This window comes from Nanorana parkeri, unplaced genomic scaffold, assembly GCF_000935625.1.
Source record: "Nanorana parkeri isolate BGI_ZX_2015 unplaced genomic scaffold, ASM93562v1 scaffold191, whole genome shotgun sequence".
Lineage (NCBI taxonomy): Eukaryota > Metazoa > Chordata > Amphibia > Anura > Dicroglossidae > Nanorana > Nanorana parkeri.
In genome coordinates, this window is record NW_017306459.1 from 1,780,230 (window position 1) to 1,852,318 (window position 72,089).

The 72,089-nt window shown below is 38.5% G+C and overlaps 1 protein-coding gene across 1 annotated transcript; it reads right to left on the bottom strand.

The window, feature by feature from the left end:
• Positions 1-25,142: 25,142 nt before the first annotated feature.
• Positions 25,143-46,990, bottom strand: LOC108786087 (desmoglein-1-like; the record flags this gene model as incomplete). The annotated part of the gene is made up of 15 exons (XM_018555306.1): positions 25,143-26,259; positions 28,550-28,830; positions 30,350-30,392; positions 32,176-32,303; positions 34,150-34,383; positions 34,649-34,867; positions 36,496-36,641; positions 37,900-38,171; positions 38,278-38,463; positions 39,208-39,342; positions 39,844-40,010; positions 41,387-41,531; positions 43,767-43,928; positions 45,470-45,610; positions 46,955-46,990. Coding segments are annotated over 15 exons (3,315 nt in total), but the record flags the coding sequence as incomplete, so codon positions are not given.
• Between the last annotated feature and the right edge of the window lie 25,099 nt (positions 46,991-72,089).

A 72,089-nucleotide genomic window follows, 5' to 3' on the forward strand; every position in this document is an offset into this window, starting at 1 on the left:
CATTTAAATGCAAACCTATTGCATATGTCTAGTGACTGCTCATTCATAATTATTATTGTCAATTCATTCACTCACTCACTCATAAGTATTATTATTACAACAAGGAAGGGAAGCGAATTAATATGTTTTGGGTTTATAAGCAAAAATAACTAACAGGAAAAATACATGTCCTGAATGCAAATTCATTATTAGAAGAATCCCTTATACCTTGTCCTCCATCCTGGTTTAGAAACACTGTTGCTAAATGTATGCAGGGGCTGCCTGATTACAGAAGTTTGTGATCAGTTCCTGCATGGATTACATGAGTGCTGCGTAGAAATAATAATTCTGAGCATTGTTCACACCGAAAGCGTGTGCGTTCCAGAGCGGTAGCTGCTGGAACACACTGCGATCGTTCTGAAACTTCTCCCCCCTCGTTATGGGGCGGGAGGTGGCGTGGCGGTGCAGTGTATTCAATGGCACCGCTTCCACGCTCCCCCTGCCCGCTGTGCGATCGAACGCCTGGCAAAACTTTGCCAGCGTTGCGTTTCACGCAACGCTGGCAAAGTGGAACGCAACGGTAGCAAAGTTTTCCCAGGCGTTCGATCGCACTGCGGGCGGGGGGCGTAGAAGCGGTGCCATTGAATATAATGCACCGCCACGCCACCTCCCGCCCCATAACGCGGGGGGAGGTTTCACAGCGATCGCGGTGCATTCCAGCAGCTACCGCTCTGGAACGCACACGCTTTCGGTGTGAACAAGGCCTTAAGGTTCCTGGCAGTGAGCATGTTGAAATAAACAGCCCTGTGAAGCACATGCCTTCCCTTTTTCTTTTACCTGACTTGAAAATGTAAAAAAATACAGTGTTACTGCTTGCACACGATTGGAGGATGGAATTCCCTTGCAAAGTGAACAGCTTTTTTTCTTTAGTAACTCTACCCCACTGCCTGCAGCAACAGCTTCCACAGGAGAACCTTGACTGACTGCACTCTTCCTATTAGTGGGCAAAACCCACCTGTCTAGTCAGACTCCTCAACTGGGATACCTGTCCTGGGTTATCAAGAACCTTTTCTGTGGCAGAATTGGCTCGCACGGTGTCATTTTACCATGTTAACTCTGTGGCAGCGTTTTTCCTGTTCTTTTCTCTGTTGTCTGAACCTCTGATGCAATAATATGATGCACAATATTCACACTTTAAATGGAGATTTAAAGTGTGAACTGTAACCCAATTTTACCCAATTTGTTTGTGTGGGAGATGTTTGTTAGTTACGCTTGACCTCTACACTGTGTGTTATATACGACTGACCTCCGCACTATGCATTACATACTGATAACCTCTGAACTCTGCATTAAATATTACTGACCGCTGCACTTTTTATTACATACTACTGACTTCTGCACTCTGTTACTTACGCCAGACCTCTGCGCTGTGCATTACATACTACTGACCTTTGATCTCTGTATTACTTACTCCTGACCTCTGCACTGTGCCTTACATATCATTAAACTCTGATCTCTGCATTACTTACTCTTGACCTCTGCACTGTGCGTTACTACTGACTCCTAAACCCTATATTACTTATTTCTGACCGCTGAAATCTGTGTTACTACTACCCCTGAACTCTGCGTTACCTACTACTTCAGGCTTTCCTTCCTTTTAATGGGGCCTAGCTTGGTTATCTTCTTAAAGAAAAAGCACGCTGCGCCCTTGTGATCTTTGATCTCTTCTACATTTTTCACTTAGATCTCCATCTCTCCAGAGTTGTCTAGCCCTGCTCTATATCCTGTGTACTTGTCCGTGTTTAAAAAAAGCCTTCTAATATATCCTTTCCTTATTTTCTTTCCAGGTATGGTGATAACTATCTTTATTGTCTTTAGCTTCAACAAAGCATACAGATCACAAAGAATAATTAAGAGAACCTTTGCACTGCCTTTTAAAGATATAGAATGGTCAGAACACGTATTATACATGCTTTGCACTAACCTGTGGATTCTGTAATCACAGGTGTGGCAGTGAGTCAGTGTGTCCCCATGACAACCGTCTGTTTTCTGTGTACTCTTTACTTTGTAGCTAGGGGGGAAGTGAAAAAAAAGACATTACTTACAGAATTCTCCAAGTACAAAACATTAAGTTCTTTATCTCTCGCTCTCTCTCCATATTTATTGTCATATAGCTACTATGCAACTTTTGAAATGCTTCATTGAGAAAGTATAACCATAGAGGTCATGATAGGAATCAAACAACTCTCCAACTAAATCAGTGCATAGCACAATAGAGCCTTCCTAGAGAAGAAAATATTTTCATGTCTCATTCCATCACATATCCCAAAAATAAGAGGATTATTTACACAGTGGTGGAACCATCCAATGTATTGCTTTATGCCTGAAATAGCCAATCTGCCTGTTCAGAACCACCGGTGTATAGGGCCGATACAACATAATATGGAGCCATTTAAAGTCACTGTATAGAGAGAGAGAGAGATTAGTCACATACATGTCAGTAAAATAAGAGTGCAGGCAACAACATCTTATAAACATAATTGTGTCTGATTCTTATGGTGATCACTTCAGGAGATTACATGACTTTGCTGTGTTTTAGGGCAGAAAGTAATCTATATTTACATATTTTTGTGAATGTTTTCACATTAATGTAAATAATTGTATTAATTAATATTACTGTTCGGAAAATAGTTGTTTTTTTTGTTCTGGGGCAGCCATATAGGAAGCCTCTCCTTTTCACGAATTATAGGAAACATCTACATTCATGCTTATTTATTTCTGCAAGCTTTGTTATATCAATTACTCTTTCTCAGTGTAAATGCTTTATTGCAATGAGCCTAATTTACTAAAACATATGAGTGTGATATGCATTTCCAAAGTAGGCCAAACAACATAATATTATCCTTATGGTATTTGCCATGCATGTTCTGCACACAGATACTGTATGTATGCACCAGCCACAGCTTATACATGGCAAATCCACTAACAAATTGTTAAAGTGACACTAAACTTAGCAGTTAAATCTTAAAAATGCATTTAAGTACCCTAATTATTAACAAAAATGTAGTTTATTTGTGTATCACTCGACTGTAGATACTCAAATCCTCACGTATTCTGATACCTGCCGGCGGCCATCTTGGTGATGGACGCCGGCAGAGAGAGGAGGGGACAGTCACCCCATGGGATAAGGTATGCCGCCAGGTACCCTCCTCTCTCCTGATACTGTCAGGCATTCGGTCCATGACCGAGAGCCCAACTTTTCAGAGGGGGTGACACCAAAATGACTGTGAGTCATTTTGGTGTCACCCCTCCAATGGTGTCACCCAGGTGCGGGCCGCACCCCCCGCACACCCCTTGTGACGCCACTGTCTCATAGGACAGTGTTTGTGTCTATTAGAGATTATTATATATTTGCTGCATGTGCATTTCATACCTTTGTGAGCAATAGTGATGCTTGTCACAATTTAGTTTTTTGTAATCTAATATGAAATCTTAACAATCACATTCCTTTGTGCACCTTTTAGAATGTGAGATACAAGCGTTGAAGCGCAGCGTTATTTGGCTGCACACTGCAAACTGGGACTGCTACACATTCATGGAACATGTGTGAAGCAGATCAGTAGGGGATCACAGTCACTGGTTTTGCACATGATGCGGGCGCTTATGCAAACTTGCTTTGTAAGTGTACCAGTTATCTTCATTTCTTTTTTTATGTGTGCAAGAAACAAAGTTAAAAATGACATGTTTTTTCAGAATTTACTGCACAGTTACTTTATATTCCAGATAATAGTGGTCTGTAAAAATACAACGTGCTTGGATATCCTCCAATTGATCAGCTAGTATTATGTGATAATAAGGTCCCAAAACTTAGTTTTTTCTCTTGTTTTGAGCATGCTGCAGATTTGTTGAACCAGTACATTGACATCAAGCAGGGAAACATTCCCCAGTATGTTATTTATACCATATATGTGCCAAAGCACCTACAATTTTACATTTTCAATGCTGCTGACTTCAGGTTCCTCAACCCATCAATTAGCCTGGAGATTAAAGGAGAACTATGGGGTCAGTGTTTTTCCCCACAGTTCTCCTTAGGGTAACGGGAGGACACAAACTAGCGTCCTCCTGTTACCCTAAGCTCAGTATAGTAGATATAGTATATCGTAGATGACGGGATCCGCCCAGCTGCGTGAGTGACAGCTGGCTCTGCCTATCTAGAGGCAGAGCCAGCTGTACCCGCCCCCTCCCCCGTCCGTTCCGCCAGTCAGCGCTGGCAGATCGGAGCGGGGAGAGGGGCATCCAGGCCCTCCCCCTGTCACGGCAGAGAGCCGTGACAGGATCGAGAGGCGAGCGAACCCGGTATGTGTTCGCTCACCTCCCGATCTACTGAGCCGACCTGTGACAGTCTCATTGTCACGACAACGAAGGAACCCAACCAGCCTCCACCCAGCTATCCTCGCACCTAACGGGACCCCTTCAGTACCCACGACACCACCACCCTTGCAGTTGCCAGTCCAGTCAGCACACACACTGCATTCAACACGGAGGATTTGAAAGGAGTAACTACAATCAACTCCCCATCGCAAAGACCCCGACGCCGCTGATCGCACACGCAAGCAAACCTCATGGTGAGTTACTACACTCTCTTATTTGCTTGACAACAGCATTTCATGCCTCATCTGTTACCTCTCTCTCCCTCTCGCCTTTAAACACCAAACGGAGGTTTGGATGACACACAAACCTCCATCATCAAAGCCCCCCAGGCCTGAATACCAATGCCGCTAGGGAGAGGCTTGCCTTGGGGCTCTGTGTTTGTGCTAAATTGTGTGTATCTTCCTGCACTCCTTACCGGATCTCCTAGGAGATGATGTCTGTAATAGGGTGTTTGTAGCGACCATGGAGGCACCGTGTAGTCAAGTAGTAATTCCAAAAGATGTCACCAGCACTCCAAAAGTAGATTCAATATATTTTAATGACAACGGTCATTCAAAATCACAAGTACTTTCGGGGCCACGTTGGGTCCCCGTCATCAGGCTCTGTGTTTGTGCTGACGCACACAGTGCACACTTGGCTCTACTCTGGCTCTAGTGCAATATAGCACATGCAAGGGTGACTCCATAGGACCCTGCAAGGGTAAGAAAGCACTCAAACGAAATATCAGGGCCAGTGCTCAGGGGATTCTACAAGAAATTAAAAGATTACAATGGCAAAGTGCAGTCTGCGCATATGCCTGCGCATACTGGCTATTGTGACTACCTGCCCGGCTTCTTGATTGGATGGGAAGCCACAGCCATGCTTCAAAGATTGTGACTTATGTGAGAAATGCAAGTGGCAAGTGCTGCTGCGCTCTGGATCGTTGAGCTGGTCACGTGATCTCTCCAGCGGTTCAGTAACTGAAAACATGGTGCCCACTGTTGCGGTTTCCTTGTTGCGCTCGGGTGTTTAGGGTTTGTCCTGGCACATCCGGCACACCCTGCACGCACTCCTATGAATATGCTTTGTAAGTGATGGCAGCAGAATTGGAAATAGTTTAAAAAATATGCTTTCACTTTAATCCAATACAGGTGTACATAACGTTAGAGCAGTTCCAAGGAAGTGAAAGCATCCATTTATCTACTAATGCTATCCATTAAACATTGCAACTGTGCAAAAGTCATAATGTTCTGTTTTATGTCATGTGTAATCCCCTGCAGAATATCCACAAAACAGATTCAAAGGTGGGCAGAAGGAATGTGTTCTTGTAGCCGGTGCTGTGTAATGTTATATCTTTCTTTGCTTCCTGCATTACCAATCACATTTAAATTTCAAAGGCAGTAGTGAATCTGATTGGTGGCTGTGAAAATGTTGGCTGTGCTGACATTTTTTATATCAGGCTTTTTTATGTGATAGGTAGTAAGGAGGGGGCCCAGTATCGCCTGCAGGTGTGTTTCAGGATCACCAGATAAGAGATAAAAGGACTGAGTTGGACTGGTGCACTACATACACATCTAAATAACAAACTGAATTACTCAGTGGTTGGCTGTGCTCCCCGGCATAATTCTAGATTTTCACTGGAATTTGCCCTTTATAAATTGTCTGACCTTTGGTACTTTCCAAAGAACAGTGCTTACATAATATATTTAATATACAAATGATAAAAGCTGCAAATTATAATGTAAATAAGACAGTATATAAATATACAGAAGGAGATGGCAGCAGGTGGGAACAGTGGTTGCAAGGTGCTAGCAGTTACAGCAAGGATTAATCTATCCAGTAAAATTAGAGAGCTGGTTCTAAAACCTCATACTCATTTAGAAGATTATTTGTGTTAAACGAAATGTCTTTTTACATATATATTTAAAAAAAAATAAGACTAAAGTTGCTCTTTAAAAAAAATATCACTCATTGCATATCATAAAGAAAGGGGGATTTATCCATAATCTTCTGACAATCCTTCAGTATTAGTTTAATAAAATATCATTTACAGCTAAATGTTAAATGTGGGTGTGACAGTCTATTTAACCAGACAGCAATTTCACAAGAGTGTGGGAACTGTTTCGTTTTTATAATACAGACATCAGTAGTCATTATCAGGTCTGAGGCTATACTGAAGTCATCCAATGGTATAACACTTAATACTTTTTTTTTATTGTGGTATGTTTGGGCTTATTTTAAAAGCTAGGATTTGAAAAGCTGGGATATTGTACATAATTACTTTATTCCACAGCCATTGCAATCATCTTATGAACAGAAAAGTATTTCAATAAACTGAATATGTGGGTTACAGTAATATTGGGAAACAGTTAATTGAACACAAAACTGAATTCATAGATTTGGGAGGACAAAAGTAGGTTCAGTCACCCTTAGGTTTTATACACTCCTTGAGGTCCTATAAATCTTTTGGTTTCGTATCTGGAGCATATATTTAGACTTGTGTGTTGTGGTACTGCACACGTTCCGCAACACGTGCTACATGTGTTACTGCCACCCAGCACCCCTACCACTGCACTTCTGACTCTTACCTACCTCCTAACAACCTTGACACTGAATGCCAATACCCCAGACATTGCACCTTCCTGCCAGCCACCAGGTCCTCTGCAAACCAACAACTCTGTCACTGCATACTCCACCTCTGCTGCCTCTGTCACTGGTAACCTCTGTCACTGCTTTCCCCTTGTCACCTTTGCTAGGATATGCAGAGAGGGGGTGAGGGTAAGCCTGGCTCTCAGCCAACTTGGCATTTAGCTCTGCCCACTTCCTCCTCCCTGTGGTGACATCACCTCCTTCACAGTGCACCCTGTAAATGCAGATCATCTCCCAAAGACTCGAAGGGAAAGGACCCTCCAAACCAGGTGTCTCCCGAGCTTGCCAGGTAAATTCACTGCTATGTACTTGGCAACTGTCTCTATGGTCAAGCAGTCAGTCCTCCAGCCTCTGGGGGCACTGTGCACTTATTGTGTGTTCGTGGGGGAAGAAGGAGGAGGTGCACAATTCTGAGAAGAGAGGAAAATGTTATTATAAACACACCTACTGCCTCCATTACTACAGAACTCTTCCAATGCAGCAGGGATTTATGTCAAAGTCCAACAATATTTATGAAAATGTATTCTTTTTTATTTGACTTTTTAGGTAAATGTTTTTGAAATACAGCAGCGTTATTTATCACTTCTCTGTCCTAAACTATCCTCCATATTTAGGGATGCACCGATACCACTTTTTTAAGACCAAGTACGAGTACCGATACTTTTGATCAAGTACTCGCAGATACCAATTACCGATACTTTTTCTTAAAGGGACAAGTCACATTTTTTCTAAAGCAATACAAACTAATGCTTTAAGGTCGCTTTCTTAATATTATGATCATGAGATGACGAGGGAGCATGACGCCGGCTTCCCGGCCAATCAGAATGCCGGGTGCTGTGTCATTACACGGCGCCTGGCTTCCGGATTTGCTAGCTTCCTGACCAATCGGGAAGCCGGGCAGTGCGTCATTGCACGCTACCCGGCTTCCTGATTGGCCGGGAAGTCGGCTCCATGCTCTCTCATCACAAGTGACGAGAGAGCATGGAGTCGTTTGCTGGCCTATCAGGAAACCGGGCTTCCTGACACAGGAAGTACTCGTGCTAGGTATCGGAGCATTTGGGCAAGTACGAGTACTCACCCAAATACTTGGTATCGGCACCGATACCGATACTAGTATCGGTATCAGCAGGGCCGGCCTTAGGGGTGTGCGAGCCATGCTGCCGCACAGGGCGCCATGGCAACAAGGGCGCCGTGCGGAGTGTGAGAAGGACAAACACTGGAGCCATCGTCTGATCACTCCAGTGTTTGTAAATAACTGGGTGTCCCCAGTTATGAATGAACAGGCTGTGATTTACATCACAGCCTGTTCATTCAAGATTTCACCAATGGGGAGAAGCACTAAGTACAGAGGCTCCCCCCGATTCAGAAACAGCTGATAGTAAATATATGAATGCTGAGGCTGTAGAAAAAGAAATTGAGGATTTGGTGTCCTCAATTTCTTTTCTAATTTACAAGGGAAATGTCAGGGGTCTGTTTCCCCGAAGCCCCCCAACAGTAAAAAATAAATAATAAAAAATAATAAATTATTTAAAAAAAGTGAAAACTATCATTTGTTTCTTCAAACAAAACACATTTTATATGCTATTTTGTATTCAGCCATTGGCATGTTCTGCAGGCAGGGCGCATGACGTCATATAACACCGCACGTGTTAGGCGCCGCCATCTTGGTGTATATCTAGGTGTACACCAAGATGGTGGGTCCAATATCGGCGTGTGAGGTCACCTGACGCCACGCATGCATGGCGTCATGTAACGTCATGCTCCCTGCCTCCAAGATGGTGGTACGCATTCACAGAACACGCTGGTGGCCAACATGGCTGCCGCACATTCTCAAACAAATTATTATTATGTTTCTGAATACATTTCTCATATATTCGGACATATAGTAATTCATTAAGTTACATGTAGCCCAGGGTCTGTGTTCTGTTTCTTATTTTTACTTTTCTAGATGCACTTACTTGAAAAAAAGGGATCGGTATGACATCCTGACACTTTATTTTTATAGACTCTATTGTAGTCTGACATTTATTCTTTACCTTCTGTTGTTTTATTTGATAAGAATACTTCTATTGTGCCGACAAGTTTAATACCTTTGAATAAAAGTTTTATTTTTATCATACTTTTTAATATGTTTCTTTGCGGCTTAACAAAATAGGAGTCTTTAAATGGTGCGGATATTGGGGGAAATGGGTGTGGTTACGGGGGTGTGGCCACTAAAGGGTGTGGCCACTGAGGGCCGCTGTAAAGCTTTCTCCCACAGGGCGCCTAAAGGCCTAAGGCCGGCCCTGGGTATCGGTGCATCCCTATCCATATTAGTATTTTGAACATGCACTTTTTATGTCAGGCTGGAACTAAGAAGAAAGCTAAATCTCAATTTTACTTCCTGTATTGTTCTTTTACAAAAAGAATAGGTTGGTAAAAGTATATCTGATTTTTTAATATAAAGGTTATATTTTTCCATTGTTCAGCCTTTAATCCTTTCACTGCCAAGGCCTTTTTTGCATTATTTGCACACATATTATAATCCACATTTTAGGCGTGATAATTACTCAAAACCACCAAAACGTGATGTATATTCTTAAAGCAAAGACTCTGTAGAATATAATTTTGCCAGTTGCAAACTTTTACTGCGCACAATATTATTTTGAAATACTTCTATTGTGCCGACAAGTTTAATACCTTTGAATAAAAGTTTTATTTTTATCATACTTTTTAATATGTTTCTTTGCGGCTTAACAAAATAGGAGTCTTTAAATGGTGCGGATATTGGGGGAAATGGGTGTGGTTACGGGGGTGTGGCCACTAAAGGGTGTGGCCACTGAGGGCCGCTGTAAAGCTTTCTCCCACAGGGCGCCTAAAGGCCTAAGGCCGGCCCTGGGTATCGGTGCATCCCTATCCATATTAGTATTTTGAACATGCACTTTTTATGTCAGGCTGGAACTAAGAAGAAAGCTAAATCTCAATTTTACTTCCTGTATTGTTCTTTTACAAAAAGAATAGGTTGGTAAAAGTATATCTGATTTTTTAATATAAAGGTTATATTTTTCCATTGTTCAGCCTTTAATCCTTTCACTGCCAAGGCCTTTTTTGCATTATTTGCACACATATTATAATCCACATTTTAGGCGTGATAATTACTCAAAACCACCAAAACGTGATGTATATTCTTAAAGCAAAGACTCTGTAGAATATAATTTTGCCAGTTGCAAACTTTTACTGCGCACAATATTATTTTGATCAAATCCAAAAATATAATAAAAATACACTCAAGTTAATTTCAATGCCCATAAACACAATATAATGCCCAAGAGAAGGTTGAGACAAGTAAATAGATACCCAACATGCCCAAGTTAAACATTGTGTGCATCCATGAAACAGCGACAAAATACTGTTCCCCAAATTGTCCATAGGCAATGCTTTTAAAGCCAGTACAGGTCATCAGTTTAGAGATATATGTGAATATTGGCCCTAGAATTACTGCTTTCACTCTGGCGCATGCAGCGATACCTAACGTGTAGCGCAATGGTCATTTTCGTACATAGGCACACGGGACGCGAGGTTACGTTAATATGCAAATGCTTGCGGGGGTGGGGGGGACTTTGAAAAAGTTTTTTTTATGTTTATTTTTTATATTTATTTAATTGTATTTTTTGACACTTTTTTTTACTTTACTTAATTACTATCGCATAGGGGTACTCACAAGCCCCTTATGTGACTGCATACTATTGGTGACAGGTACTCTGTAACCCCTTCACGACTAACAACGTACAGTGAACGTCGCTAGCATCAGGGCTGTTTAAACAGACTCCCAGCGGTTTTGCCGCCAGGACTCTGTTTAAACTTGTAAAGCCGACTGTGGGCTTTACAATAAAAGCGATTCTGGCGACTCAGCTGTCGCCAGTGTATCAAGATGTATCCTGCTGCACTCCTTACCGGGTTCAAATGAAACAGGTGGGTGCTCGGAATGACCACGGATGGCACCGTGAAATAGCATAAAGTTCAGAAATGTCACCAGCACTCCAATTCAAACATGATAAAGATCCATTTAATGACACAAACTTGTCATACAGGGCAAGCGCTTTCGGGGCCTCACAGGGTCCCCTTCATCAGGCTCAGCATGACAGTGACATGGGTCGCCAGATTGCTTCTACGGCCCAGTGAAGGGCCCCCGCCCGACACATACATGAACAGTAACATCAGAACAACACTTATGGCAATAATAGTGGTAATATCTCCAGTAACAGAACTTCCGCCTAATATTGGGTATTTTATTGTGTTTTAGGGCATTTAAGTACCTTTTTCACTAAACTTTGGGGTTTGATAAGGAGTTGCACTAATATCGTGCTACATAAAAATTTGCATGTGCCACTATTTTATTATATATGGTCTTGGCTTTCAGAAAATATATAATGTTTGGGGTTTCTAAGTAATTTTCAGGCCTAACGTGGAATATAACATGGGTGCAAAAAAATGAAAAAAAAGGTCTCAGTCATGAAGGGGTTAAGATGACATTAGACCCCTAGTGTCACCTTTCCACTCCAAAGAAGCTATAGGAGCACAGATCGCCCTCCAATATTTTCTTGCCCAGCTTTTGCAGTGGCCCCATTCAGCAGGGAGGTGATCGGCGAAGAGATGTTTTTCTGGCTTCTTCCCCGTTGACATCGGTGATGCTGGTCCCGGACCCGCAGGAGGTGCAGCGGAGTCCGGGAAGTAATACTTTACTCATGTAGACAGAGTCTGTTTAAAAAGGGCCCACTGCCAGCAACGTGCGACATACTGTATGTTGGTGGCAGCGAAAGGGTTAATAAAACTGAGCCTGATATTTAAAACTAAATAAAAATCCTTTATGGCCTTGAAAAACAGTTTACAAATATATTAAATAATAGAAGTATTGTTAAATTAACCATAGCATACTGATGATGCAAAATCTAGTCTGGTTATCTATGTACTGTATCAATGAGAGAGTTCTATTTCAGGACAAGCATGCAGACTGCAGTGTGTAAAGGTACCTGCAGACATTAGATGATCATCAGACATGATGCATCTACTAAAAGCTCTTTCACACAAACATGCACATTCAGTTCAGTCAAATATGATGGTTTGGCTGATAGAGGAGGGAGAGGTGCACTGGTGCACATACCTAGTATGGGCTTGGCACACCAGCTTTAGCAGTTGGCCTGGGAAACTTTGCTGCTTAAATTTCTATCCCAAGAAGGTTGCAGATGAGTTTACAAATTTATATATCAAATATAATTTTAGAAATACTGTATTCCTTTCCTGTTTTATAAGGGACACATGATTCAGTTATTCAAAGACAACTGGTTTATACTGCCACCTACAGAAGGACTTGGACACTGGCAAACAAAATAAGCCATTGGCCAGCTAGGTATAAACTCTCCCACTCCCATCATGCTTCAGGAGGATGGATGTATTTTCTCTAGTGAGAAACGTTTAACCATTTTTATTAGTTATTTTTTCTTAAGCTTTTTTTTGTTTTAGTCAAGACTTCATCTGCATGCTACTGAGCTCAGCGCTTTATGCAGCAATCCGGGTCAGTGTATCCAAAGCAATATCCTTGGAGGTTGTACCCAAACCCCTCCGGATCAATGACTGTGGAGCCTGCTTGGAATGTCAGCTTCAGGCACTGGGCTCTGCTTGTGGAGTTTTCCAGACATTTGTGTACTCTGAATTCTCCAGGTCCAGAGCCGTGACTCTGGTGTGACCCAGTCTCTAAAGACTTACTTTGTGAGAATGCCCACGTATGGCACAAAGTAAACCTATAGGCATTGACCTGTGCTTGTGGCAACACTTCTGACCCTTGCAGAGCACTCTCTTGGCCCAGGACCGTGACAAATCTCTAAACTCCTTTATCATGTGTCTGAGCATTGGGAACTGATACTCTTAAGTGCTACAATTATTCCCTTTTCCATCGGTTTCCACAGAATGGGTTTACGTACGCACTTTTTTCCTGCCTTTTCAGCATGAGATGGTTTCTTACCTCCATTTCTCCTATTTGTAAAGGACATTCGGTTTTTTTTTCTCGGTTAGTCCTTGCTGTTGCCTACTGTGACATACCTCCAGCCATTAAACCTCCCCTATTCTTAGCAGCTGATTTGTGAGTACCCAAGGGTATCTTCTTTTATCGTGATATTTGAGGAGGAATTACTTCACAGTACATACAGCTAGAGAGGTCAGTGTTGGCTTGATTTAGAACTCTTTTGCTGCTTGTTAAGAATATGTAAATACTTTAATGTCCATAGCCAAGGTTCAGGTGCACTTTAAAAAATGTATGGTGCTTGGTATATATTTTTTTATTTCGTATATTACAAATATTTATTGTTTTTTAGTCAGCATGCTCTGAGATGCTCTGAGCTCAATTTCACACATTTACTTATCTAAGCTTAGCTTCTCTGTTAAAAAAAAATGTTGTTTACAGTGCTCAATTTCTCAAGCTCCAATTTACACACATAACCTAACAGAGTCAGAGGAGTGATTCATCTCTGTCTGCTCCACTCCTTGCCTGTTCCATCAGATAGTGAGAGTTTGAAGGCCAATGGGTTACGTTGTGCTCTCTCTTTAGATCTGTGTAATGCTGATTATTTTTTTAAGTAGTAGTACAAATAAAATATATATCCAAAAAATTGTCAAGTATATGAACAAGATTATTATAAAAATAAAGCTTGCCCTCCACAAGCCTTCTTTATCAGTTTAAGAGAGAAACTGATCATATCTCAGATGCAGAAATGGTTGTACGCTGCACAACATCCAGGTCTCTGTATCAACAGTTGCACAGTAAACATCCTGTTCACGTTGATACATGGACCATGGACCCCCAGTGCCTTGGGCTGCTTCCTATCTTTCATCAATTGAAGGAGGTGAAAAACCAACAAAAGCCTACAGGGCTGCAGGACACATTGAAAAAGACATCAGTTACACTCCTGTTGCTATTTGAAACTTACAATAGCATTTAGGGTCTGATAATTTTCACACTCAAACTGAAAAAGAGGTCCCGTGGGGAGCGTGTTTTTTCTTATCCTTTAAAAACTTCAAGGTTTAAAAATTATAATAAAATTGACAAAAAATATACTTTTTCTTTAGTTAAGTCTAAGCCTGCAAATTGGTATACAGTATGTTCTTACTCTGTGAGAGAGCAGGAGGTATATGACATAATAATATTATGTCACTAGGGAAATTTGCTATTTTGCAGGATTTGTTCAAAAAGGTTTTCTGTTCTGCAAATTTTGGAAACTGGCAAACAATCAACAAACAAGAAAAGCTGATACTGACACACCCTTGTCTTACAAATGAAAGACACTCCCTTAAAAGCGACTTAGCCGGTTTAGTTAGTTGTTCAGGCTGTACTGTACAAACCATCTGTCATATGTGCTAGGAACATGGTGCTGATTTTCTCAGGGCCATCATACATTCCTCTTGCTATACATAGGCTGACAAATATTGCCACAGTAGCGAGCACAAGAAAGGGATAACTGCTGCATGTGGAATAGCGATAATAATTTGCCAACAAGCACTCAAAATTTTTTAGATAGATAGATAGATAATGTTGCTATATACACACACACAGAGGTTTTAATATGAATAGGACCACACTGCCTAGTGAATCAGTAGTCATTGAGCATGATTTAATATGTTCACTCTAATTGTATGCTCTCCTTGCAAAGTGTATAATCGTAAATAAGGTAAATATTCAGTAGGAATACTCAATCATGCGCTAACAGAAATCCTGTTTTTTCTAAATTTTACTCATACAATTGTTTTTTCACAGTGAACCCAGGTTGGTAAACTAACATATAGAGGAGCACTTTCACAAGCGCTTTTCTGATCAGTTTTTCAGATGGACTTGATCGGAAGGCCAATGTTAGCCTATGGGCAGCCAAATCTAAATGGACAAGTGTCCCCCTGGCTCCGCCCAGGCCCGTAAAATATAAACGGGTCAGAGTTGCATTTTGTCAGACCTGATCGTGCCAGATCGGGAGTAATCTGGTGTAAATAGACACAAGTCCGTTTACATCCGATTCATTCCCCATAGACCAACATGAGTCAAAGGCAAAAAGTGTAAAGCAAAATGTTTTGGATAGTGTAGGAAATAGTTAAGATCCCTATCAGATTTTGTGTGTCCTGTGGTGATATTTGTCTTCATTTCCTGTCCCAGAAGCACAACAAGAAATGAAAGGAAAGTTCTCCAAAGCAAGGGGAAGTTGCCTCTTTGCCCATTGCCCCCATATCATCTAGCAGCCTGGGAAACATGCAAGCCTGATTTCTACCTTTAGTTAGCCCATGCACCTCAGAATTAAAGTAGTATTACATTCTCAAACATTTTTTTCAATAATTAATCCAGATCTAACAAATATACATTTCCCATCAAAGTATTTCTTTACATTTTTGTCCAAGCACTTATGTTTCAAAACAGTTGGCTCCAATTCTCTCGACTCAGTTTCCCTGAACTTCTTATACAAGATTACAATGGACAGCACAATCTCCAGCAGCCCTCCGTCTACTGGCTGGGAGGAGGGAGGGAGGAGGAGGGTAGCAGGGAACAAAGGATTGGCTTGCCTTGCTGTGCCTGTGTGTTTGTGGAGACACACACAACTTACTATCACACACATAGGCTCCAAAGGACCCTGCGAGGGAAAGGGGCCACTCTAAAACAGGATATTGGGGCCAGTGCTCAGGGACCAGCTGATTCTACAGGAAATTAAAAAGTTTTAAACATGAAGGAGCAGCATCCATTGTAAGCGATTTAATCAGCATTTGATGTAGCTTAACATTTTGACTTAAATATCACTTTAAGTAGATTTATAATAACTGCACTATCTAAGTTGAAAGATTATCACTTTCAAACAAAAACTCAAGTGACCTGAAAAGTGCATTTATATATTTTTCTTTAAATAAAAGTGTGTGAGTCCAAAAAGCATACCAGCCAAGCACTGAACATTAGTCTCACTAATTCTGATTTTAGAAGCATAGTTCTGCTGACAGTGTTCCATAGTATGTTCAGAAGCACTCAATCATCTATATTTTTTCAAAAATTTGGCTGCATTCCAAAATTTTGAATAGAAAATATGTACACCGACAAAGAAGTGCTCCAGGTCAAGGGTGGAGACTTAATCTGTGATGCTATGTTACTAGCATTTTAGAAGTGGAAATTGTTCTAAAAAATGAATCCACACCTCGAAAAATAAAACATATCCTTGTCTGAACACGTTACCCCAGAATGTAATGTCAGGATCTCTATTCATCTTTTCTTCTCTGATGGGACTACCACACCACTTTATATCAAGCACACACCCAGTCAAGGTTACATCTTTTGTGTCTGATTCCTGGACTATACTGTAGCTTGTATGTACCCTAGCGTGCATCTATTGTTACTGCAGCTGCTTCAGTTTTTTTAGCTCATATCTTATAACTAAATGTGCTCTTAGACACTGCATTTTAAAAAAACCTGTAATATATGTAATACTATATTAAAAACGCACTTACCAAGGTTAGATGTTCTTCATCTGCTTGAGACAAACAAAAGTTTAATTAGGTTCATGCCGCATCAGTCAAAATGCTATATTGCATTTAAGGGTAATAGTATTTACATACCTTTTATGTAATGTTAGCTTGTCATGGTAAAAGTACAAGCTGGTTTCTTTCTTTTCATGGACAATGTAGTTACTTTGCTGTGTCACATGTGGAGCTGCAAAACACTGAAACACATCCAAAGATAAAAGCAAGTGCATTTCATACATTTTAAATTCTGTGATGTGATGTTTGATTTGGCTCAAACTTTCTTCTGGACTTGAAGAAGAACTCCAGGTAGAATTATTCTTAAAGCAGAACTCTGGGCATATCAAATCCTAACCACGATCTTGGCTTGCTCTTACACTGCTCCCTCCAGTCTCCTCCTCCGCTCCAGCAATAAAATGTCAATCGGCAGCCTCACATTCAATACACTGTATTAGACGTGATGACTCACAGGACCGGACCTTAGTCCGCTAGAGCGGAGGGGGAGCAAAACTGATGGGAGCAGTCTAAGAGCGAGCTGGGATCGTGGTTTCAGGGTGATAGCACAGCACCTGCTTTTTGTTAAGCATGAGACAATTTTGTTATAAGGCATTTAGACATATTTCAGGCCAGTATTGTGTTACCCTATAGTAAGGTATAGAATGAAAATGAACATTTGAACTGTTGCTTTGTCCTATATCACATTGCCTGCTTGAAGTAGATCTAACCCTAAATCACTAAAATCAGCCTTTCCTGGTGTAACTGTGTCTCAGTTGTGCTCCTGCATTATCACCCTTTCCCATGTGCATCTGGTGTAGGGGCATGGTCCATAATTGTTACTTTTAGAAAGCTGGTATGGAGCAATGATGTGCTGCTGACACTGGAGCAACTGCATGTAGACAGGAAGTAGCTAAAAGAGCCTGAAGGAAATCAGAAGCACTGAGATGAAATACAAAAAGTTAAAAAAATAAAAATATTTTATGAAACAAAACATGTTTATCATACAAAGTAGTTTAGCAAACAAAATATCAGATACGGTTTAGATGTACTTTAAGAGTTGTCATAACTAAAAACATTGCTTCTACAACACAATTAAACTGGGTAGTGTGTGTATCTGTGTGTACATCCATGTGATGTGATTAGATTATTAATCACTTTATATTTTGGTATCTCTGGTTCCGTTGAATAATAAAGATGGATATACATTAGTTCAGATTTCAGGTTGAATGAAAAATATCTAATAGATTCTTCCATCCATACCTAATAGTGTTGATGAAGGCATCTTCAGGCGGCAGCTATTGTATTTTGACAAATATCTTAACGATGCCTGCATCTGATTGGATGCAAGTTCGGTTCGGCTGACAATTTTCCACCATCGAAGGATGTCGGGCAGGTAGTGTAGCAGACAGGGCCATCTAGGCAATTAAGTAAAGTTGACCATTCACTGGCAGATTTTTGTTAATTTTTTGTTGAACGTTAATATAAAAAAGCTCATCAAAACATTCAATAATGCCATCAGAGGCTGACAATTATCGTTTGAACTTGTGTTTGAGTTTAACATTTGATTTTGGAATGAATGGAGTTTCAGAACTTCAGAACAGTCAGAATTTCATTCATTCAACAAAAAAATTCTACCCAGAACATTAGATTTTTTGTGTGGTCATTATGGTCTAAATCAGTCATCTAATTGACCCAATAAACTATTAGAAAATTCAACAAACGTTTCTGAATACACATTTTTTCCAATGAAATTCTAACTTTGTATACCTAGCCTGAAGTTTATTTCAAATTTTGCAGCCAAATTGGGAAAACACAAATTTTATATTTGTTATATGTTCCCATTACATTGCATAACTTATTCATATTTTTTTTTAATTTGCTGCTTGCATTTCTTTTTTTCTACATGCTTCAAAATGCTACCTAGCTTCCCCCATGTAATGTTAGGAGGGGGCTATCAGAAGTTATAATTACTCTAACTAACCCTGTCTGTATTGTGCTAGTAGATTTCATTATCATTTGTAAACTAGGTTTGAACACTGACTGTCCTAACAAAGGGTTAATGACTTAGGAGCATTGTTTGTTAATGAGAGTAAGCTCTGTCTGTCCCTCAGTTTGTCCCCCTATTTCAAATTTCAATCTGCTTAGAGTAGCCTGGAATTTGCACGCACAAAATCTAAAAGGTAAGAAATAATTAAAGAAAAATATTTTGAGGTATTATGTGTGAATGGGAACACATAACAAACACAGAGAGGGTTTTTCTCAAATTCCACTGTAAAAGTGGAAATGCATTTGACCTGCGAGGCTGTTGTCAAACTTTATTTTGGGTGCAATGTTTGCTTTTAAGCAATATTATAATAATAATAATAATAACAACAATATATTTTAAAACAAACCATGAATTACAATATTAATGAACAACAAAGGTTAGTTTAATTAAAAGTGCTTTATTAAAATGTTCTTGAAATACAAAAATATTGCATAAAGGTTTGTTCATAAAAATGCAGGGACATATATTTTGCAATTACAGTAAATTCTATTGACAGACTGAAAAAATTGCCAGCTCTTTTTTTTGTTTTGTTAAGGAATTAATTATTTGCTGTAAAGTGCAAGTGTATTTTAAATAATAGCATAAACTTTAAACAACAGGGAAAACAACAACAGATAGTAGCACATGCACTTACAGGGCAAGTCCCTCTTAGCACAGAAAGGATTGGTATTTTAACATTTGGTAGCATTGCTGTGAATGATGGAAAGTGCAGCTTAGCAACAACTTGTCCAGAATTCACACCACCACCCAATTATAAAAGTTATGTTCATGGGAAACAAAGATTGTGTGCACTGAGCTTCTAAATGTGTTTTACAATTTATTCTGCTAACTTTCCTTTCGAACGTATTCCTTTAAATATAGTAGTATAGTCAACCAAAGTACTATAGTATAATTGTTGGCATTTGCTAGTTTACCTTACCATTCTGTTTAGAAAATTACACATTAAAATATAACAATTACATATTGTTAGCACTTCAATAACTGTACATAAAAGCAACTCTATTGCAAAAATGAATCCATACAATACGGATGTGCCGGTAAGAAAGACAGGAAATACTTTTCCTGTTGCCTGGTTGCTCAACACAGTTGTGATGAGGAAGAATCGTCCCCTGAAGTGTCTGCAGAAACTGACACTTCTGGGAGTGTCTGTCCCATCTGTCCGCTGCTCTCTATGGTTCCTCCTGCTGTGTTTTGTAGAGACATGGAGGTCGGCGGGTGAAGAACGACACTCCCAGAAGTGTTGGTTTCTACAGAGACTTCAGGGGACGATTTCTCTTCTTCAAAATAGTGTTTGGAGGTGTGGGCAGCAGGAGAGGCCAGCATTTACTATTTTCTTTATCTGTCCATCTGCATTTTAGAGATGCATTATTGTGATAAAGACATTTTAAAGTTCATCTGTTTTGAGAGAAAAACAGAGACCGCTTGCTGCCTTTTGAAAATACTGGTGCCCTGGCTGTATCTTAATCACATTCCTGAAAGCAGCCTAAAGCAGATAACAACTAAAGAAAGTCTGAATATCTTTATCTCTCTATCTGTTCTAAGTCAGTGGAGTGGGGGTTGTTCCCTTAACTAAAGCTGGCCATACACTTGTAGATTTCTGAACGAAAGAACTTTCTTTACCGCCCGATAATGTCATCAAATGCAAAAATAGGAGAGAGCCCTCCGCACACCCCACAGCAGTCGCGGCCATTTAAAGGATGACGGTGCTCGAAGTGACTCGATTCACGGATGGCACCGTGCGTTTGTTTGTTTACTCGATAATGTCATCAGACACTTGACGAATCTCACACAAAATGCTGTTATATTTTAACATTCGACTGTGGAATGAATGGAGTTTCCCGAATGCAAACCACATTCACTGTTAGAATTTCGTTCATTCAAGAAAAATTTTCCATCCTGCTCCTTCAATTTTTCCCCCCACTACAGTCGAAATCGATTGCCAATTTGACCCCTATCAACTAAGAGAAAGTCGAAAGAAAGTCCTCACACATGATTGGGTATTCAAAGTAAACATAGGTTCACTTAATTTACTATTGTTCATTTTGCAAAGTGAACATACTCTTTGCTAAGGGAACATCCACTACCCATATAGTAAATCATCACCAAAATACTGAACACCAATCATCAGTTTGACAGAAAGGCAATTAGCATTCTTAGAGAGGTCAGAAGTTGCCGCCTACCTATTTCGCTTATGAAAGATTCCCCTTAAAAACAACAGAAAAAGTAAAGCATTTCATTAAAATATACAATCATTATTTTATATCAACAATATTAAAGTTTCCTTTCATGTCTGTAATAAAAATATCCCTTGTCTGACAAACTCTAATTAAACCTTTCTGTCTAAACTGTGAACACCGAAAAATAAAACATTTATTTCTATATATAAAAACACAGACTTCAAAAGCTATAGCAATACATATGACAAGCCAGTTTAATATGTCAAGTGCTCTTTTGACAGTAATTATCCAAAGCTTTGAGGCAGCCAACTAATTAAATTAATTCATTTGTGAATACAGAAGCATAAATATTTTTGAAAGTAAAATATACTTGAAATAAAACAATTATCTAGGTGCAATTTCATTGTAGTTCTACGCACTAAGCATGTTTAAACAGAATGAAAAAACGACTATAAAAGAAGATTTGCTGGTCTTTGTGTGTTTTAAACATCAGACATTCTGTGATTAATTTTGGAGCTCTTATTCTATCATTCTGCATACTGTTAAAACAAAATTGTAGGCTTTTTGAATTATTTATCAACCAGCTTGCCATCTGCAGTGCCTCTATACTGACAAGATGATTGTGTAGTGCAGAGCAACTTCATTAGTACACCTCCAAACATTGGTAGGATGTTTTAAAACTGATATCTCTAGTAATTTAGATAGTACGATACTATTGTCGTACTTAAATAAACGCCAGTACCCAACCAAGAAAAATATTGGAATTTCAGTTAGCTTAACAGATGTTGATGAGGCCAAGTCAAGAGTACATTGCTTATAAAACACCAAGCTGAGACACCTGAAGAATACAATATACCAAAGGTCTATTAATCATTTGTACCAGTATGCACCATTGCCACTGTTCTAGTAGAAGAAGGAGCAGAAACAAAGTAGAGCCTGTTCATAAACTCTTATAACAACTAGGAATGAACCACATTTCTCAAAAAGCTTTCAGTTTAAGTAAATATTTATAGTCAAAAGTAGACTGATATGCTTGAAGCAACTCAAAGAAGTTCACAACACTACATTTATCTATCAATAAAAACACAATTTCGGTCCTAGCACTGTACATTATTATTAAGGTAGAGATTGTTATTTCTTTATACAACTGTTTGCAGCCGAGTGTGCTAGTATTCATTAATATTAATTGTCAGTGCAACATTTTTTTTTAACATTTTTTGCACAGAGTGGGGAAGGATTAAAGAAGAACTGGATTTGTATAGCTATCTGGGGCACCATTAGAGAGATTTTACTTTACTTGCTGTGCCATTCACTATGGTTTTACCAGAAAAGAAGTGAGCAAAAATCTCCAACAGCTACACAGACTGAAATAAAAATGATTTTTTAGTAGTGTACAGAAAGACAAGAACTCCCACCAGCTCTTTATCTTTTATGCTTGCCACCTTGACAAAAGAAATTTGTTTGAAGTTAACATGCTTCTTCATGGGAACATTGATTTGGGCATTCATCTCATTTTTAACCTCTCTCTACAGCAGGCCTAATACTGTTCTATGTTTTTATGTTCAACCTGTGGGCTGAACGAAAAAAAATGACACAGATTCCTCCATCAACACTTACAAGCGCTGATCGAGGAATCCCCCACTCTTTCCTTTGTATTCTGACAGTGGCCGACGGCCACTGTCAGAATACTCGAACAGAGGTGGCAGCTCATTGACTTGATCGAGGGATGTTGACCGAGGGATATTGACTTGATCGCACATCGAGGGATGTCAACCGAAAGGGTGCTGACAGTGGCACCACTTTGTGCATTGTGTCCAGTTCCTGAAGAACTGGCTGAAATTTGCATAATGTATGGCCATCTTAACCCCAATTGTTTTTGAAAATGGAGGTATGTGCGTGGGCCACATTTATTCTTTCTGTATCTTTTTTTCATATTTGTTCCCCCGTTTCAGATTTTTTTCCCCCACTTCCTGTCTGGTCACTGTAACTGAGGGGAAATTTGTCTAACAAAGTCCCAGATAGCAGGAAAACTTCAACAAAGACTCTTTATTTTTACTGACTTTTATGCAAAACAAAAGAAAAAAATGATTTAACATGGACTTACACATTAAGTGTTTAAATATTTTTTTTCCTCACTGGCACGTTAATAAATAAAACTAGTGGGAACGCATATAATATTTTTACCCCTAAAACGATGATGCTATTTTCTGGAAACAAATACATATTAATGGATTAACAGATTAATGTTGGTAGAGATGTCAATACAAGGCATAATTACAGTTGTTTTGAATTATGCAAACTGATTTTTCTAGAATCCAAAACTAATATAAAGTATTAGAGATTTTTATACAAAATGTTTTGGGGCTGATTTATGAACTATGGAGCAAAACTGAAGCTATTATTTATTTCTGCTCCAAATTTTGTGATTCAATTCCTATTTAGGCAACTTAAGAATAAATGCCTATTTTTTAGGTTTTCCCTTAAACATCCTAAATATATGAAGCAGATATTTGTTTAGGTAATAGTTATCTGTTCTTTTGTACACCATGCCACAATTGTAATTGTAAGATTCTTTTTGTACAGTCTAGTAAATGGCAAACATATTGTCTTTTATATATTTACAGCACAGCACAAATGTACATATTTTACATAGAATCATTTCTCACGACAGACTTGCAGTGCAGGACATATAATATAAAAGAATAAAGTAAAATTGCAATAAAGTCTGCCTGGGAAAAAAAATGTCCCATGTTTTTTTCTTTAAAAAGCACAGAAAAATACCTGTTGATGAGAAAATACCTGTTGGTCAGAAATCCCAAGCAGTATTGTTCTCTTCTCCTGGGCTACAGATAATCTCCACCTCCTCCATTAAACACAGGGTGAGGTGTTCTGTAGTCCAGGAGATGAGAACAGGTCAAAGCTGACAGTGCTGCTTAGGATTCTAGTGCAGCAGAGTGCAAAAATGTAGCAGCTGATTGTATTTCTGGCAGATCAACATGTATTTTGCTGTACTAGAGTTTTTAAAACATGGAAAAGTATACATGATTTGCAGAGATGTACTGCATAAGTTTTTTTGTTTATTTAGGTTGCCCTGTCCTATACTTTAGGGTAATACCTACAAAGGCACCATATACAGGTGTTCCAGGTTACACCATTCATTTTTCATGGAACTATTGTGTTAGTCTAGTCTGTGTTTTTGTAGACTAAATTTATGAACCGAACACCTGTGTAATGTAGTCAACTTAAGAAAGTTTTTTAAGTGCTTATGGACAATTTTTATACCATCATGCACCCATTGTTTGACATTATTTTATGCATGAGGGCAAAACATATTCCTATAGACAAGAGATCAGTGCTAAAAATTAATGTTATGGCACCATGAGACAGGTGCTATACGCAGCTTTTTATTTGTTTTTGTTTTTATTTTTCCTGCAAATATAGGGACTCAATTAAAAGGTGTGTGTTCAAAGGGTAACTCCACTTTTTATTAAACATTTGATATCATATATTTCATTGCTACACGAGCCATGCTTATACGATTGACTGACTGACGCTTTTAGCTGGAAACCCTCCCAGTCAGTGTATGGTAAGTAGAAAGTGATGGGAATCCATGTGTCAGTTTTTACTGACAGGAGGAATATTGTTGCATTTTCCACGGAAAAGAAAAATGGAGGTTCACTTTTAAAACACCATTTAGCCTAGACAACATGTTCTTTTTTTGACCAACTGTATAAAGACATGTTCAATGATAACACAAGACTATTCCCAGCCTTTGAAAATACCCTCTATTAATACACATAGCTAAGTGCCTACGCTCTATTTTCACATGTATGATCACAAAAAATCAAATGTTGGTATAATAGCAAAGACCTGACAGCAGTCAGCTTTTTGACCAATTCAATGTATATCAGACATGTCAAACATAAATGAAACCGAGAAGAAAATAAAGCTGTGATATTACCAGCCCTCGTCCAATCAGAGAACCCCCTGTGTTTTCACAACAGAGGGAAAGTTGCTCAGCACAGCAGCAGTACAGGACCCGGAAGATCCTGTAGTAGCGTCGGCTACTACAGTGTTTTACAAGGTCCCTGTCTTTCTATTAGGTATAAAATATGTATATATTTATTATTACAGCTTACTATATTGTAAACCCCTAAAACAGGCATTAAAACATTACTTAGAGTTTCAAGCTACAAAAACGGCATAGTAAGCAGAGCCTCTCTTAACTGAAAAACGTCTGGGGCCTAGTTAAATTAAAATTCTTTGACCTTTGCAAGCTGCAATAAAGGAATAAGAAAGCCTAAAAATACCTACTTGACATGCCTGATATAGATTGCTAAAAATACATTTCTGATTTGTGGCTGATGTTGCCATTAAATACCCTCCTCCCGCCCCCCCCCCATATTCATTGGTTTCTGCACAATTTAGAGAAATCATTTACATGGTATTTGAACTATTGCAGAAACAAATCTACTTTTTAGTGTATTGGACTGTGCTATACGTCCTAACAGAGCTGCGGGTTAAGCTAGGAGATGTGGAACCTACTGATTGCATCAGCACAGGTTCTGCACTCAACATATGGGTTGTTGTAGCTGGGCCGGCCCGTACAGTTTTTTCTGTCACATATATATTTTGAGAGCTACCCATGTCGGGGCGAATACTTAAACCCCCTTGAACATTGGAGATTGGTTGTAATACCCTCTCAGTTGTTAATGGCTGTATTACTCTCTCAGTGACTACAACATTCTGGGAATCACTCATGTCCGGGAAAGTAAATGCTTTGGATTGTCTTGCGGTACCAGAATCTACAACACGTTCTGTCACCACAACATTGGATGAATCAGGTAGACTTTGCAAATTTGGTAATTCTATAAATTCATGAACACCAGATGTTGGACGGAGGACCCTCTCTGTTACAATGACATTGGAACTATTAGGGACATTAGTAAATACTGCACGTGGGGTGGAGGTAGAGCCAACCACCCTTTCTGTCACCAGATAACTAGCAGGCATACTTGGCTCCACAGAGCGTACAACTGATCTCATGGGGCTCCCAGTGGTTGTGTAGGTTTCAGTTACAAACACATTACCTGAATTGACTGGTTCAGGTACAGACATAGCTGGTTGGAAGTTAGTAGGTGGAAATGAGCTTTCAGTAACAAAGGCAGAACTGTTAACTGGTACAGACCGGTTACTATGAACATTCAAAGTAGGCTCATCTACTACAAAATCAGTTTCGATTATTGGAACACTGGGAAACGATCTGGGCTGATTACCCCCAGGCATATCAATCTCTGAACCAATACATATTTCTGCTAGTGTTTTAAATTTTGGTCCCAAGGTATCCAAGAAGGCATCATCCAAGTCATCCGCAATAAAACTGCAGCATCCCACAGATCCAGCTGGGCTTCCAACTCCTTCATTATCGTAGATCAGAAGACAGTCATTTGATGGACGGCCCTCATCCTCATTGGCAAAAGCTTCTGCTTTCTAAAATAATAACATTTGTACATGTGAATGCCAGTATTTGCATTATTGTTCTTTGTGACTTATTTATTAACTAAATAACATTTTTTTTTAAAAAGCATTTAAATATTTCCTGCCAGGATTAGAGTGCAGTTGGGAGGCATATCCTTAGGATTCTGTTTTATGTTCATGTAAGCAGCAAGATGATCCCTTAATGTGGAGCTGCTCAGCTACTGACAGAACCCATGTAACAAACACATTTTTATTATGGCTTGTTTTTATATACAGTTTTCATTTTATTAATTTACTCTTATTCAGATGATCTTTCCTCCAAAGAATACAAATGCTCACTCAAGTGTCTATGTTTTTGCACTGAGCAAATCTCTGGCACCAACCTAACCCTGCTCTAATCCTGATGGGAAAAATAACAAGTCAAAATATAAAATAGCTGAATGACATCCCCTCTACTGGCTACACTGGAAGTACCTACTGAAGTGTAAAGCTGCCCATAGACATGGTGGTCATTAACCAACTCGGACAGATAGTATGACGGTGATCTAATTCTATGGGTACCTTAAGATCCAAAGGTAATAACACCTAAATTGTTTGTTATGTGTAAGGCCAGACAGCTAGTTAAGATATCACTGGCATGAATAAAGGTCAATTAAACTATAAAGTGCTCATGCGATTGTTATTAGCTTAACTCCAATGCTCAACTTAAAAGCAAAAAATTAAAAATAAAATACAAATGAGATGTAAATTAAAGACATTTCTTGAATGGGCAAATTTACCTTTTTTAACAACAATCCTAACACCCACTGATACTCTGCTTCCTTGTGCCCCCCCTGCTGTTCTCTCCCTCTATCAGATCCAAACCCTGTGTAAGCTCCATGTTGGATAGTGTTAGAGATTACACACGGTAAATGTCTTTCTACTCTTGGGCCTGGCACCTGGATATTCAGCCCCAAGCACTGCACCCTGGGAGGATGCTCCTCCATACAAAAAAGCAGCAAGGGAGCACAAACAAGGTAGTAGTGGGTGAGGGTTTATTCTTTCAAGAGACTTAATCAGGGCAAAGTGATAGATTTCCTTTAGTAGTTTAGGAAAGTGACACTAATGTTTTTAAACACTTGTTACATTAGAATACATACAGTATGTACACTGATAGGCAGATTAGGCTTTGGCATTCACTGTATGTCTTTTAAATCATTTTAATTTATTCATTTATATGGTGCGGTGACATTCTGTAGTACTTTATAGCATACTTGTCCCAAGAGGAGATTAAAGTGATACTAAACTCAGCGGTTTAATCTTAAAAATGCTTTAACCGCTTGAAGACTGGGGTTCTCAACCCCATTCCTGTCCAGGCCATAACCGCAAAAACCACGACACCGAAAACTGGCTTTAAAGCTTTTACAGCTCATCAATTTAGTGTTATCAGTGATTGATGGGCCTAGAATGATTGCGCTCACTCCGACATTCGTGGTGATATGTAACATGTGCAGCACAATGGGCGCAATCGTCTTTTTCGCACGTAGGCGCACCTGACGCATGTTTGCATGTGTATGCGGGGGCGGGGGACGTTACATTATTTTGTGCTTTTTAAATATTTTTTTCCATGTGATTTTTAAAAAAAATGTATGCTTTCTTTCATTTTTTTTTAAACTTTTTTTTTTTACACTTAATTTAATTGCTATCACATAGGGGGATAAGATGTCCCCTATGTAATAGCAAATTTACGTGACAGGTCCTCTTTATGGAGACATCAGGGGTCTCCAAGACCCCTAACGTCACCTAGGGAGCGCCAGAGAAGCTGATAAAGCAGAGATCTGCTTCACCAGCTTCACCCCGACTCCTGCAGCCGGCAATGACAGCTGAATGCTGTCATTCCAATTGAGAGATGATTTGAGGATCTACAGCCGAGTGATACACAAATAAGATACATTTTTTGGTAATAGTTAGTTTTGAATGTATTTTTAAGATTTAACTCCTGACTGTAGTGTCACTTTAAAGCCTAATTTTACTTCCACAGATGTACAGACATATGTAGTAGATCTAATATGCATAGTACCCAGTTATCATAACACAAGGTTTCTAGGCTGTAGGTGGAAATTGGAGCACCTGAAGGAAACCCATACAAAATAAGGGGAGAATGCACAAACTCCATGCAGAACCCTGGTGGGATCTATTTTCAGGACCAAAAATGCAGCACGGTCAGCATACTAACTATGAAGCCACCATACTGTTTACTTTCTATATTTTTTTATCAAACATGTGTATGTTAGAAGCAAAACAATATAGATCTATTACTTACATCAGCAAAGTAGTTTTCCACATAAGCCATATTTAAGGTACCGCCTTCTTTATATGAGGGTGGCAGAGTTCCCATTACTGAATCATTAAATTCTCTATCTGTATATCTCATTGCCCCGTTTCCATAGGTGTTTGTCTCAAAGCCAGTAGTGGAAATAGCTCTTCCAGCACCACCTGCACCTCCTCTACCGCCTTCACCCATTGCACTGATTCCACCATCTACCGATCGGGTCAGCATTGCTTCTTCTCTTAGCGGACCTGCATAATTCATTGTGTGAACCTCTAAAAAACAACCAACAGAATTATGTAGTAAACTTTCCATTAGAAATGTTAGTAACAACAATAGCGAAAATATGTTAACCTCTCACAAATGTTCTTGTTATAAAATCATGCTGTAATCTAAAGTTTATATTTTTCCAAAGAAGCACAGTGTCATATTCATGTAGCATTTTAAGTCTGTTTCAATATCTACAAAGTTTTAGCTATATGATTTATTAGGGATAGATTGCTTGGACTCAAGTATAGAACTTTCAATAGACATGTGCGATTCGTTTTGTTACGAATCGAAATTCGTACAAATTTTCCTGAAATTCGTAAATCCGAAATCCGAATTGCAGTTTCCGAATTATATCCGAAATACGAAATTCCGTTAACGAATTTCGGATCTGAATTTCTTTGAAACGGGAACTAATATTACCCCTGTAAATGAGGTTGAACAACATGACAAGATTTTTTTTTATACGAAATACGGATCCGCTGCTGCTGAGGGTTGTATTACAATACAGGCAAAAAATACGAAATTCCGTTGACGGAATTTCGTTCCGTTACGAACATTCGTTATGATGAAGTTAAAAAGCAAAATACCTTTGTTAATATTGGAGTTGATGAGTTTTTTTTTAATCCGAAATTCGGATCTGAAATCCGTTAACGGAATTCGTATTTCGTTTGGTTGACCAATCAGAGGTTTTCTCTTCTGCTGCTGAGAGTTGCATTACAATACAGGCAGGAAATACGAAATTCCGTTGACAGCCAATATATGAAAGTTAGACTTGTGCGCCGTCAAAAAAAATTGTTTCGTTTCGGAATATCCGTTATTTCGTATTTCGTAATTCGTGTCCGAAACTCAATTCGGATTCGTACTAAATACGAATTTTCGTTAGTTTCGGCACATTTTCGTAACTTTACAAACATTCGTTATGATGAAGTCAAAAATCAAAATACCTTTGTTAATATATTGGAGTTGATGGTAGTTTTTTTTAAAATCCGAAATACGAAATTCAGATCCGAAATCCGTTAACGGAATTTTCGGATAAAAAAAACAACTACCATCGACTCCAATATTAACAAAGGTATTTTGCTTTTTAACTTCAATATAATGAATGTTCGTAACGGAACGAAAATCTGTTAACGGAATTTCGTATTTCCTGCCTGTATTGTAATGCAACTCTCAGCAGCAGAAGAGAAAACCTCTGATTGGTCAACCAAACGAAATATGAATTCCGTTAACGGATTTCGGATCCGAATTTCGGATAAAAAAAAAAACTCATCAACTCCAATATTAACAAAGGTATTTTGCTTTTTGACTTCATCATAACGAATGTTTGTAAAGTTACGAAAATGTGCCGAAACTAACGAAAATTCGTATTTAGTACGAATCCGAATTGAGTTTCGGACACGAATTACGAAATACGAAATAACGGATATTCCGAAACGAAACAAATTTTTTTGTCGGCGCACAAGTCTAACTTTCACATATTGGCTGTACCTTTCAAGACATTTAAAAATAACGTAATGGACTTACCTGAGCCCGCGCCAGGTGAACTTATAAGCATACTCGTCATATCCTGTAAAAGAAAAACCAACTTGTTTGAAACTTGTATTTGTTTCAATCTGCAGTGCAAATCAGGCACACACTAATTGTTTATTATTTTGTTCGCTGTTATGCTTTTCTAGTTAAAGCGACACTAAACTCTGGAGATAAATCTTAAACACACATTCAAGTACCTCAACTATTAACACAAATGTATCTTATTTGTGCATCACTCAGCTGTGGATCCTCAAATCATCTCTGAATTCATGCTGACATTGTCCTTCCATCTGGAAGGTGGCTACTTTTATTTCCCATGGTCCCTGTGTGTGTTGTAAAGAAGACACCACTCCAAGCTCTCTCCTGTGATGGACTACAATCTCAATACAAATGAGAAAACTTAACGGGAGATTGGAATCAATCACTGGGGTGAGCTTGGAGTGGTGGCTACTTTACAACACACACAGGGACCATAGGGAACAAAATTAGCCACCCTCTTAAAAGAAGGACAGTGCCAGCACAAATTCATAGATGATTTGAGGATCTACGGCCGAGTGATACACAAATAAGGTACATTTTTGTTAATCGTTAAGGTACTTTAATGCATTTTTAAGATTTAACTCTAGAGTTTTTATGACACTTTAAATGGTCACCGCTGACCATGTAAGGGCCGGTGTCGATGGGCTTTTGTTCCTTCTCTCCCCTTAGAAATCAATGGAAATGCAAAAGCAGCTCGAAATAGGTTGATAAAGCATTAACCAGTTGACATCCGCGGTGTTAAACCCCCTCCCCATCCAGGCCATTTTTCAGTATTCAGCGCTGCGGTACTTTAACTGACATTTATTCCGTCATGCAGCGCTGTACTGAACGCGCGATGCTGCAGATGCTGCAGTGCCGTCCGTCCGTTTTTTTACTACGGGCGGACGGCAAGAGGTTAAAGGAGGTCAAATGCAGGTTTAAAGGAGATCTGTGCTGAACTGTAGGTCCAATGCACCTTTCAATAGACTGGAAGCACATTGCATTTGGCCATCAATCTTATTTCTCAGGCGGTGGACCCTGGCTAAATACACTATTTAAATACAGATATACAGTATTTACTGTTTTACTTGCCAATAGATCTGAACATCTGTACAGCCAGTCTTGAGTATAACAAACCTCTGCCACACTGCATAGCCTGGTAGGTGACACTATTATTTCTTGGGTCAGTAATTCTGCTTCCTATATCCTCTGTCTCAAGGGCAGGGCATTTTTTTCTCTATCCCGGAGTTGGGCTTTAAGTGCACCAGTTTTTCTTGAGCATACTAATTCCTCTAGAAAACTAAGTATGCAAACCTAAGGAATACCAACTAAAGCCTAAATAAAAACTACACTTTTCCTTTATGGTTTATGCATCCCATTTTGGAAATTCTCTTCACATTAGTTCTATTTCAGTAATGTTTAAAGGTCTGTAATGAAAGAAATAAGAAGGCTACCATTGTTGACTTCTCAAAAAATGCTATTTGCCTGATTTTTGTGATCCAGTGACTTTACCACTGTCCGAGTCACTGACATGAAGCAAATATTTAGATCTGCAGTAACATTACTCACCTTACTCCAGGTCAGGGACTCAAACTACTGAGTCGAGAGTCAGCTAGGCAATATTCGAAGCTGCAATCCTGATTCTGGCTTCACTACCTAAAGAGTCACTGACAGCCCCAAAGCCTGCACATTTATAAACCAAGTGAGCAAAAACAGCATACACATTTCTCTCCTCTCAGATTCACAATATTAATGATGATATTTATAATAATAATAATACTAATAATAAAATAGGAGCTTACCACATCCTCGGGTTTTGCACCTTCTGTACCCCACTGATGACATGCACCTTCATAACCAGCAGCAACTGGAACAAATTTTTGCCCAGCTGCGGCTCCACATAAACACAGTGGTAGTAAAAGAAGAGCCACTAGTAAAAAAGAAGAGAATAAGCTGTAAATATTATTTGTGTGCACACATTTAGTCACATTCAACTGAACATAACACTTTTTTTTTCCCTCAGGAAAAAAAAAATCTTAAATTAAGCTTTGTATGTATAACATTCAGCGTTGCAGCCTTAAATGTTTCTTTTACTGCTTTTCATGCTGAATAAAATGTAGAGCTTCATGGCTCATGACAACAAAATATGATTTTGTTACTTTTGGGTCAACCTCTACTATCATTCATGTAATCCAAGGTATTTCTGATCATGCATCTGCCCAGTTCACAATATATGTCAAACTGGATTTTGCCCCTTACTTTCAGAAGTTGATTCTACATTATTAGATGTAAGTTGGTAAGACAAGGTTTGGGTAGCTTCCTAGAACACTAACAGTGCAACTACTGGCAGTATTTCAACCAATTGGGGTGGCCTGCCTCCGGATTGGGAGCCATTAACAAAAATAGAATGAAGATTGGGATTGTGCATCCTGTGGGAATTCTTTCTGTATCGTTGCCTGTGAAAAGTTAATATTTGCTGCAAAGGTATTTTAATATGTCATTAAGGGAGCACGCTAACTATTCCAGCCTCTGGTAGACTTGTGTTTATCATTTTATGTCATCACCCGTTGAGTAAACAGAGTTAACATTGACATTAATGGAAGGGTCCAAGTGTTTTAAAAAGTGTTCTAAAATTGTTAAATACCACCTCTACCATGTAGGTGTTTCATTCCCACTTGCAGCATTGATGGCCCTTGTGCAGAAGTACAGGTATACAGGGCTTTATTTGCATTAAGAAGTGCTGCCAACCCCTTTAAACTCTCTTTTTTCAGGAATATATAGGAGAATAAAAAAGCAGGATCCTGTGGCTCTAAAGATGAGTGATAGCCAATTGAGAAGCCAGGCAATGCCATTGACAAATGGAGAATGGTTGGCTATTAAAGTTGTTAAAGGACATCTGTTATCCTGGCAAAACTGCTAAACTGGACCTATAAACCAGAAAAGAGCTCAAAGCATATTGGCTGCATTGCATATTCAGTGCCGCAGCAGCCCCATATCTCAAGGTGCTATGATATGTAAATTAAAAATGCAGTTCGGAAAATCAAGGACTGTCCTTTTCTACATCTCCCTAACCAAAAGGCAAACTTTTTTTTTGTAGATATTTTTTTTCCAGGTTTTTTCAGGTATTAGGAAAACCCACGTTTTGAATTGTCCTGATCACCAATGTCACCAAGAATAAAACTGAAGGTTGAGTTGCCGCCTCAACAGGAATAGAGAAAAGATCTTTCAATGGGTATTCAAACATAATGAAAAATACATTTGGTATTTATTATACACTTTAAACATTCTGTAGCTTCTGCCAGCTTTCTACCACATACAGTTTGATTATTTTTCCTATATCAATTAACCAAATAATTATCATGAAAATGATCAAAACCATTCCAGTGCAAATAAACAAAGCACGTTCAATCACTTTTCTTTGCAGATTCGAACACTTATTCACCCAAAACTTAAAAAAAGCTCTAAAATTGGCAACTGTATGGCCACCATAACTAATATAGTCATTGTACAGCCTAAGAATGGTGTCAATGTCACTTATAAAGTCTCCCTAATTTAAGATAAACACATAACTGGGTAATGCAACTATGAGAAAATTATATTTTGATTATAACCTATAGTAGAGGTGGTAGAAACTCAAACCACAATATATCTGATGAAATCTCTGAGAGATATGAAACCAAGCTTTTTAATCCACCGGTGTCAACTTCAAACAGAAATATAATTTGCAGGTGGTGCAAACATTTCATTGAAATAAAGTGAAAAGTAATGTTACTTACACAAAAGCGCTAAAAATCCTAAAACCATGAGACCAATCGCAGCTGGGCCGAGAGAAGCACTTTTGCTTGCTGTTTTTGAAGCATCACAAGATCCAGAAGGAGTGCATTCACAGGCTGGTATAGTAACTTGGAATGGATTTGGACAGGATAAATTGTTACTGTCCGCAACATTGAATACCAAGCTATAATTACGAGGGCTCACTGATGGTCTTCCAACCAAGGTCACAGCTGTAGCTAAAATGTAAATGCATGAATAAATAAACAGACAAAAAAAATACAGTAGGCTTTTTACATTTTTAATAATATATTAATATGTTATTTTGTTAAATTACATGTAAACCCAGTCACTAAAATCTACTATAAGATTTACTGTCACTTTAATCAAAATAATCCCAGGTAATGTTAACATGAAGAATTGAACTGATGGTAATGTACATTGAAGATGAAGTCATCATACAACCAAGATGTAAGGTGAGCATGTGCTGTATTCAGGACTTACCATTAAGTGGTTCCAGGTACCAGTCAGCATCAGGTAACATAGTTATCATAAAGGGAGGATTACTTGGCTCTTGATATGCATTAATGATTGTTCTCTTGGAGTCCAGACATATTACACGGGGCTCTTTAGTAATCACGGGGCAGGATGCAGTTACAATTGGGTTTGGAGAACTAATATTTGCTATAACTGTGGCAGTTGCAGTTGTTCGAATAAGTCCATCTAAATAAATATATTAAACAATATGTTATAGCATGCCAATAAAACGTGCCAATAAATAATAATAATAATAATAGTTGTGATCATATTATTTTTCCTGCCTCTTAGCCTAAACAGAGGCTAAACAAGCTGAGTAGGTCATCCAGGATATTCCAATGCTCATCAAGGAAGTTAAATCCTAAATACACAGTTTAAATACATTATATTTGATAGATTGTGATTTTATATAACACCATGCCAGACAGCCCTGTCAGTTTAGGGACCTCTTATTTCCCCACTGCCCTAAGCAATTTAGTTTTGTCAGAGTCAGCCTACTGATTGGCCATTAAAGTGACACTAAACTCAGGAGTTAAATCTTACAAATGCATTCAAGAACCTCAACTATTAACAAAAAGTATCTTATTTGTGTATCACTCAGCTGTAGATCCTCAAATCATCTGTGAATTTGTGCTGACACTGTCCTTTCTGCTGGCTATTTTTGTTTCCCATGGTCCCTGTGTGTGTTGTAAAGTAGCCACAACTCCAAGCTTGCTCCCGTGATTTATTATTATTATTTTTTTAATTATGGGCATTTATATAGTGCAAACAATTGTATACAGTGCTTTACACAGAGCACATTCACATCAGTCAGTGATGGACTACAATCCCATGTTTAATTTACTAATTTGTATTGAGATTGTAGTCTATCATGGGAGCGAGCTTGGAGTGGTGGCTACTTTACAACACACACAGGGACCATGTGGAACAAAAGTAGTCACGCTCCAGGAGGAAGGACAGTGTCACCATGAATTCAGAGATGATTTGAGGATTTACAGCCGAGTGATATACAAATAGGATAAATTTTTGTTCATAGTTAAGGTACTTTAATGCATTCTTAAGGTTTAACTGCTGAGTTTAGTGTCACTTTAAAGATTTTCACCAAACTGATGAAGTCATCATACTGCTTTTTTCAACTCTACCATTCCATCTGGCTCTTCTGCAGTTCACAGTACTGTCCGTCTAACACTGATAACTTTCTGACAGGAGAAAGAGCAGATCATCTGTGTCTTCACTGTCCAATACACAGTGTTACATAGTTACATAGTTAGGTTGAAATAAGACACAAGTCCATCGAGTTCAACCTATAAAGATATGGAGGGGAAAAAAAAAGAAGAAAAGCCTAAACAGAACGCTATGTGTGGAGAAGGAACTTTATGGAAACTTAGTTTTGGATTAAATTTATTTTTTATTTTTATGCCACAGGGTCACATATGAGCAATGCAGACAAGGAAGAGAACACAGAGAGAGAAGTTACTCTTTGGACTTACTCTACTGTGTGTAACTTTGAGCTTTTGCTGTTGTGCTCTGTAAACAACATATCTTTTTTCAGGAAAGCAGGAAAGGCTAGCCCGTCAAACATTAAAATGAGCCTAGAGCTCCACTAGATAACTAGAAATTCAAACAGAAAATATTCATATGATATACTTTATATTTCCAGGCTAAAACAAAACCAGAAAGTGTTAGGCCAGAAACCCACTAACAATAATAATAATAATAGTAATTAAATCAAATATAATCTAAAAAGAGACACTACCAGATGGAGGTTCTGTACAACACAAGAGCATAATATGGAGGACAGTTTTTCTTTTTACCTTCAGTTTCAGCGTAGACTATACCATTGTATGATCCGTTGATAGTTTCTGGGCCATTCCCTCGTGTCATCTCATAAGTCATTTTGATTTCACCAGTTGTAGAGTCAATTACAAAATATTTGCTTGAAGTATTGTCCAACATATACCTATTAGCAGTTTAAAAAAACAGTGCAATAAGGTCCTGTTATTTTGTGGGTTTTTACACTCATTGCAAACTGAACTGGTGAATATGGTACATGCAGGCTGCCTACCAAGCTCATATAGATCATAAAATACAACTTATTTCTACATATTAAAGGAAAATATAGCAGCTTTGTCGGGGGTATTGTATAAAGTGTAAATTGCACTTCTCTCACTAATGCCCTTCTCAAAAAAATACCTGTCACTGGAGGGGTAAAACGACTGCAGATATGAAGTGTAGGCACCAAGAGCTGCTTACACGTACCTGCAGCAGCCTCCCAAACCTTCCTGGCAGGCTATTCTGACAGTCACAGCTTAAAACATTTCTGCTAATGTTGGTACTTTCCAGCCAAGGGAATATATCCTTCTATATTTAGTTATTCGCAATTCGGGAGGGAAGGAAAGGATGATATATTCCCACTTCTTAATGAACCACATAGGCACATTAGCTCTTTACATTGCTTTAGCAACTAGCAGTTCTAGCTCATCACTGGATGTAGCAGGACCATCTGGAAAGTACTTTGGAGGTATTGGAAGGTATTGGTTAGCAGTCTTGAGTTTTGGCCACTATCTTATTTTTATTTGTTGCATTACATTTTTACCACCTCATGTGGTTGCACAGTACAATCCCCTTTAGATTTACTAAAGCGTTGTAATATTAGGATCTACGTAACTCTCCAATCACTTTATATCCAGTCACACAGGCCCTTGCACTACATAGTTGTTGGTAGATCTAAGGGAGATCGTACGGTCAGATTGTAATATGTATGGTGAGCTCCAAACTGATAGCATCAAAATGTCTTTAGTTTAGCAGGAAAAAGGCAAACAATTGTAAAAATAGGCAAAGTAGGAATAAGAGTTATCAACGTATGGGTCTATTCGAAACTATGATACAATTCCACTGCTTTATACCTGACAGGGGACGTGCTGGATAGAACATGTTAGATAGGACCTAATCTGCCACTTTTCACTATGCTTGGTGTTAGAAGTTAGAGTAGGTGTAGCTTGATTACCCTACAATAATAGGCCCATACTGACATTATATTGCATTCAGACTTCTACTTGGTATGTGCTGTATGATTAGTAAACGAGAAGAATATAATATTACAAGTATGAATACATGGCATGGAAGCTATAAAACCATTTTGGAATTTTAGATAAAAGTCATGAATGCAACATCCTTGCAATCATCTGAATAACACTGAATTAAGCTACACAACTTACACAACATTTGTGGCAGCCTGTCCCGTTTCTTGATTTATAGCTGTAGCTTTTCCAATCACATAGTTCAGTAATTCGGCTGGGCTTAAATTGGGTGGGATGTTCAATTGAATAGTATTTGGAACAAATGCAGGTGGTTCTATCTGATTTTGTACTTGAACATTAATGTTAGTCATTTTTGCTTGATATTCAGACATCACGGAATAATGAAAAGCAGCTCTGTTGGTCACTATTATAGCGAGGTTGGCCATTTTCATTGATTCATAATCTAGTGACTATAAAAATAAGAGATAAGGCATATTTAGAAGGGAATAGAGAACATCAATCATAGTGTTATCTAAAAAAAACAAGTTTAGTACTATGTAGAAGTACTGTACATACCTTGACAACTCGCAATACTCCTTCATTTGTCTGATAATCTGTATCGATTACAAACCACCCTCCTTCATTGCCAGACACAATCTCAAACATTGCATTCCAGTTATCTGTGTACATCTCATCAGCATCAAAGACTTTCATCCTCAAGTCAGTTAAACCAACCATGTTCTCCATAATGTTTACTGAGTACTAGCGAGAAAGACATACACATGTTATTAAATGTTTCAGGTATTGGTTTTGCAGCGCAGTGCTAAATATGTGTATTGGGGCACCTGGCATACTTTTTCTAGCTCAGTGGCTCGCTAGAAATTGAGTTTAGGATCAGGATGACAGCTCTGGATCATGCACCTCCAAAAACAAGCAGCATTATCAGTTCACATCATTTTGTTGTAGAGTAACAAATCCTCCACTCTATATGGAGGGGCATAGCCCATACCCAGATTCCTTATAATAGCTAATATTAGCATAGCACAAACAACGGCTGTACCCTAACACACCACAACTAGCCATTCAGCTATTTTCTGCAAAATGCTTCTTATAGATTTACATTGATCCCTGTACACCATTACTATTTGCAAAAATGCGTTTTTACTTGTCAGAGGTTAAAACAGTTTTTATTTAATTGTTTATCTGTTAAGAGTACACTAAACATAACACCAGTATGTAAAAGCTAAGCATATTTCTCATGATAGAGACAAGTGGACAGAAAACACAACATGCAGCAGTTTTTGGAATTGAGTACCTTACCTAAACCTAACACACAACACATTGTTTAGTGAAAAACAATGTAAAATCTCCCATGTGAGCTCCTCTTAGTCGAAAGTACTGTATTAATAATACGAGTAGCAACTTCTGATCATTCACAGTTTTATTGAGGTATGGGCTAACATTTTTTGTCCAGCCCTGGAGAATGTATTATGTAAATCTACTTACCGAATCAAATTCAAGTTCAGGAAAGTTGTCGTTCACATCTAGGATTGTGATGTCAGAACCACACTGCCCAGAAAGTCCACCAGCAGCGCCATTCAAGTCTGAGCCACTAACCATAAGGCTGTAACTACTATATGCCTGGAACATAGAAGAACAGTGAAATAACATGAGCATCTTTAAAGTAAAGAAAATGAACGTCTTTTTAATGAACACGTATCTTTCCCAAGTATAATGTACTGAAAAAACGTTTAGGATATGCATACAGTTTAATTTTTATAATTAGCTGTAAATCGTTGAAATTTAATTTTTGATTTTCTTAAAAAAATATTTGAATTACTTTTACTAGTTGGCCACATTGTCATGATCACATTTATGTCAGCTGGCCATGCTGATAATGTGCTTTGGATGAGGCCAAGATGGGCTAGACTGCCTCAAGATTCTTTGAAATTAAGATTACTGCTAAACTGGGACACTGAACAGGTGTCTGAATTTGCATTCTGATACCTGATATGCTTCTGAAATATGAATTGCATTATAAGATAAGTACAATTGAAAGCCCAGACCTCTCAGCTGCACCTTAGTATTAGAGATGCTATAGACAAGTACAAAACTAAAACATGCTGTATATAGGTAATATACCTCTCTGTCGATAAAATTAGATATTGTGTAGACTTCACCAGAGTACTGATTTATAATGAACATTGGCGGATTCGAAGGATTCTGAGAGAGAATTTTATAAGCGATTTGAGAGTTTATAGTGTTTTGCTCATCTGCATCAAAGGCATTGATTACCATCACCAGTGTGTCTAAATTTGAGAGACAAAACAAAAAACAAATTAATAGATATATATAGATATACAGTATATACTGTGTGTGTATAGATATCTATATATATATATATTTGGGTGTAGGCTGTGGAAAGGCAACACAATATCACAATATATACAGTTTGCTTTTCATTTGAAATTTATAATCAGGATTATATTTATCATATATGTTACCTAGACATTCATGAAGATGATATCCCCTGATTTTGTCTTTTTGTTTTCTTTTCATGATAAATAGTCAGTTTTCTTCCCTTTAAAGAAAACCTGGTTCTTTTGAAAGGCCAATCCCCACTGATGTGTTCACCACACTACTCCATTTCTCTGTTGGAGTGCATGGGTGGCCAGTCTCAAGCACTGAACACTGTCACATGGGGCAGGGGAGATAGTTATTATCCCTGTAGTAAGCTTTAACATGAAGCTCACAGGGATTAGAATGGGTTCTGAAAAAAAAAAAACAGTGACAAGGGAGCACAGGGAAGGTAAGCATCAACTATTAAGATTCAATTTAACCACCTGAGTACCAATCTGTATATTCCCTTCATTACCAGGCCATTTTTCAGTTGTCATTGCTGTGAAAGTTTGACTGACACTTACTCGTCATGCAACACTGTAATTTTATTTTTTGCTCATTGTTTTTAGGCCAATAGAGCTTTCTTTTGGTGGTACTTTTTTTCCATAATGTTTTGTAAACAAAGAAAACAGTTAAAACAGCTTCAGTAGTGCACTAAATACAGCACCTCATGGGTCATGCACAAAGAGAGGTGGCAACGGGGTTAAAGTACAGGCCACATAGGGTATATATGAGGGGGTTAATGTGTAGATGTGTAGGATATGAGAGGTGAGGGATTAAAATATAGGTCACTAGAGACAGTGTTGAAATCAGATGTACAGGAAAGGAGGGGGAGGTGAAATCCAACAATCAAGCCCCCTCCTACCCTAAATCTGCTGCAGATGCTGATGAGGAACTAATGAATGACTAATTCATTCACTGGGTTCTTCTTCCTCCATTATAAGAAGAAGGGGAGGGCTCTCAGATGTAAACACTACACTTTTTACATTTGTGATCACTGTGATTGGTCATCACAGCAATCGCATGGTACATCCAAGAACAGCCATTAATAGGCGCAATGGCCACCTTAATGGCTGTTTCTACAAAGTCGTTTATAAATGTAATTCCATAAATAGATGCCTGACTCCCCCCAAGTTTTTACAATATGGTGGGTAGGGAGGTGGTTATACACTGAACAGCAGCTACAAGAATGAGAGTGGTGTGTGTTATGGTCCACAGAATACATTTTACGTTTGACAAACTTTGCTTAAAATGCATATATGTCAATCAAACATGTATGACTTACTTGCTTGGGATCTCTCTTCCACTGAACCAGCAAATACCATCTGGGAGAATATTGGTGCATTGTCATTAATATCTTGAATTTTGACAGTCAACTGTAGGGGTGATTCTACTTCTTGGCCACTTAAGGTCACAGCATGGGCTGTAATCTAGATAATCATCATGTATAAAATTAGCTAGCATTCCAAACACTTAAACCAAACACTTCTAAGTAATAAACCACAGAGAACTTTACCCAGCAGCACTTAAACATTTGCTGCATTATTGCCATCAATACCCCTTGACCACATTTAATAGTATGGACACATGGACACTGAGGGAAGTACTGAGATGTTGGTTTTGTACCTGTGAACTAAACTACAAGTTGTGAAGAAAAGCTATAGAGAGAAGATATGGAGACTGGCCTTGCAGAACAATGGCTTCAGTTCTTTGATGCATTGAATTGGGACAAGTATGCAGGAAACTATAAACAGCCAGGGAACTAGTATTCTTAGAAAGAGGTACATGTTTCTTTTAGTATTAACAGTAAGCAGCTACAGACCATGGGGCAAGGTTAGAACCACATCTCATCTCACCCTTAGAGGGCAGCACCTGAGGCAATTCTCATCATTTCCTATGGTAGAAATAATCTAGTTAAAGTGGAACTCCAGGATTTCTACATGTCTGATACAGTTGTTACTCCGGCCAATTGCCTTGCCAATCCAGAATCTAAAAGTTTGTAGTTAACCAAATAGCTTTGTTCACCCTTCATGGCTGGTGGGTAGTGCATAAAGCACAGTGGTCTGAGTGCTATCTGCAGCCGATGCCTGCTGTTTCAAAATAGTAAACCCAGCAGAAAGCAGAGAACAAGCTAAAAAAAAGGCCCTTTTTAATTTAGCAAAATCCAATGTATGAAATGCAAGTTTTAACCCGTGACTTTACGTTTTCAGGATTATGGACCCAAGAACTTCCTTGTGAGGGCATTTATCACTTCTCCCTAAGGGCAGCAGAGCCAAAGACCATTTGACATCTGACAAATTTTTATCCCTTTGTATTTCTGAACTTGCAAATTATGATTCGTGTCTGTTTCTTGATTGACAATGCTTTGAGAGACGCTTTTCTCTCCCCATCAGTGCTCTATTTTGACATAGCTGAGTAACAGCCACACTCCTCATCACATGTCTTCAAACAGACTTGTAGTGCAGAGCGGGGTGGCTGACCAGGTCTCAACTTTGGCTTCTATTAGACTGCACAGTCATTATTAGACACCGTACACAACTGTTGTAACAGGAATGACTGTGGAGATAAGACTACAAAAATGGAGGTTGTTAGTACGTCTCTTACTGCATATTGATTTCTGTATTTTCCTGTGGGCTTTAAATATAGGCAATTTAAATGTGTGTTGGCATTTATACACTTTTAATAGCAACAACTATAAGTTATTATTGTAAATGGCCCCTTATAGGTAGACTTGAGAGAAAGCCACTTAAAATCCTTGAATTCATTCAATCACATATTAAGCAACTAATTATCAGGGACTAACTCACCAAGGGTTACAACTGTGCCAGACACAGCCAATGCTGATTATTTGATTCAATTAATCAATTATTACTTCCAGCATACGCAGTGCAGAGCAGCACTTAAGGTGGAAGAAAAGTAAAAAATAATAAAAATGGCTGGGAGGTAGGGATTTTTGTCAGAAGGTATATGCAAACTCTATAACACCATAAACCATCAAAAAGAAACAGAGAATCTACATGGTATAGGTAGATATAGTATTCACTGATGGGTGTCTAATAAGCTTGAGAAAATGACTTGATTTTTTTTAATCTTTTCACTTGTATTCTCTCCCTGTCAGGATGTGTGTCAGGCTGTAAAGCTATCCTGTTCCCCACATCATCCCTGTGCTTATAGCAGATTCTCAAAATCCTCATATAACAAAGCTGCTGTCAGACCTTTTAGCAGTATTTGCTGCTTCCTCAACAGCAACATGAATATGACAATTTTACCCTTTGCCAGCAGCCCAGACAAAGGGGCAGCAATCAGCCCTGAGCTCAAGCAGGATACATAGTTACATAGTATTTGAGGTTGAATAAAGACATTAATCCATCAAGTCCAACACAGTTAACATCCAGAGAGGCCTTATAGCTCGATACTGTGTTACATTTCTGCCTTGACAGGAAGATAATACAACTGCACAACAGCATACACAGTTCTTCCAGTAAGATAAGCCTGAACTACTATAACTTGCTCCACTGCAGGGGTAGATTTTTTTATGTGGAGGTAGACTTTTACAGTGGAGATTTAGACTACATTCCAACTAACATGCATACATGCGTAACTATAAAGTTATGTGTCCTCATTTTCAGTACAGTTCAGGTGTGAAACAGAGCAGCTTAACTTACATATAATACAGGTGTTTGTTCACGATCGATAATGGCATTGGTCACATTCAAGTATCCTGTTTTAGGGTCCATAATAAACACATTGAAAGGTGGTTTATCCACACCTTGTCCTGTAATTCTATATATTATTTTTCCCTTCTTCACCTCCAAGTCAGAATGAACCTATTGAAAAGTTTGGATAATGTTAGGATAATATATTACAGCAGTCTTTATGATAGTACATCGTAATGTGACGATATTGTTTGGCATACATATATGCAATGACTATGACTATGCGAATATACGAAGCAAAACTGGAGAAGAGGAGGATCTGTAAATTCTTTACGAAATACCATTATATATTGTAAAACACTATATGATGAAAAAACCAAAGGGTGACAATTATTGGTTCTGTAAAATAATAAGCACAGAGATGTGACACCGAAGAAGAAGAGAAACTTGGTTATCCAGGCTTACAATATGAGCACCCTTTCAAACCTAAGTATGCAGTAGTGTGGGTGCTTATACAGTATGTCTTACTACATGCATTTAAATAAATACACTCAATCTCAAAGATTTCTCTTTCCCTAATCTTATTACCAGCCGTTTTAACCAGTTGAGTAGTAACCTGTACATACTCCTTCATTTTACGAGGCCTATGCTCAGTGGATGTGTTCACAAGCCATGATGTTTGATTTAACTACTTGTTGGCAGTTGTTTTTTCCTATCAGCTTCATGTCAGCACACTCATGGGTTAATCCTGCCCTTCTCCTACTAACAAGACCATAACTTATACATTTTGAGAGTCTCCCCATGCCCACCATTCCTCTTTCCATATATCAGATTTTGTGAGCAGTTTCCTTACCTTGCGGTGGTAAAGCCCTTTCATTTCCACCCTAAGGCCGCTTATATGGGGTGCAGTCCCTGCAGTGCCTTTCTAAATGAAGAGGTCATCTGGCAGTCCCGCTGCTGAACACAGGGCGAAGACATCACTTCCATAGGAGGAGCAGTGAAGACAACCAATGACAGCTAGGGGGCGGGTCTAGTATGACCACTCGTTTTAAAGTGCAGCTATGAAAGGCCCCAGGGCTTCGAGCTGACTCATCGCTTCATGTATGGTGAAAACTATTGACTATTGCTTTGGCCTACAAGGCCATGGGGTTGGCAGTGCCGGCACATTTTACTTGAAGTGTCTCGATGTCCTGGGCAGCGGTTAGTAGAAAGACACTGGAGACAATCTGCAAGGTGGCCACATGGCCCTCCATCGACTTTTATGTTGCACTATTATATAGAACCTGCTGCCTTGACCACTGTCGAGTTTGGGCGGAGAGTCATTTCTTCTGCATCTGTGTGTGAATAAAACTTTCAGCATTCCCTCACTGGTTCTGGTGAGTTATTTCCCATGACTGTGCTGCCAAGGAGCTGACAGGAAAACCGGAAAATTGTATTTCAAACTTACCTCAATTTTCCTTTTATATCTAGCTCCATGGCAGCACAGTTCTCCCACCCGCTTGGAGTCAGCTATTATGTAACGGCGGTCATGGGGAATCCCAAAATTTATGAGTTATGGTCCTGTTAGTAGACGGAAGGCAGGATTAACCCATGAGTGTACCAACTGGTGATGAAATCTTTCAGTAGGAAATAGATTTAATCCCTAGTGCCTAGTATATCCATAACCCAAGAGTAAATAAAGTTGTAGGCGTTGATCACAATGTATTTGATACCTTTGCTATAGGATTCCTGTATCTGTTATCTTGTTGTTCTATCACACTGAGTGGAGGTGCAACCCAAGTACGCTTTTGGCGTGTGCTATTACGGAGTTCTTGCCATGTGATGTTTCCATTTTGATCTTTTCCCTTATTAACCTGCAAAAAATGGAGAGAAGATGTTAGTTTAATTTACATAACTGGCAGAAGGGTAAATACTGTAGCCCGCACAGCTCCCGAAGTCGGCCGAGCGGCATTCACCTCCGACTGAGCGGAGGTGAAAGCCGAAGCTGGCCGAACGGCCGGTCATTGGCCGGCCAACAGCCGGCTACTGACTGCTGGGCGGAGCCAGCCGCCAACTCATTGCTGGCTCCAGCCACTTGCACAGACAGATCAGTGTCCCTGGTTACCAGGTAACCGGGGACGCTGATCTCCAAACAGCCAAATTCTCCCAGACGCTGCGGGAGTCTCCCGCTATTAGATAGCATCTCCCGGCAGCCCGGGAGGGAAACACTTTCTCCCTGGAAAATAATTTTACTCTGCTCGAGCAGAGTAAACCTTTCCCTGCTCTGTTGTCTTTTTTTAAATCTGACATCGGAGCCGTTGGCTGCCGTCAGAATAAAAAAATTAATTAAAAATTCAATTTGCAATAGACAATAACAAACTAGCTATTGCACCCGCCCACTGCTGCTGTCAATAAGCAGAGGGGACATGAAGTTCTCCATCAGGTCCTCTCTAGTGATTGACAGCAGCAGAGGGCAGGTGCAATAGCTAGTTTGCTATTGGCTTTTGCAAAGTGAAATAGCCAATAGGAATCTAGCAATGCATTCCTATGGTGTTTTTTTTTTTTTTATTCTGACGGCAGCAGAACTGCCCTATTAATAGAAAACAGTTGGGCGGAGCTAGCTGTCACTGCTAGCTCCGTCCAATCGTTTCCTATGTTATTTTTTCTACTTTTTTAACTGTTTTTCTATTCTGCTCGGTACCAGAGAGGTACCGAGCAAAATAGCCGAGCCGAATGCCGCTTTTCACTCACTGCTGTTCGGCATCTATGAGAATAGACCGAACAGCACCGAGTAGCCTGCCGCATGTTCAGCTTAGCCGATCCAGATGTTGGATCAGATGAGTCGACCTCCTTCTGCACTTCGGTTGGCCGAACATGCTGAGCATGTTTGGCCGACCCAAAGCCACATGCAGCAAGCTTATGTACGGCTGATTTCAGCCGATATAAGGCGGGAATCAGCCGTACAAGCCTGAAGTGAATAGCCGAACAGCGTTTGGCTCACTTCACTTCGGGGCGGTTGTTCACTCGGCTGCCTACGGCAGCTAAGTGAATAGACCCCTAAGTTATCCATTGTGTTTTGGGCTCTGTGATTTTATTTTATATGTTCCCATTTTTTATCATTATGTATAAGCTTTAAAACAGGTTAAAAGGCATACATTTCAGGTCATTACATGTGCCGTACAAAGACCAAAAGAGAAACTTGAATAGACCTCCATTACCTGCACATTCCAGTTACAGCTACACTGCAAAGAAATCTAGGAAGAAAACATAAACACTGGTTAATACATAGGTGGTACACTCATTTAAATATTTTTCAGTTGGCTTCAGTACTTTCTGTGTCTCTGACCAGGAAAAGAATCAGAAATTAGTCACATGTCCCTAAAATGCATCCCGTTTTCTGGGTCTGTGAATTAAATTAATAAAGGACAGAAATAATCTTAACTCTGGCAGTGGGGCTACCCCACACTGCAAGGGTTAAGTGGTCTTTTTCATCTAGGGACAAAAATAACAAAGGTTTACTTATCTAAATCTTGGAGCCAACTGTTAGACTGGTCCTTGCAGCCTTGCTTCCCTTCCGCTCCGGCGGTCTACAGTCCTGTGACTCACCACATCCAATACAGTGTATAGGACATGAGGACGCCGAGGGACATGCCATGGAGTGGAGGAGGATAGAGACTGCAGGGACTGGTCTAACAGCCAGTTCCAAGGTTTAGGTGAGTATATCTTTACACCCTAGATGAAAACGGGCACTAAGGGGCATATTTATATAGCAGTGATTGTGATATTCACTAAACATTAACTGCAGCTGAATCAATCACTGTCATTTCAAACACATCAAGGAAGTGAATGTTTGGTGAATGTCACATTTACTGCTTTCTAAATATGCCCCTAACATTTGCTGAATGCTTGACATTGACTAAATCCTTTTAGAAATCACTAATGACTTACATAAATGTGTACTTTGCAGGGGAATTTTCTTAGCTTAGTGAATGTGGTGAAATTTTACTTTGCAAAGAATACCCAATCATGTGCAAGGAAAAAAATGTATTTTTGCTTGCACATGATTGGACGATGGAAGTCAGCAGAGCTTTACCTTATTCACTAAACTAAGGGAAAATTCCATTGCAAAGTAAAAAAGCCTATTTGCCTTTATTAAATCAAACCATCTGAGTCATTAATTAATGGTGATCCTTGTGAACACAGGGCTTCTGGACACAGGTTTTCATATTCTTACAGAATACAGTAATTTGCTACATGCTGCAAACAATGAACATTAGAACTCTGCAGTATTATCAATTACACTTCCATTAGCAAAGCTACAGGAGTTAAAACTATGCATAAAAAGTTCAGAAAACCGCATGATATGGCAGCTGATGTTGATGTTGATGGTGAAGGTTGTCTCTGCTTGTAGCCCCTGCTCATCAGCTGCTGGCAATAGAGCAGTCACAATTCTTTACTGGACATATGCGTTTTGTTACAAATTGAAATTCGTACGCATTTTCAGAAATTCGTACATTTGAATACATTCGAATTTCCAAATGATAGAGATAACGAATCTGAACGTATGTCAATATTTGATAACGAAATTCGGATACATGCGAATTTCATTTGGAACAAAACACAAGAAGCGGGAGAGTTGCTATTTACCGCTCTCTGGCTTTTCTGACTTGTATCCAGAATGAAAACAAAGTAACACAATATTGTTACAAAATGTAAATAAAGAAAGAAGCTCAGAGATCTGTGTTATTCTGTAACAGCTTCTGCTTCTTTGCGGACACTTCGATTCCGAATGTAAAGAATCTAACAGCTCTCACAGAATACACAAAAGTGTTTAACTATTCATAGAAATAATAATAATAAAACATTATAAGTAATAGTTTTGTCTTAAAGGAGGCCCCATAGGCTGATATTTGTTTTACAATATTACAGGTTTTGGTTTCTGAGTGTTCCAATGGCTAGGCCCCAGTGCTGTCAAACGGGAGTACAAAGAAACTTGCTGAGCCCTGTGCACAGAGATTTTTGGGCACTCTGGCACAAAATTGGGTTGTGGGGAACGTAGGGAAAGTTTGCTTATGCTGTTTCTTATACAGCAAACTTGTAACTTTGTCTAGTATTAACAAAGTATGGGTTTGCTATAAGACTTCCTAAAAGGAGTCTGATTAACAAAAAACGAGAACACAGGAGAAAAATGTGGTGCTATTGCCCATAGTCATCAGTCAGGTTTTTCCATAAAGCAAAAAAATCACATTGAATAACTCATCACATTTATTTTAAATTGGTTCATGTCCCACTAAGGTGATCTTGCTCAGGTGTAAGTGGAGTGAACTCTGGGAAGTGTACTAGCTGGACATAGGCAGACCTGACCTGGGAAAAGCAATACACACCCTGTACCATGAATCATAGATGAGACGAGCAAGACAGCCGGAGGCATGTATCACACACCACCCATTATTAGCAGCGGTGTGTTTCTGAGTCAAGAAATTTAAGTGGCAGCCTGGCTGTGAGGTGAGGGTATGATAGAGGCAGAAACAGAAAAAACTAACACTTTAATCACATTTTGATCCACAATGAAGGAGCACACCTGGTGTAACACTGCAATACATGTTATACATCTATGTGTGTGCGTCTTATGTAAAACATGTGAATTCACAACAATTTGTCACTCATTAGCCAGTAGTAAAACTGTGCAAATGACACTAATGCCATAATGACAGAATAAGAAGTTAACAATCACACGAAACTCACTCACCAGGAAGAAACTGGGTGCTTTGATTAGTCTCATTATTTTTAGTTCTACAGTAAAGAATTTAATCATCAGAAGCCATCACAGAGGAGGAGTTACATGATTCCTGCTAATTTATCTACACAATTAGAGGAAATTGATTTGAAACAAGTGAATGACTTATTCCTAATCGTAAAACTGGTCATGCAGAGGCAAACCAATTTGGCAAACAGATTTGGTAATTCATATATTTTAAGTTCTGACCTATAATATCTGACCTATAATGGTGTTTTATGCATGGACAATACAACCTGAGTACAGATACATACATGTTCTGTATTGGTTGTTTGATTTCTGAGTGGCATCTGTTAAAGTGTCAGGGTGGCCAACGCATGTGCCAATTATCTGCAGAATAGATATAAAAACTACATTTGGCCAATAATCAGGTCATGTATGGGCAGCTCTTTAGATTGGATTCATGACAGGTGGAATCATACTGGTAATGGAGATATAAAATTATTATGTTATAACCTGTAAAGGATCGGGGTATTTTTCTACCAGATTGTATGGAGATAGGCAAGTACACAAGATGCCCAGTGTTTGAAATTTCAACCCGCTTCATGAGGCCAGTTATCAGGTAAAAACAACTGTAGTGTAACACTCCAATGACCAAGGCAAGAAAATTTAACTCTGAAAAAGGCAAATTTTGTCTAAATACAATAGGCAATTTTGATGTGCTTTGTGTATTTCTGCCAGATATGTGCAGTAATCCAGTCTGCCTCTGTGCAGGAGCTTCCTGTAACAAAGACCAGTCACTGTTGTCCTTCCTCTTGGTTACTTGGCAACTGGCCTTGCATCCTCCCCCTCTGTGGTTTTCAGCAGGCAGCCTGTGGTGGCAGGACTTTCTGGGTCCCACCATCAGCTCTGCTCTCTGTGGATTTAAAGTATCCATTAGGACTATTGAGGAATATATTTAAATTAATGTTTTTATGCCTGGAGTTCAGCATATCTATATATAACTGGGACCCACAGAAAAATTGTTATGAAGCCCTTTGACATCTTGATCTCAAAGGCAAAGGGAAAATTGAAACCGGTGTTGTAGAACAAATCAAGGTAAATATTTTTTTAACCAAACAGGCAAAAGGGCTGAACTATGCATTCACTTCAGACTATCTGAATATTTATTTAGATTTTTTTACATCTGCTCTTGTTCTTAAGCAATCGGACAGAACTGGTCACGGACACGGAGGCACGGGTTGTTATCTCCATGGAAGGCATATTAAGCTCTTGCTTTTTCTATCAACTTCTTATTCCTTAAGAGTTTCAATTGAATGGAGCCCATAATTGTTTTAGTGCTCCCCATTTGGAATCTGTCAGTTTCCAAAGGTGTAGGATCCATGGTTGTCATTCGTGTTCTTGTCTCACAACTTGGTGAGTCACTAAAATGGAGCAAGCATCTACTTAAAAAAGGCTGTAACAGTTGATATGCACATGTTTATCTGGGTCAGTAACTCACCAAGTAGTGAGGCGAGAAAAGGATGACCACCTTTAATTACAGTTTAGCAGTGACAGCAGCCATATTTCTATACTGACAGATTCTCCCCAGAGCCAGGCTCCGGCTTCATTATATCATTTTGTACTTGCATGGCTCATAAAATATTATTATTGCAACCTTTATCATGGTTAGATGGTTACATTTTGCAAGCTGAAGTAAAATAATCCACAAAACGGATTAAGTTGATTAAATAGATAATTCTAACAGTTGCTATATTAATCCCAAACTGACATGCGGTTGTTATTTCAGTTTTACATGGTCACTGGAAATTTGAAGCATAGTCTAACGTCATGTATCTCTCTGGGGTTCCAGTGACTGCAGATACTTATCAAGATCTCTTACCTATCATGATACTTATCATGGCCAATTTAATGCCAAATAATGGTGTGATGCCCCTTAGATATGTTTTGCATAATGTAGAATAATTAATGGAAAGTTGATCCTTATGAAAAAGTAAAACATAGTATTATATTAGAATTAGCAATTACTCTGCCTTCTTAACATCTGTGAATATAAAATTCTTCGGGCAGGGAGTGTATTGTTTTCAATGAGCCGACCAACTTATAAACTTGCATTGCAAAGCAGGAAACAAAACCTGCATGTGTAATTAGCCATATGTGTTACGACTACACCAAGTACATATATAAATGCAAACCATACACCTAAACACCTAAAAGGTAAAAAAGAGGCTCCTGAGCCCTGTATACATAATAAGCCAAATTTTAATCAGCATGTCTCATATGGCAGGCAATGCTGTTTGATTAATGGGACCATCCTGCAAACACATATCAACATTATTCCATTAGAAAATCCCTATTTGAATAGAAAAAAATGGCGTTCAGGAGGCATATCACTTTTCAGAGAGGCATTAAAGCCTGATGCCCTTGATCTATACAAGGCCTTAGGACTCGTTTCCTGATGGTGACATTAATGGACTATGCATGCATAATATGTGTTAAAAATGGCCACTAGTTAAAAAACCTGTGTGACAATGTTGGAGTACAACTGGGAGACAGAAAGCATTGTCACCATAAACAGGAAGTACTGGCGCAAGGACCATGGCAGGATCACCAGGTATCATATTTTAAATAAAAGCTGCCAGTTTTACAAATATTGAAAATTCTTTTGAAATTACATTACTATGTTCAAGCTTATATGAGATTCAAGTGTTGGGGTTGACATATACTTTTTGGTAGTGATGGCATGATTTTTGTTTTGTAGGTTAAGAAAATACATCTATGGGATCAAACTAATTAACCCAGCAATCAGAGGACAGAGTATCAGTGCCATACCCCATAGACCACTTTTGTCACCTTGATTTTTGCAACCGCTTATTGGGGGGAATTTACTAAAACTGGAGTAGGCAGAATCTGGAGCAGCTGTGCATAGTAACCAATGAGCTTCTGTCTTGTAGCTTGTTTGGCTAAGCTTTGAGTCTTTTAAGTCTCTGCAAATTCCCCTTGATGTATAAACTCCATGCAGTGAAACATAAATAAGTTTTCGTGTCAGACTACCATAAGCAAGAATATGAGAAATTGTAGCCAGTTGCACCTGTGAAATAGTGTTCCCTTTGGCTGGGGCCTGTGTATGCAATGGGAAATCAAAGCCTAACTTATCCACACATATGTGGGAGCCCTCCATTTAAGTGCAGTCTGATAAAACTCTTAGATTGTAAGCTCCTTTGGGCAGGCTTCTCCTCACCTACTGTTTCTGTATGTCAATGATCCTTGTCAGTGTTTCTTACTTGTCTTGTCTAAATCATTGTACAGCACTGTGGAATATGTTGGAGTTACACAAATAATTGTAATTGCAGCACAAAACCGGAAATTCTTCTTTGTTAGGAGAGAGGCAGAGCTCATTTAGTCACATTTATAGGAAATGCCATATATAATTGATACCTGAGTAGGTTTACTGACTCTGTGTTGTGCTTACGTTTATTGGCTTTGTGCTTTCATCAACAATCAATTATAAGGGAGTGAAAATACATAATGAGTAAGCTGCGAGTTCCACCCACCACTCCTGTCTTTGCTGTGAACAAGGTTTAGCAGCTTCTCTGCATAAAGTGTAAAATAAAAGAATATGTACTGTTTTATGAAAGCTGGAAAGACATTACCAGCATGGCAATAATAAACAAATATGTACAGAAGTTATATTGTGCTGAGATTGAGGAAATTTCAGTAAATGCCAAATCCAGACCCACCCTTCAAGCCAAACATTGATGTTATCAACCTATATCCTATGTTACACAGTCACCTATGCAGCGTGTTTCCTCAACAAGGTCCCCCCTCATTCGTACTTGAGGAGTTTCAGTAAATGTTTATGTTGCATTATTAACGCAAAATGTAGCTGAAGATATTTTTTGCACAATTTTCTTTTCTTGCTGTGGCATGTTTTTATAATGATAATTCACATACTTGTAGATATACCCTCTAGTGGCTGTTTATGTGATAGAGGTTGTAATTAACATCTTTGCTGAACAACTAGTATGAGAAAATCTATGACAGGATAATTTCCAATGAGAGAGTATTGTTTTTCGGATTGTGCTTATACTGTGCTGAAAAAGGTATGGTCAGTAGACTCATTTTCAGTGAAGTTTTTGCCAAAGTTGCGTGAAACCCATGCAGATATAACAAGCATACATATCTGTCTCTAAATAATTATTAGATTCCGTCAGAAGGTTGATTAGTGCTTTTCACAGTGACCAGACCAGAAGTGCAAAAGAGAGGCAAAGGCATCAAAGAAAGAACAGACAGCTCAGGAGTCAGGGTCATGTAGTTGTCACTACTGAGCCCAGTACACGACCATACACATCACAATCAGCTTCACGTTGAAGCTGAGTAAAACAAATTATTGAAACTGTAACAGCAACATAGTTCTCTGGTCATCATGCTGATTCAGTGGCTACAATATTTCAGCCTCATAGCTGTATATCTGCAGTCTGAACTCTAAGGCACTGCTATAGTTTCACCAGACAGTGAGGTCCTTTGCCCTTTGCCTGGTCCTTTTAGGTATAGCTTCCAGAGTTAAGCTGGACTAGATGATCTGCAGGGCCCCTTAGCTGCTTATTCTGCCCTTCTCCACTTATCATTGCAATAACAATGGAACAAGTGGTTGCAAACAGTGTAAAAAGAGCACAGATCTAACAGCAGCAAAGAAGGGAATATAGGTCACATGCCAATACCATGCTGATAAATATGTCATAGGAAGAAATGATGCACAAAATACCTATGTGTGGCACAACAAGGGAAATATGCATATTCATATCACTGGAAATAATAATATGGTATGCTCATAGTTGTCACACAAGAAAAATGCCACAGAGATTGTTCACTGGTATCACATGGGAAATGTCACTGTAAACATTTTAAAAAGGTGTTTGTAAACCCCAAATTTTTGAATAAACATAGATCTAACAATAGATTTATCAGAATCTATAAGGCTTTAGATACCCACTAGCCATGCAGTAGTAATTATGACATGGTGGTGGTCAAAATAATGGACAGTTCATATAACAATCATGTTAGGTTGTCAAAAAGATGTGTTAGTTGTAACAAAGGTCAGTTAGCTGAACACTTTGATATGGAAGTTCCTAGGCACTATTTGGCCTTGGAATACTGTATGTTCTGTTGCCTTGAAAACTCATGTTAGATTGACTACATGCGCCTTCTTCCTTCCAACTTTACATTGTATGCTTGAAAAAACCTGAGATTTTTTTGTGTATGTCCAATGTTGGACCTAAAGAAATGTACGTTCAACCTCTTGCTAGCAGTGACATGTTAAAGCTCATTGGTAGGTATAAATAGACACTTATCACATTGGTTGCTAAGAGCTACAAATAGATGGCCTTCAAAAATAATTTACAATTGAATCAGCCCATCTGTGGAAAATGCTTGTTGTGAGCTCCATGAAGCCAAAAATGTATTTTTGGTTTTGTATGGTTAGGTACAGTCTGAAGAACCTGCATATATAAATACTTAAGGAAAATTCTCTACCTAGGTAGCCTGCTTTGACCTTTGCACAACTATTATTGCCTCAGTGGACCTTGTGTAATAGTTGTTCTCTCTGAACTGCATTATTTACTATTGAGAGATCAAGAAATGGAATAGGCACGGTTTTAGTTGGCCAGAGATCAGTCTACAATATGACATCTGTATGAGATGCAGCTGGAAACATCAGCTGAGACTTTTGGCTGTTAATAATTCTCTGAGGTGGTAAAAGGAAGGAGCTTTTTTTAGACAGGTATGGGCAGCAAGTGGTGCTCCAGTGTTTCCTTAACCACCCAAAGTTGAGAGATAAACCAAAATTGTAAAGCTGTCACCATATCAAGAGGAGATACTGATTCTTGAATGGGAACACCAGTTCCTGTGACAACTGTCCAATAGGAGAATTTCCCTCACTTTGGGGAGATTTCCTCTCATCTCCTGTTGCTTCTCCAAGACAAAAAATGAAGGGAACCCCCAGAGGGATTCAGGCAGCAAAGGGAAATACCTGACAGGGGCTTTAACAATTCCATACTCTTTCCAAAACAAGTGCTGGCTATACATGCACTTTAACTTGGTGGTATGAATTAAGGATGTCAGATTTAATGGAATGCAAGCTATAATCATTTAACTCGCTTTGTATCCCATATATTTGGAAAGTATAGTTAATAGCATTGTGATATATTATTGAATGGCTAAATGGGTGGATAGTAACATGGATCATTTGTTAAAGAGCAATAAATACCCTTTGCAACTTGTTTTACAATGACCCTGCCTAACTGTGAACTCAGATACCCCAGTCTCTGTTTCTAACATTTTGCTGAAAAAAAGAGTGATAATAAAAGGAAAATAGTTGATGAAAACCATATTCTGCTGTTGCTAAAAACTATCTGCCCGGGTGGCCTAATCAGAGTATCAAACAGTCTTGGTTATGACAATAATACAATATTTATTGTATTATTTGTTGAATAAAATATAACATTGTGAACTGTAATCACAGAACTCATAGGGCATATATTTAAAAAAGCAGCAAATGTGGCATGCACCAAACATTCACTGCAGTTAAATCAATTACTGTAGTTTAAAGCACATGCACAAGAAAGATGCACCTCTAGTGAATGCTTGGTAAATGTCACATTCTCTGCTTTATTAATATACCCCGTATGTATTTTTGTAGGATCACAAAAAACATATTTTCCATAGTGAAGATTTGCTAAGATGCACAAAAGTACATGAGGCATTTTTACAGACCTGCTTAAAATACTGTATATCTAAAGCTAATTTTTTTTCCCCTGATATACCTTTGTTAGGTCCTAGTCAACAAAAAATCTTTCACATGTTTGTAGTTAACATGCCCTTGGGATATTTGCTAATACTTAAAGTAGAAATAAACCCTACTGGATGCATGACTTTAGTTTGCTAAAGCACTAAGTATCATAAAAGATGGCAATTCACCTTTTTGCACCCTGTTTTGCATCTCAGTGCTGCTGATTGCCTGCAGCCTCTTTGTAGCCACCCCTTGTCTTAATGCATGTGCTCCAGTGGCAGCTGCTTGATCTTTGATCAGGGCAGGCTTCCTGATGGGTACATTGGCAGAACACGCCTGTGCGAGGAGCATTGGCACGGCTGTGTATAGTTTCTACTGGAAGTGCATGTGACCGGGTGACAACACCAGAGAGCAGTTATGAGACAGGCACCCCATAACAGAAAGTGCCTGAACAAGGACCTGCATGACAGGAAACTATAAATCAATACTGAATGACAGATTTATTAAAACAGCATTGTTATTGATTTCAGTGATATGCACTTATAATTATATAAGTATTGAGCTATGCCAACCAATTGGTATTCAGTTAACTCATATGTAGAGCTACCATCAATAAAGAAATGTCTGCAAAATAGGTCATACTACCTTATAAGCCAATTTGGCCTGTGTAACAGCAGGCCCACTTTTGCTATTATCTACATTAGTAATGCTTTAAAGAGGAACTTCCTCCTTTTCTTTAAAATAACAACAAAGTCACCTTTAGGAATGTTTAGTAATGAGAATTTCCAAACATGTGCTTATAGATAATTGCCGGCTTTGTATTCTTTGCATACCTTATTTTTCTTCCCCATTATTCTCATCGTGGCTATTTTTACTAAGGGCAGATTAATATATCTCCCTTTACTTCCTGAAACTCTGGCACATGTGAATAGGACATGTGATCATGCACATCATCTCAAAAATGCTTTTCCCTGAGATCTCTGCAGTTTATAGATGAGATTTCCCAGTAATGGGGATGTAACCTTCCCATGATGCATCAATTAGGAACAGGCTACATTGACACAGTTATTCACAAAAGGGTGAAGAGGTTGGAGAAGGCAGGAGAAGTGAACAATCTAGGGCAAAATAGCTGATTTGGAAAAATTCTTCAATTCAGCTCACTTTCCAGGTCAGCTATGTTGTCCTAGATTGTTCACTTCTCCTGCCTTCTCCAAACCCTTCACCCCTCTGTGAATAACCCTCTATGCCTAAAAGGAACAGGAAGTGGAAAAACAGTAATTGAAAGTAAAATACAAATATTTTTGTTTAAAGCCTTTATCCATTTTTTAAAATGACAACAAGCACACCTTCAGAAATGCTTAGTAATGACAATCTATAAACAGATACCTCTTGCAGGCTTTGTATCTTTGCATACCTCATTTCTCTTTTCTTTCCCAGTCTTCTGGTAGTGGCCATGTTAACTAAGGGTAGATAACTAGCTCTCCCTTTACTTCCTGAAAATCTAGCACATGTGACTAGACATGTGACTAGGACATGTGACTATGCATATCACCTCAGGGGAGGAAAATTCCTTTCCCTGAGATCTCATGAGATTACAGATGGGATTTCCCAGCAACACTCTGCTGATGTAACCTTGCCAGGATGCAACACTTGGACACATCACATCATTTGTGCCAGAACGTGACCAGGAAGTAGATTAACTCTCTTTATAAGTAAATGAAAAACATGTTTGTTTAACTAATAAATGTAAGATGATTTTAAATCAGCATGCAGAGCTCCATGCTGCTGTGATTTTTAGTAAAAGTGTGTAAAGGTCCACTTTAAGTAAAAGCAGACTTTAGTGTGTCTCATGTTTCCTGGTCTGTGGTATAAAGGGAACTACATTCAAATTTGACTTAGGTTTCATATTTTGTTAAGCCAGTCCTCATAAATTCATATCGCTGAACAAACAGGTTTGTCAGCTAAAGGATGGAAGTTGATGTAGTCTCACTCACGCACTCTCACAAGTAGTTCACAGACTATATCACAGTAAAGCTACTTCTTCTATTTGATGGCCTGTTCTAATTATAGCGTCTGTTTTCAGGTTTGCATAATAAATGCAGTAGACTATGCAAGATGAAATATGGTGTGCAGAACACATTTTGATTCTAAGATAGTCAAATGTATTTCTTAGATGTACTCTTTACTCTCATATTGACTTAGCTATTTCTAGCATTGGGTTCATTTTGTAGGTAGATATTGTGACAGAACCAGGAGCTTCTGGCACCAATCTAGACACAAGAGGGCCCAATTCTTTGGCACAGGAGAAGCTAGGTACACATTTAAAGAGGGTAACTCTGATTTAAAGGGGGAGTTTGATCACGCTAAAGGTATGACATATCCCCACTAGAAATGTCAGTCTAACTCACCTCATAGTTCTAGCCGACCTGTGACAATGAGACTGTCACAGGTCGGCTCAGTAGATCGGGAGGTGAGCGAACACATACCAGGTTCGCTCACCTCTCGATCCTGTCACGGCTCTCTGCCGTGACAGGGGGAGGGCTGGATTCCCGTCTCCCCGCTCCAATCTGCCAGCGCTGACTGGCGGAACGGACGGGGAGGGGGCGGGTACAGCTGGCTCTGCCTCTAGATAGGCAGAGCCAGCTGTCACTCACGCAGCTGGGCGGATCCCGTCGTCTAGGTTGGATCCGCTCCGGCGTCTCACGGGAGGGTAACGGGAGGACACTAGTTTGTGTCCTCCCGTTACCCTAAGGAGAAAACACTGACCCCATAGTTCTCCTTTAAGATGTGCACAACCCAGGCCTGACAACCCATTATTGGACAAAATAAATTTGTGGTGTGATGCTTACATGTGCTTGGCCTCCTATAGGAAAACATTACATTTCTTCTATACTCTATACTCAAAGTACTCTTGTCATTTGATGTTACTAAGTAAGGAGTAGTGTTAGCACATAAATGCAAATTTTCTATTGTGCTAATAAAATTTTAGCTACATAACACAGTACATACCTGGTGCTGGGCACAACACAATCATAAGATAACTCTGATCAGATCAGAATGCTCATATCTCTAGGCACCAACAGACACCTTTGACCAAATGATAGTGGAAAACTCTATTGAATTTAATCTGAGCATGTGATAAGTTGTATAATGAATACATCATTTACATGGTTTTCAAATAAAAATGATGGTTTAACCATGAGCATTGCTGTCTAGCTTTGCATTTTTTTGTGTACAGTATTCTAAGGAAATGTATACATGAAGGAGGTTGTTCTAGAGAGTTATAAACATGTTTTTACAGTAACACTCAGTTTCTGAGAGTTACTTGTACTCCACACCTGACATTTGCTCAGTAAATAAGTATGGGTTGGACAACCATATTTCAAAATGCATATATACTATACTTGTATATATGACATGGTATGATTCTCCCTCCCACATTTAGAGGCAAGTGAGTTAATTGCAGCCTTAGGCATGGTCTTCAAGATCAAAATGTAAAGTTTCTTTAAACCATAAATAAGATGGAATGTAGAAGTTGTTACACAATTTGTTACACTCTATACTTTTGACATATTGCCATTTGAGGACATGGTGTCCCAATATTGCTCCCAGCTTGTTAGTTTATGTAGTTACAAACATGCAAATGCTTTCTTAGCTGTTTATGTTGTGTGCAGTGTGATGTGGCTTTATAGTAATGTTGTGAGGCAAGGAAATGTGAATGACCATAGCAAAACATCAGGGTTCAGCTAAAGTTTTTCTAGTACTGGTTAAAAATGAAAGCAAACATCTTATTGTTAAGTGTTATCAGGAACACCCCAACTTATTTTCCTCCAGATTTTATTGAAGGCCAATTTCTTTTATAGCCAGTGAACAGCGCTGGAAAAGGTGCATGTAATATGCAAAGACCATACAATTCCTTTCCCTGGATCCCTGATCTGCCAGTCTAAGCTACCAGTCAAAGTAAGTCAATGGGACAGAAAGTGATTGAAAACCCATATTATTATACTTATCACCTGGTTACAACTGTCTAAGAAGGTGTTTCTCTTTAATTGTCAATGGGATAGAGAGAGAGAGAGAAAAAAAAAGAGAGGCGTTTTAAACACTTCTTACTCTACCCAAAATTTTTAATACAAGTTTTGACTTAGGTATAACTTGTTTGACGTCCCTTTCCTCTTGAACTGGCACTGCATTTTAAGTGAAACTGCTAGTTTTCCTTCTTTCAATTGACCAAATGATAGTGGAAAACTCTATTGAATTTAATCTGAGCATGTGATAAGTTGTATAATGAATACATCATTTACATGGTTTTCAAATAAAAATGATGGTTTAACCATGAGCATTGCTGTCTAGCTTTGCATTTTTTTGTGTACAGTATTCTAAGGAAATGTATACATGAAGGAGGTTGTTCTAGAGAGTTATAAACATGTTTTTACAGTAACACTCAGTTTCTGAGAGTTACTTGTACTCCACACCTGACATTTGCTCAGTAAATAAGTATGGGTTGGACAACCATATTTCAAAATGCATATATACTATACTTGTATATATGACATGGTATGATTCTCCCTCCCACATTTAGAGGCAAGTGAGTTAATTGCAGCCTTAGGCATGGTCTTCAAGATCAAAATGTAAAGTTTCTTTAAACCATAAATAAGATGGAATGTAGAAGTGGTGTCACTCATTAAAATTTGTTACACTCTATACTTTTGACATATTGCCATTTGAGGACATGGTGTCCCAATATTGCTCCCAGCTTGTTAGTTTATGTAGTTACAAACATGCAAATGCTTTCTTAGCTGTTTATGTTGTGTGCAGTGTGATGTGGCTTTATAGTAATGTTGTGAGGCAAGGAAATGTGAATGACCATAGCAAAACATCAGGGTTCAGCTAAAGTTTTTCTAGTACTGGTTAAAAATGAAAGCAAACATCTTATTGTTAAGTGTTATCAGGAACACCCCAACTTATTTTCCTCCAGATTTTATTGAAGGCCAATTTCTTTTATAGCCAGTGAACAGCGCTGGAAAAGGTGCATGTAATATGCAAAGACCATACAATTCCTTTCCCTGGATCCCTGATCTGCCAGTCTAAGCTACCAGTCAAAGTAAGTCAATGGGACAGAAAGTGATTGAAAACCCATATTATTATACTTATCACCTGGTTACAACTGTCTAAGAAGGTGTTTCTCTTTAATTGTCAATGGGATAGAGAGAGAGAGAGAAAAAAAAAGAGAGGCGTTTTAAACACTTCTTACTCTACCCAAAATTTTTAATACAAGTTTTGACTTAGGTATAACTTGTTTGACGTCCCTTTCCTCTTGAACTGGCACTGCATTTTAAGTGAAACTGCTAGTTTTCCTTCTTTCACCACCTATATAGTTAAGAAACAACTCCAGCCACAATATTTACCTGTGTTATATTATAGAGCAGAGAAGCTTTACAGCCTATTTTAGTTTTTCCTTTATTTTTATTTTGTTGTCTGCATCCCTATTTGCGCAATTTTCTTTCACTTCCTATCAGGACAGGAAGTGATGTGAAATTTCTTCCATGGCAACACCATCAAAACACATTTCTAATAGAGTGGGGAGGGGCTAGAATGTCTGACAATGTTTGTATTGCTGTCTGAGTGGTGTGATCATGATGATGATCACACCCCTTATTTCTTAAATTAAAATATCTCCCCAATAGGGGTCACAGACAGAAATAAAAACCTGTCAGATATGTTAACACTTCCCTTCTCTATCCAAAACAAAAAAATTTCTAGAGTTAGACTTCAAATGGTGAAAGAAAAAAAACCATGAACATGATATCCTTTCCTCTATGTCCCATGTTGGGTTTGAACCTAACAACAACCCTATCAAAGGTTGCAGTGATATGAAAAGTTTCTCCCCATATCCATTCTAAGCCAGGGAGTAAAGCGCATCTCCTGAGACATGCAGTCTACACTTATGGTTGTATTTCTCCTGGCTTAAATCTGAACTCTAGGATAAGTAAATATTTAATCTAAATACAAGAGCTTTTTGTATTCTCATTAGAATCTTGGCGTGATTTGTGCATTACTTCTAGATTTGTGCAGTAGTCCAGTGTGAAACTTTGACTGTATGCTGAGCTTCCTGTAGTAAGGACCAGTCACAGCTGCTTTCCCTTCATGTGCAGGGTGACTGGTCTTGTATCTACCCCCTCATGTATATTTCTACAGGCAGCTTATAGTTGATAGGACATGATCTTTCACACAGCTCTAGTCTCTATGTGCAGCACAGAGATGATGTTACTGTTATTGTTAAGGTAATAACTTTTATCCTTTTTATCTTTTATTTAAATAAAAGTTTTTGTGTTCATCTTTCATAAATATTATTTCGCTCTGTAAAAAAAATTAAAATGACTTAAAAGCTCCTGCCGCCTCTTAATTGCACTGGGAGTTGAAAGAACCTGCATTGGAAGAGTGCCCTGTTTTGGATTTGCACCACCCTTCTAATTAAGCTCATGAAGACTCAAAACAGTGCCAACATTTCTGAACACTAAAAAGATGATTAACCCTCTACAGTACTGTTAATAAATCTCCTGCTGATAACTCATTTTTGTAAACAGTCCCAAAAGTTTATCTTGAAACATTTAGGTTCACAAGAGGGGAGATCGTTTCTAGGAGATATTGGATTTAATTTACTAAGAGGATAAAGCCGAAATATTGAAAAAATGAATGTTTAATTGAAAAAGTGAATGTAAGTGAATAAGGTGAAGCTTTATTCATTTTGAATACGGAATCATGTGCTAGAAAAAAATCCAGGTTGCTAAATTCCTTACAAAATGATTTGGCATTCTACATGAACACAGCTTTACCATGGCCCCTAACAAAAGCTTTGCAAAATCATCTTCCTACAAGTGGACAGCCTCTACTGCTTTAGTAAATCAACCCCAAGGGCTTCCACTATCCCCTTCCATAAAGAGCCGTGGTACATCTACTTCAGTTTTATGTAGAGCAATGCATTCACCTCTTCCCTGTTTCATATACTGTATGTGATGCTTCAGAGGGGTATCAATGTAAGAGACATGAAATGCTAAAATAATTTTTTAAGCAATATTAACAAAACACCATACCACACATCACAATCTATTTTGATTACAGAAGGTAAATGAAATGTCAAGTGTTCACAGTAATGGGGAAGAGACCTGAAATCCATCCCCTGTCATCGCTAATCCATGACTGACGTAGGCAAATGTTCACACTGTCAAAACTTACATAATAACCATTTAGCTCAAACTTAAAAGTTGAATCGTTAGTGAGTAACTGCATTATCATCCTTAGAGGGCAAGGCAAAAATCTAAATTGCATTGATAAACCTGGCCCTTATTGTGGACAGTCTTTAAAATAAATATGTCACCAACTGCATGGTGAGTCTTTCCTCATAAAACTAAACAGTAATTACACCTTTTGGGTGTAGCTAATTCAGTTCTTGGCATGCCTAATGTTGCTCTGTTTTTGATTTAAAAATTAGCTGCAATGTATGTGGAATTTATTTTTCAAGGACTTGGTTTCCCTGCGAGGTTTGACAAAAAGTGCACTGATAGAAATATAGATTATATAGAATATTTTCTGAGCCAGGACAAGCATGCAGCCAGTGTAGTCACATGTACTACATACATGTTGATCAAGTGTTCAGTCTTCTGAACTGAACTGAAAACTGAGCACCTGATCTACATACATGTTCCAGGTAAGTGACTTAGAAAGCCCTGGGGCCAGGGATCAGTAAAGCAGCCGGACAAATAGCATTTTCAAAAGGAAAGAACAGAGGTGGCACCTAATTGTTCTGCCAATACTAGTTCTCATTAAATAAAACCTTTAATAAATAACAGATCACCATTTGTGCTGTCAGATCAGATAGGGTGGTGTTTAAGAGAAGGTATCACTTCAGAATGCTGGATGAAAAGAAGTATATAACATGGCAATGGCATTTTAAATAATAATAAAAAATATAATTATATAGTGTATAGCACATAAAATATGTAAAATACACAAGGGTCTCATGATCTGTTTTCTCAGGCCTAGTGGCCTGGGAATTATATACAAAAATCGTTCAATCAAAGTTTGTGCAAACTGTTATGTTTCAAAAATAACAGTCTACAATAGATTTTTTAGAGGAAAACATAATCTGAAACTTGGGTAGGGTGCACTAGTATAAACAAATCAAGCAAACTGTTAGCATAGAAATATGAGAATGACCATTGCTAACATGCTTGTGAGGATGCAGGCCCCAAGGTGGATTTCTTCTCTTTCTTTGCTACTTGGTGAGCCTCTAGTACATGCCTGTAAATAGCAGATGTCCTGGCTCTTCATTGACTGCTTGCTCATTCTAGGTCAGTGACTCGCCAAGCATTGAAGGCCTAGGAGCCTGTACCCTCAAAAACAAGCCAGCAGTGGCAGGACTCTGCACTTTTACCATGCATATGGAGTTGCATTGACTTATGCATTAACATATGCTGTATACTGTATAAGAGACGTTGACTGCATACATGACCCTCTTTTACTTTATTATATTATCTTATTCTTGTACTGCTATAGTGTTTTCTGTGTAATTATCGATTATATATGCTGACCATTGGTTGTTATATGTACTATAATCCAAAAATAGCATTTTTACATTTCTAATATTTAAATGATTAGTTCTATTCTTTAGAACATAACATGGCAGCACACATAAAAGCCAATTACTGCACTGTATGATAAATAATCAGAAAATGTATACATGCTAAGTTGTATACTATTTGTTGTAGTGCTAAGCACCTGCATGCCAGTTGTATACTATTTGTATGATTTATATTTACTATATAAAACAGTAGTCAATGCAGTGATTCAAAATTCAAGTTTACCCTGAAGTGTTATCCATCTCTGAGCAGGGAATACAAATGTTTAACAACATGAAATAAAACCCTGTCTTTCTATCTTTCTCTCTGTCTGTCCATACATATTTTTTAAATTGAACATGTGCTAAGAGAAATATAGAGGCTGTCACTGTCAACCTAGCCTTCTGAAAATCCTGTTATGTTGACTCTCTGGCTTCAATAGTTTACGAGTCAATGACCCAGATTAAGTCTGCAGGTGAAGAGTTCCGACTTCACTGTGACTTCATATGCTGCATAATGTTCCAGGTCTGTAAAATTACTGAATTCAGAGACAGGCAACTAAATGTCACTTTTTTTTTGCACAGAATTATATTTCTTCTGTTTTGGGAACCTTAGGATAGTATTGAATTGTTTCTTTGTCTCATAGTAATAACATATCATGCTTCTACACCACTATGAAAACAATGAAGGTAAACATAAGAATCATTAAATAACAAGCACCCTGTTAGTACGATGCCTTAAAAATACTGAGTATAATAGATAATCCACAATCATCTTTTTGTGAACATGGAGCAGAAACTAGAAGTCAGATGCCTTGGGGCTTATTTGTATATATGGATTAGAAAAACAAAAGTTATTCAATGACTATCAGTTTATATTCAGTGTAAAGTGTCTTTTCCTTGCACAATAGAGGCATTGCACCTGAAAAGCAATGTTTGCATGCTGCACCACACATGCACTGATGTGACCTGCATCCCCAATACATGGAGAATGTGTCTGCTTTTTTTTTTAATAGTAAACAAGCAAAAATGTAAAGAACAATTACGCAAAACAATCTATAAAAATGCATCCAAAATCAGAATTTAGTGAACTTCACAGAGAAATGTGAATGGGTGCTGTGGTTTCCTGTACTGAGCACATCTTTGTTCTGAAAAATGTATCATGGAAAACTGTATCAGTGCACCTTATGATGTATTTCACTGCACAAAACAGTTAAGGTATTGACAAAACATTTTAGTCATTTCAAGGTTAATTAACTTATACAATTATGCTATAGATTCCATATTTACACATTGCTATATACACACACACTGTATCGTATGCAAATGTAAAATATGAAAGAATTCTATTTACTACACTGACAAATAATATGAACATATTAGAAGTTATTGCTTACCAGTAACAGTATAAAGACACCAAGATGGGTACACAGTTTCCAGTCCATTGTGAGTTGTATCTGTGCTATCCAGCACAGTCCCCGGATTCTATTCTGTTCCCACTAGTTGTAGTACAGGGTGCTCCCTCCTAGCTTCTCTTACACTTAGATGTTAAAAGGTGCCTTTCTTTCTGCGAGGGATGAGCTAAGGATGCTGTACGGCAGAGTCCTTTTCTCCACCCATAATTTTGGGCTGGTCTCACCTGAAACACATGACAGCATCATTATTCGAGCTGGATAATTGACTATTCAGACACACCTTGTATCTTATTGCTGTGAAACCATCCTAAGAAATGTATTATGACAAATTCACAAATGAATTAGACAAGCCAGACATTGGTGTGCTATGCAGACACACACACTCACTCACTCACTCACTCACTCACTCACTCAAAGTTGGTCTAAAGCCATCATATTGCATTTTCACCATAGTAAATATTATCTGACTGAATAAACTAAATACTAGTGATGAACACAGAGACAAGAATTGGAATTGTTATGACTGGGAAATAAGTGTTATACTTGAATTTTATGTATTTACACTAATAGGATTATTTTATTATTTTAGGATTATTTTCAGCCATACACATTTTTCCAGTTAATCAATGTTGCATTATGGCAGCGCTCTAGTAATACTAAAAAAAGCATTAGCCCTGGTTCACACCTAGGTGGCACCGTTTTTGCGCAGTTATTTGAGCGGTTACGCACATGTGTACATGTGTATGAGCTTTTTAATGCACATACATGGAGATGCAAGTTTTGATTAGCAGCTCATTAATCATTGCGGGCAATGGAAGAATGAGTTAGGATGTTGTGACCAGTAGGAATCAATGAGAAATCCCCTTTTTCTGTTCTGTTTAATAATACCTTACCTTTTTGGTTTGGGTTACTGCACTGTGCACATTATTTTCCTTGAATTTCAGCCAATCTCCTAATATGCATTTTAAAACAAATTTAAGAACTGGCCAGTGGGTGTGATAGACCACTGTGCCTGATAACAGATCGAAGGCCTTTAAAGATGGGCTTTAATTCTCTTCATGTGGTTTTGTGCACACAGTCCACACAGGTGTGCTAAAGTACTTTAAATTTTTTTTTTACTAATAAAGAAAAGTAAAATCTGCTTGGTGACTATCCATGCTTCAACATAAAAAGAATTCTGGTACTGATCAGTATCACATAAGGGACCTGAAACATCAAACAGTTATTGGATGAAGATTTCAGAAATTGAACATATAAAGAAGAGGAGAAGGCATAGACATCAACAACCCCAGTAAAATCAAGTCTGCCAACCAAATTTGTGCTGTATGTTATAGAAGCATTTGGTGCATAAATGTAGATGCCAGTGTTGAAAGAAAATCACAAAGGACATAACTGTTTAGTTCAGAATGATCTCTTTGAAGACTATTTGGGTTATTCATAATGCCATATAAAAGATAAGTAATAACTAATGGGTTCCTTTCTATGCCCACGTGTTTATCCAATTCATTTAAATGCCCATTTATTCACTGGTGATTAGTGGTGTGTGTAAACTGCCTATAACATGTCTAATGGCCATTTACTCCTTCCATTGAGTTGGTAGTTAATTGGTTGTTTCACTGCTCAGTACCTTAAGTATGCACACAAGTATCTATGTGTGTCATATGTGTGTCTCAAAAATGCAGTTTGGAGCTACATACATTCATAATGTGACTTGGTTCACTTAGTAAGTTGCTCTTTATCTTTATGTGAGACAGAAATTGTCACAGAAAATGGGAGAATCTCATAGGCCAGTTTCCTCACTACCATAATTATTTGTTTCAATCACTGAATCAGAAACATTACGGTAACATTGTTTGTAATGCTATTTGTAAACCAAAGTGGATAATGCTATTATTATTTGCTTGGTCTAATGAACGAGGATCATAGCTCAAGCCAAGCTACAGTATGGGTGTATCTTCAACCAACATTTCCTAATTGCACCTATTCTATCTTTCTGGTAAAGTGCATAATTAGTGTGACACAGTTCTTTTTCAGTGAACTCATCAAGACATTGAAAAAAAAAATCAAATACCTGTGTAAATGTTTGACACCACACATGAATTTTTGCTAGTTTACATATATTTTGCAGGTAACACATCCTATTGTACAGGTTAGATTTGTTGAAAGATCATGACAAAAATGGCATGCTTTCATTGAAGTGGTATGTCGCCTCTTGTTTAACTAACTACTTGTTTTGGTCACCTATTTACAGAAAGGATGTCCTGAAGCTAGAGATGGTCCAGAGAAGGGCAACTAAACTAATTAAGGGGCTGGACCAAAGCTATGAGACAAGGTTGCTAAATTTAAAATTGTTCATGCTGGAAGTGTGGCGATTAAGAGGGACATGATTTTGATGTACAAAATGTTTAGTGGTGATGGCAAAATCAGCAATAAACTTTATACTGTAAACCTCCTAACAAAGACTAGAGGCCACCACCTAAAACTGGTGGTGAAAAGATATAACCACAGAGGACGTAGGGCTTCTTTTCAGTCAGAGTGGTTAAATTTTGGAACTCGCTGCCACAATCAGTGGTATCAGCAGAGAGTACTGAATCATTCAAAAAGCATTTAGATACCTTCCTCAGAGACCATAGCATACAGGGGTACAGGTACTCTTAAAAACTAGACCACACAGGGACTTGTGTACAAACACACATGCACAATCACACACAGACACACAAAGGTTGAACTTGATGGACCTGTGTCTTTATTCAACCTCAAATACTATGTAACTTGTTTTGGTCTAGGAGCCAGAATACAGAAGGTATACTCACTTGATCCTTATTCCTGCAGCAGTCAGCTCTCACCGCTCCCTCCCTCGCCTCTGGCTGTGATATGTCCCTTGGTGTCCTGAATGGACCTGCATCAGATGTGATGACTTCAGTGGGGCTTAGTCCGCCAGAGCACAAGGGAGAGGAGGGGACTAGTATAGCAGCCAGCAGTATATCTGCTTTAATACAGTACCTAGACCAACACAAGCAGTTAGCCCTTGCAGTGTGGTGGTAGCCCTGGTGTAAGGGTTAATTCTGTTAATCCCTGGCGTTCCTCTTTAATCCATATCTATGGAGGTGTAGAAACATTTACTCACATGGGGGGCACACATAAATGATATCTGGCCCAGCTAGGCAGCACAAATGTTAGAGGTACTGTTTCTGGCCCACATAGACCACATAATTATACAGCAGGTTTTATTAATTAACTTGGTTTCATTTAGAGGGTTCTGTTACGTTTTAGGCCTAAAGAGTGGTTTAGCAGTATATAGAATACAATATAGAGTAATAAATGCAATCAATGTGTAAAAAACAAAGCATTGCTCAAGCCAAATGGACCAATTAGTGCTTAACAAAAGAGTAAATTAAACTGAATCTGAAAAATCTCTGTGACTATTCAATCACTGTTCAATCGCCACCATAAAAAGGCAACAGAACATTTACCATTGCCAATCCATCTCCAAAACTTCTAAGATGAGAAAGAGGGATACCTTCTAGCACAAAGTATCTAAGCAAAAAACAGACCCTTGCCATGCCCTCAGTTCACAGACCTGTGCTGTTTTTCATAACTTTGTTTATTGTGCCTATATAAGAAAATTGTACAGGAACACAAATATACAAAGTTCCATTGCATTTGTGTTGAGAGTCTATAAAACAGTTGCAAAAATTGACATCAGTAGAGATTAATTTGTAAACATGACAGTCTGTCTTGTTTGTGTGAACATACTGTACATTTTGATACAATTCTGTCATAATGCATGAGCATACTGAGACGTAAATGAAAATAACATGTAGGGTATTTATACCAGGGGTTCCAGATGTTTTGGAACTTTTTGGGACAGTTACATTTCCCATACATGGCTTTCTCATAAGGGATGGCCTGATTAACATGATGCTTCCACTGAAATATATTGAGGGGAGAGGGGTTCAACACTGAATACAATTACAGCATCCCATTTTATGAAGAAGGGTGGGAGTTAAGAAGGTTGGTGGGTAATATAAAGTTGGCTTTATTGATTATTGATTGCTGGAGAGACAGTTACTGTATATGTGATGAGCACCTGCCACTTCAGTCTTCATCAGAAGTTGTGGGCATAAGGGATTGCCCTTTAGCCATCACAATAAGAGGGGATTTACCTAGCCTGATATGTATCAACTGAATATAAGGCAGAGACTAACTCTTTAGGACCTTGAGAGCATATCAAGAAGTATAATGAAATGGGTTGAGTTGAAGATTTAAATTGTGCCTCAAGTCCATGGAGCTGTATAAATCTATAAAAAAGGACTGAGGAAAGTTTTGTTTCTGTTGCAGAGGAAACATAGTAGCATGAAGTCAGGGAGACCCTGAAAGAATACCATTCATTTGGTCCTGGTCCACATGAACCCAGGCAGATTAGCAATTGGTAGGTGCACTTTGCTAGGGAAAAGGTGTTGAGCTTCCAGAAAAATTAACAATGTGGTAGTAAGTGTGTGCTAGATGAATTTCATAAATGGAGGGAAGATCCAGGAGAACATAGGAAACTAGATGCTTTAGTTGCCCAGCTAGGCCGTAAAGATATATTTCTGGTGGGGCCATTCCTGCCTCCTCTTTAGACCAGTGTTTTTCAACCTCTTTTATTTTATTTGCGGCACTGTTTTAAAAGTATGAAAAATCAAAAGGCATCCCAGTCTGAAATGTAAAAAATGTAAAAGTGTGGTTTCCTTCAAAATCTATAACAAATTCTTATCCTAGATAGGGTCTGGTATTGGTTTTAAGGGGGGACCCTGGGATGTCCCTACACTTTTTGCCAACTGAAACTGGGGGGATTTGCTGCTGGTGGTGCATGTTATGCACTAAGAGCTATTGGAAACCTGGGAACCTCTGGCCGCAAAGGTGCATCCCCTATGGTCAATTTTGGGGTATGGTAGTTTTTTGCGATTTCGCGGGTGCGCGCAATTATTAAGCATGAAATGTTTGGTGTCTATTTACCCGACGTGACCCCGACTTTTATATTTTACCAAACAATTTGGTAATAATAATTGTTTCCTAACATAATGTAAAAAAAAAACTTTTTTTTTTCCAAAATATTCATTACTTTTTTGTTATATAGTAAAAATAAAAACTCCCAGTGGTGATTAAATGCCACCAAAAGAAAGCTCTATCTGTCCCCAAAAATGGTATAAAATTCATTTCAGTACAGCGTTGCATGATGGAATAAATGTCAGTCAAAGTACCACAGCGCTGAATACTGAAAAATGGCCTGGCCAGAACAGGGGGTCTAAACACCTGGTCAGCAAGTGGTTAAACTATTGTAAAGCAATCAGTTTATGTTTAGGTCTACTTTTTCCACAGACTAAGGTAGAAAACTGTGAATGCCCATAAAAAGATTTATACTATGACAGATGTGTGATAGTATGTGAACAGTTTTAGGGAGGAGAATCATTTTGATTAAGTCTATTCTACCTGCTACTAATAGAAGTAGTTTAGATTAAGTTTGTAAGTTATGTTGTAAGTTGTGCTTGTGTTGCATACTACAACAGAATGGGGGGAATTAATCAAACCTGGAGCAGACAGAATCTGGAGCCATTGGGGCCATTGCCATTGCCCATAGTAACCACCCATCAGCTTCTTTCTTCAGTTTGTTCAGTTAAGCCTTGAAAGCTGATTGGTTAGAATGGTTCATACTCCAGTTTTAATAAATTCCTCTCTATGGGTTTTGGACTCTTGGATATCTTGTGTAGATATTTGAAGATGTATACATGCAGTTTTAGCTGCCTGAAATAGTAAATTA